At 41.3% G+C, this 72,089-nt stretch overlaps 3 protein-coding genes across 7 annotated transcripts in view; 1 reads left to right on the top strand and 2 right to left on the bottom strand.

The window, feature by feature from the left end:
* The window catches only part of LOC133452170 (zinc finger and SCAN domain-containing protein 31-like), a 4,728-nt gene extending 2,045 nt beyond the window's left edge, over window positions 1–2,683 (bottom strand). Inside the window, exon 1 of the mRNA XM_061731390.1 lies at window positions 2,350–2,683. Coding sequence (XP_061587374.1) covers window positions 2,350–2,683 — 334 coding nt within the window. The remainder of the gene's footprint in view (window positions 1–2,349) is intronic.
* A 16,058-nt stretch (window positions 2,684–18,741) lies between these two features.
* LOC133452378 (trichohyalin-like) lies at window positions 18,742–33,973 on the top strand. 5 transcript variants are annotated; one of them, XR_009783255.1, is made up of 6 exons: window positions 18,742–19,076; window positions 25,406–25,579; window positions 25,724–25,931; window positions 27,919–28,665; window positions 33,301–33,791; window positions 33,900–33,973. XR_009783255.1 is itself a non-coding variant. In XM_061731647.1 (6 exons), exons 1-6 carry the CDS (start codon window positions 18,822–18,824, stop codon window positions 33,729–33,731), a joined length of 1,698 nt encoding a protein of 565 aa, XP_061587631.1. In that variant the 5' UTR covers window positions 18,742–18,821; the 3' UTR covers window positions 33,732–33,967. The 5 variants fall into 5 exon arrangements, 4 of the variants coding, with proteins under 4 accessions (XP_061587631.1, XP_061587629.1, XP_061587628.1 ...); XM_061731647.1 differs by having other exon boundaries at window positions 27,919–28,009; window positions 28,127–28,665; window positions 33,301–33,967; XM_061731645.1 differs by having other exon boundaries at window positions 27,922–28,665; window positions 33,301–33,967.
* A 7,157-nt stretch (window positions 33,974–41,130) lies between these two features.
* On the bottom strand, window positions 41,131–42,063 carry LOC133452381 (zinc finger protein with KRAB and SCAN domains 5-like). Its single transcript, XM_061731651.1, has one exon. The coding sequence runs from the start codon at window positions 41,902–41,904 to the stop codon at window positions 41,161–41,163; it is 744 nt and encodes a 247-aa protein (XP_061587635.1). The 5' UTR covers window positions 41,905–42,063; the 3' UTR covers window positions 41,131–41,160.
* Between the last annotated feature and the right edge of the window lie 30,026 nt (window positions 42,064–72,089).

Here is a 72,089-nt window from a genome sequence, read left to right as displayed (position 1 = left end):
AATTTTAGATCTTAAGACATTTCTTAAGATTGTTCTTAAGAACATATTGGTGAATCCGGCCCCAGGTTGCTAATCGAACAATTAATACATACATCATTTGGGAAAAATTACATTGGAGTGACTATTTGCACCCGGGTACAAATACCAAGCCCCCACCAGCTGAGCTATTCACACCCTGTTGACGTATGAAAACAAATGCGTTGCCCACGCGCATGTGCACCAACGTGTCTGCACTGGAAGGTGTAATTTCACTGGAATTATCTGATTCGTTCACATTTCCCTGCCCTGTGATGAAGAAAGAATGAAGAAAACCATTCTGAAAGGGAATTCAGAGGTAACGTTACGCTTTGTATTTGTCATAATGTTATGTTACAAAATGTGTTGTTCTGAGCTAAAGACTAGGTGTAGAGGACATGTTTTTAGTACAGTAATTAGCACAGAACTTTAGTTAGTTACTGATTAAAGAGATAGGAAGATGCTGATTAAGATACTGATTAAAGAGGGCTCCAGACTAACTTTTCACATTGGTTTTAATGTGGGTGTATCAACAAAGCAGTGCAGTATTAGGTGAAGGGTCAAAGCAAAGCTACCAGAATTAGATTAAGGATGATTGTGTTTATAAAATGTGTTTACATAAATTATATATTGCTTTCATCACAACTCAACAGAGGACACAATTGTTCCTGGCTTTGTATAGAAATGGTGCCGTTTGGAATTCTACCATATCATGAAGTATTGTTATTTAGACTTTACAAATAATTCATTGGTGTGTTCAAGATAACCGACCTTGTGAATTATTCCCATGGCTCTTTTTTGCAGTATGAGTAGTGGCTCTAGTGAACTTTTGTATGCATTGGCCCACACCTCTGTGCAGTGGTTTAAATAAGGTAAGACCAGCGAACAGAAATGATTGTGGAGTGATTCGTTATCCAAAAAGTGCCTCGCTTTGGTCATTACAGAAATGCTTCAGGATATTTTAGTGCAGATGTATTTAATGTGAGACTTCCAGCAAATCCTGTCACTTATTATCACCCCAAGGAATTTAATTTTGTGTACTCTTTCTATTAAAGTAGTTAAGTAGTAAATTAGTTAAAATCTCCCCAGTTTTTCAGCTTAATCTGCAGAGGGACATACCTGTAACAATAAGAACTATTGTTTACATATATGTTCACTAGGAACTATTGTACACAGTATGTGTGTGTGTATGTATGTGTATGTACCATTGTATTATTGCTCATACAAATACTGTATGGAATGATATCTATTAATGACATTGCACTAGTTTATAAAAGCTAACATTTTTTTTTGAAAAGGGCTTCAGTCTACACCTTATTTTTTAACAACTTGTGTGTATAATTTTATTTCATGTATTTGCTATTTAAGTGTACTCTTAAATTAAATACTTTCTGAAAACCGCGAATGAGATGTGTATCTTCAGTACTCTTCTGCCCTTAGTTTTCAGCAACTTGTGCTTTTTATTATTTTACCTTCTTTTCTCATAATAGTATTTCATTTTATTTGTTATTTACTGTTTAATTGTGTCTTGCCGCTTTTAATGTTGATGTAAAGCACTTTGAATTACCTTGTGTTGAATTGTGCCACATAAATAAACATGCCTTGCCTTTTGGTCCTTGGTTTTTAGCTAACAATTTATGGAGCCAAATCAAGGCCAAAGGTTTTGCTAATTTGAAAATAAAATTTGAACCTGAAAATTCTTTTTTACAGTTTCAATTTTTTTTCTTTTCGGTATCAGATCTTTTTTTCCAGTTTCAGAACTTTTTATTTCAGTTTTATTTTCAGTTTCAAAAGATTTGAAACTGAAAAAAAAGAAGTGAAACTGAAAAAAAGATGTGAAACTAAAAAAAAAAAGATTTGAAACTGAAATAAAAAGTTCTGAAACTGAAAAAAAGATCTGATACCAAAAAAAAAAATTGAAACTGTAAAAAAGAATTTTCAGGTTCAAATCGTATAAAATTGTACACACACACACACACACACACACACACACACACACACACACACACACACACACACACACACACACACACACACACACACACACACACATATATATACCAAAAATGATATATATTTTTTTGTATAACACCGACGAATTACACCTGTACTTTGAGTTTGTGGGAATTGAAAGGACCAAAAAACTAAACTTAAAAAAAAAAAAAAACGTTGCAAGAGAGTTGCTACACGGAAAGTTTTGAGTGATGCACCAATACATAAACACGTTGGGTAATGTTGTTGACCCGTGTGCTGCAGATATAATAAACTATAACCCACTTGAGTTGGAACAAGACATTCTGTACTAATGAAAGAGACAGAATTATGTAACGATACCTATCCGGTACAACCGGATCTGCGGCTTCCAGTCGGCGTCCCGCAGCCTGCGCTGCCGGTCCACCTCGTCCTCGTAGCGGAATATCGCCTTTTCAAACTCTAAGAAGATTTCTTCCGCAGCTGCAGTTAGTCGCTCGCTGACGAATTCCCTCAAAGCCTGAACTGAAAACATTGTTGCTCCAGAGACGCAAATATTCAGGTGGGACATGACAACAAAACTGTCTCCCAGCTGATCGCTGCGTTTCTTCTTCTGCGTCTTAATTACAGCAGCCTGTAGTCCCATCCATGGTATCCGCCCCACCGAGCTGCAGCGATACGTCAACGCCGCCGCCATATTGGATGTGGCAAGACTGAGCTGTAAACCAATACAAGTAAATCGACTTATTTTCATAAAGCGCCTTTTTACAAAGACATTTACGTTTTACGTCTAATTTATTCATTCACACACGCACTAATATACTTGGGAAACAGTTAAGCACCAAATATATAATATAATATATATTTAATTTTCTCAGATGGCAAAATTAAGAACTTTATTGATCCCACATACGAGTAATTCATGTTATGTCAGCTATAGAGAACAAGGTAGTACCGAAAAACAATATATATCCTCCCTCACAAAAATAAGAAAAATACAGAAAAATACAGAAACATATTTTCTGATCAACAAAACATATTTAACATTTTTCAAGTAACAAAATAACATAAAAGAGAAAGTCCAGTGCTCAGAAGGTTCATCTAAATCATGTGATGAAGGTGCTCTTTGGTGGGAAAAAGGTCAAAAAATAAGAAAAATCCAAGGCACTCTTTTTCAAATATAAAAAGCCTTTATTTGAAATGGCTATTTCATGTAGAAGATTTTAAAAAGTAATCTTCTACATGAAATAGCCATTTCAAAAAAAGGCTTTATATTTGAAGAAGAGTGCCTTGGATTTTTCTTATTTTTTAACAAAATAACTGTGGCAGGGTGGAGGAGCTGCAGCCACTCAGGCTGATTAGGGCACAGGTGGGCCCAATCAGCCTCTCCACTCTGCCAGCCTTCATAAGGCAGAGCTGGACAGCAGCAAAGGGGCCGATGGAGCTGCTGCCTGAGAAGCTGCTGATGTGCTTCTGCACGTGTGTGTGTTGGTGAAACTGGTGAAATAAAGGGTCTGCACGAAACTCCGTGTCTCTCCATCCTTCGGGCGGGCCCCCGTAGCATCCACCCTGCTACATCTGGCGCCCAACGTGGGGCCCGAAGAATGGACGAGAGAGGCACGGAGTTTCGTGCAGACCCTTTAATTCACCAGTTTCACCAACACACACACGTGCAGAAGCACATCAGCAGCTTCTCAGGCAGCAGCTCCATCAGCCCCTTTGCTGCTGTCCAGCTCTGCCTTATGAAGGCTGGCAGAGTGGAGAGGCTGATTGGGCCCACCTGTGCCCTAATCAGCCTGAGTGGCTGCAGCTCCTCCACCCTGCCACAATAACATATTTGAACTATTTTTCAGGCAATAAAATAACATTTGAACCATTTTTCAGGCAATAAAATAATATTGTAACCATTTTTCAGACAATAAAATAACATTTGAACCATTTTTCAGACAACAAATAACATTCTTATTTTTGTGAGGGGGGATATATATTGTTTTTCGGCACTAATATAATAAAAAAATATAATATATTTAATTTTCTCAGATGGCAAAAATAAGAACTTTATTGTAACCAAACATGCAGTGCAATAACAATCATTTAGCACCTTCTGCAATAATCATGTCTGCCTCACTCTGCTGCACCTCTCACCTTTTGCATTTCTTTTGTATGATTTTTTGTATTTTTTGTATAATTTTGTTTTGTAAAATTGTAAATTGGTAAAACTGTAAATAGGTTACTTTATTTTTTATTTTTTATTTTACTCAGAGCTGTCCTTTTTCCTTTCTTTTCCCTACCTCAAACTGCTGCACCTTAGATGTCTATCTGTACATATGTCAAAAATACCACATTTGTTTATTTGTTTATTGTTTATCTACTGCGAAAGAGCGAAATTACCGGAGTCAAATTCCTTGTTGGACAACGTTCGAACCTGGCCAATAAAGCTGATGCTGATTCTGATTCTTCAAATATAAAAAGCCTTTATTTGAAATGGCTATTTCATGTAGAAGATGACTTTTTAAAATCTTCTACATGAAATAGCCATTTCAAATAAAGGCTTTTTTTATTTGAAGAAGAGTGCCTTGGATTTTTCTTATTTTTTGACCTTTTTCCCATCAAAGAGCACCTTCATCACATGATTTAGATGAACCTTCTGATGAACCACTGGACTTTCTTTTTTATGTTATTTTGTTATTTGTTAAATACATTATATTTGGTGCCTAACTGTTTCCCAAGTATATTAGTGCGTGTGTGAATGAATAAATGAGACGTAAAACGTACATTTAGATCTAATTAGAGCTATAGAGAACAAGGTAGTGCCGAAAAACAATATACAGTATATCCCCCCTCACAAAAATAAGAAAAATAGAGAAACATATTCTCTCATCAGCAAAGCATATTTTACATAAACATATTTTAAAATTTTCAAGTTACAAAATAACATATTTGAACCATCATCTTCTACATGAAATACCCATTTCAAATAAAGGCTTTTTATATTTGAAGAAGAGTGCCTTGGATTTTTCTTATTTTTTTTACCTTTTTCCCACCAAAGAGCACCTTCATCACATGATTTAGATGAACCTTCTGAGCACTGGACTTTCTTTTTTATGTTTTTTTGTTACTTGAAAAATTTTAAATATGTTTTGTTGATCAGAAAATATGTTTCTCTATTTTTCTTATTTTTGTGAGGGGGGATATATATTGTTTTTCGGCACTACCTTGTTCTCTATAGCTGATATAACATGAATTACTCCTATGTGGGATCAATAAAGTTCTTATTTTTGCCATCTGAGAAAATTAAATACATTATATTTGGTGCCTAACTGTTTCCCAAGTATATTAGTGCGTGTGTGAATGAATAAATGAGACGTAAAACGTAAATTTCTTTGTAGAAAGGCGCTTTATGAAAATAAGTCCATTTACTTGTATTAGTTTACAGCGCAGTCTTGCCACATCCAATATGGCGGCGACGTTGACGTATCGCAGCAGCGCTCGATGAGGCGTCTACGTATATCTATTGTAGCTGTGTGGACGGTGTAATCCAGCGTCGCCGCCATCTTGGAAGGGTCCCCTCACTGCAGGCTGGAACCAGAGACAACCGGAGTCACCAGAGAGCCAGCAACTATGCCTGTGTTTTGTTCAGCTTACGGTTGCAACAACCGGCGCGGTGTTGAAACGAGATCGCGTGGGATTACCTTTCACAAGTAAGATTAAACAATAATTTAAGCTATTTTACCATGTATAATATGCGTGTAACGGTATTACACCGCAGCCAAGCCAGCCGTGTTCCTATTTTACGTGGTCAAAACAGCCGCTCCTAGATTTCATGTGCGCTCCTATTTCAGTCTTTACGGTAAAATGAATGAAAGCGGCTCAGAAACAGAAACATATGAAGTTCTGAGTTTGAGATAATGCAGATATGTTTTTTTCATATATTTCTTTCATTACCTTGATTACAGCCACACTTCCACCGTAATATTTACACACTCTTACTGTAAAAGAAAAGGATGAAACACTTTTTTTTTTACTTCAGCTTCTGTGTTGCAGAGACTGTAAAAATTAATTATTCCATAATTTCACCCAATGCCTCATATAGCCCTCTAAGGTGTTTGAAGTATACACCTTAATATTTCAATATGTATACAGTATCATTGTTTGAAATTAAGCATGCTTGCAGTGATTGTAGTCCTGAAGAGGGGTATATTAGGTATTAGGTGAAATTATGGAAGAATTAATCTTTATAGTCTCTGCAACACAGAACCTGAAGCAAAAAAGGCAACTGACCTTTTTAGAAAAGTAAAGTGTTTGAAGTTTACACTCTAATATTTCAATATTTATACAATCAAATTGTTTGAAATTCACTGTGCCTGTAATGATTGTAGTTGTGAAGAGGGCTGTATGAGGTATTGGGTGAAATTATAGGAGAATTCATTTTTATAGTCTGCAAAACAGAACTTGAACCAAAAAAGGCGACTGACTTTTTTAGAGAAGTAAGGTTTACACCTTAAAATTTCAATATTTGTACAGTAAAATTGTTTGAAATTAAGCATGCTTGCAGTGATTGTAGTTGTGAAGAGGGCTATATGAGGCATTGGGTTAAATTATGGGAGAATTCATTTTTATAGTCTCTGCAAAACAGAGCTTGAACCAAAAAAGGCGACTGACTTTTTTTTTAGAGAAGTAAGGTTTACACCTTAATATTTCAATATTTGTACAGTAAAATTGTTTGAAATTAAGCATGCTTGCAGTGATTGTAGTTCTGAAGAGGGCTATATGAGGCATTGGGTTAAATTATGGGAGAATTCATTTTTACAGTCTCTGCAACACAGAACCTGAACCAAAAAAGGCGACTGAATTTTTTAGAGAAGTAAGGTGTTTGAAGTTTACACCTTAATATTTCAATATTTGTACGGTAAAATTGTTTGAAATGAAGCATCCTTGTAGTGATCGTAGTTGCGAAGAGGGGTATATGAGGTATTGGGTGAAATTATGGGAGAATTCATTTTTATAGTTTGCAAAACAGAACTTGAACCAAAAAAGGCGACTGACTTTTTTAGAGAAGTAAGATTTGCACCTTAATATTTCAATATTTATACAGTAAAATTGTTTGAAATTAAGCATGCATGTGGTGATTGTAGTTGTGAAGAGGGCTATATGAGGTATTGGGTGAAATTATGGGAGAATTAATTTTTACAGTCTCTGCAACACAGAACCTCAAGCGAAAAAGGAGACTGACCTTTTTAGAAAAGTAAGGTGTTTGAAATTTAGATCTTAAAAGAAAAATGTTTCATCCTTTTTTTTTTTACAGTAAGAGTGTGTAAATATTACGGTGAAAGTATGGGTATATGAAAAAAATATCTGCATTATCTCAAACTAACTCAGTTCATATTTTTCTGTTTCTGAGCCGCGTTCATTCATTTGCCGTAAAGGCTGAAATAGGAGCGCACATGAAAATGTAGCAGCGGCTGGACCGCAGTGTAAAAACAGCAGGAACTGATTCTCTCTCTCATTGTCTCTTGCTGTTTTCTTTTTCTTCTTCACATTTGAAAGGTTTCCCATGGATACAGGCTTGAGGAGGCAATGGGAAGTTGCTGTTAGACGGGTGGATTTTGTTGCATCTGAATCCGCAACGCTGTGCAGTGCGCACTTCACCCCTCCTGATTTTGACAGGACGGGTCAGACTGTCAGGCTGAGAGAGGGAGCGACCCCGTCCATCTTCAACTTCCCTTCTCCAAACCAAACAGTACGTGTATTTTTACTCTACATGCTAACAGAGATGTCTGTGATTCATATGTAAAACAAAAGTTAATATCACACTTGGCTAAACATGTTTTTTAGGCAAGGCAAGTTTATTTGTCTAGCACAATTCAACACCAGGTAATTCAAAGTGCTTTACATCAATATTAAAAGCGGCAAGACATAATTAAACAGTAAATAACAAATAAAATGAGATACAATTATGAGAAAAGAAGGTAAAATAATAAAAAGCAGAAGTTGCTGAAAACTAAGGGCAGTAGATTACTTAAGATACACCAAATCAAGGCCAAAAGTTTTGCTAATTTGAAAATAAAATTTGAACCTGAAAATTCTTTTTTACAGTTTCAATTTTTTTTTTCGGTATCAGAACTTTTTATTTCAGTTTCAAATCTTTTTTTTTCAGTTTCACATCTTTTTTTTTCAGTTTCAAATCTTTTGAAACTGAAAATAAAACTGAAATAAAAAGTTCTGATACCGAAAAAAAAAAATTGAAACTGTAAAAAAGAATTTTCAGGTTCAAATTTTATTTTCAAATTAGCAAAACTTTTGGCCTTGATTTGGCTCCATAAATTGTTAGCTAAAAACCAAGGACCAAAAGGCAAGGCAAGTTTATTTATACAGCATAATTCAACACAAGGTAATTCAAAGTGCTTTACATCAACATTAAAAGCGGCAAGACACAATTAAACAGTAAATAACAAATAAAATGAGATCAAATTATGAGAAAAGAAGGTAAAATAATAAAAAGCACAAGTTGCTGAAAACTAAAGGCAGTAGAAACCGCAGGTACATCTCATTCTCAGTTTTCAGAGAGTATTTAATTTAAGAGTACGCTTAAATACCAAATAAATGAAATAAAATGATAAGAAAAGAGGTAAAATAATAAAAAGCACAAGTTGTTAAAAATAAGGGCAGTAGAGTACAGCAGTATTTAATTTAGGAGTACGCTTCAGTAAACAGTAATGTTTTTAGCCCTGATTTAAAGGAGCTGACAGTTTTACCGTTAGTTCTTTCTGCATGTTTAGGAATTCGTGATGTATCGTGTATTAAAATACACCGTGTGGGATACTAAAATCTTTTCAAGTGTTTTTAATGAAGTTGTTTTTAAGTATTGCGTTTCGTATATTTTAGACTGTAGTGAAAAGAAATACAAAAACTTCAAGGAAAGCTGAAGAGAGCCTACCAGTTCTTTCAGTTCTTTTTCAAGGGTTTTAGATCCCCAGCCCCAGTCGCATGCCTAACACGGTAGTTAGTCCATGTTCCAGACCAGATATCAGTTACCACTCAAGGTGACCAAACTTGCTTATAATTTTTAAAAATATCCATGTCTGTAGATGATATTCTGGTGTGATAACCTTCCTGAGTGGCAGCTGGATCATAGTTATCAGCTCATGAAGTTACCCACCCCATTCAGAAAATTACATTTAGATGCTGGTGCATATCCTGGTTTAGACTCATGTACAGGATATCTGTCAATGTTTCACTATATTGTCTTTGGTATCATTTTAAAGGGGTCCTTTTAAACATTCATTCAAGCTAAGATGTGAATCTTTTCTGACCAACATAGAGGTCACTGCAGCTCTTTAAACTATAAATAATACACATTTTTACACCATTTTCGCCTAAATGATATACTATATTTTATCCCTGTGTCATCTAGGAACAACAGAGACACAAAATACAAAAACTGGAATACTCACGGGACCATAACGATTCAGGAAATTTATAAAATACTCCATACTATATCGTTGTTGCAGGTCATTGTGAGCCTTAAACTAGAAGAGCATCATTAGGCTCCTATGAAACTATAACAGCTGCTAGGCTAATGTCACAAACTGGTCTTTATCATGTAGTAGTGGAAGTATGGGAAAGAGAGGAGAAAGTGGTGATAATCAACTACTACAATCCATGCAAAAGGTTGGATTTGGATAGCCTATTAAGGATAACAGGACAAGACAGAAGTAAGGTAGTTTGGTGTGCGGATTTCAATGCTCACAGCACGGTGTGGGGAGGGTTGCAAACAGACACAAATGGACAGGTGATGGAAGATTTGATGGGTGAAAGGGATTTGGTATGTGTGAATGATGGCAGAGGAACTAGAGTGAGCATTGCAGCAGGTGCTGAGTCAGTCTTGGATATAACTTTAGTGTCTAACGTTATGGCTGGGATTAGTGAATGGGAGGTTTGGACAGCATCAACAATAGGTAGCCATCACTACCCAGTCTGCATGGTGGGGGAGAGAGTCAATTCAATTCAATTCAATTCAGTTTATTTGGGAAGGGACAGTGTACATTCATACACATTTAGAATTAAAAATGCAAATGCACCCAATTTTAGCTACAGAGCTAGTTTCCATTGGCAGTCCCCCGGCTAAAAATATAAAAGAGAGACAAATTAAACAACAAGTTAGAACAAATACAAATATAGCGTGCCAAAAGTTTCTGTTCTTGTTATTTTGCTTCTATTTAAGATAGAAGGAACAGGAGAACAACCTGACACATCAATCTTACTAACACGATCTTAGACATTTACATATATTACAAAGGTGAATACATTACACACATTTCACATTTAGCAGTTAAACGTTTAGGCGGTAAAGTGCCAGAGCAAATTAAAGTGCTGGTTACGATTAAAGTGCTGAGGGTTTAAAGTTAAAGTGCTATAATGGGGGAAAGAGAAGGAGGATGGGAGGGGAGGGGAGGGGAGAGTGAAGATGGAATGGGCTGCAGCAATGCAAAACCAGATCATATGTATTGTTCGGTTGTGGAATTTAAGGTTCTATGCCAGTTGTAGGGTAAACAGATTGTGGAGATGGGGCCGGAAGGAGAAGAGAAAGGAAAAAAAAGGGACATGAAGTAACACATAACTGGGGAGGGGTGAGAGGGTAAAAAAAAAAAAAAAAAAGGAAAAAGTAAGAAGAGGTAGATAATTACTAGTCAGCTGAGTAATCATTTACATAAAAAAAATAGCAAACCAAGAGGTGATGGCATGAAGCATCACCTCTTGTTTACAATCAGATTGTCAGTGTTTAAATAAAGTGGCAAAGTGCATTATTAACACTATGATGTTATTATGCAGTAAAGTGACAAGGTGACAAATGAATCTTTACCGAGGGTCATGGTTACAGTCCTGTTTACTTAATAGCCATTTCTTTAAGCTGTTCTTGAATGTGGCAAATGTGTTGCAGTCCCTTACTACGACAGGTAATGAGTTCCAGATGCGGCTACCCTCGATTGACAGTACGGTCTGCCCCTGTGCAGAAGTGGGGGGGGTCGCAAAGTGGGTATTTCAGAATGGGATGAGTTTCAGAGACTGAATGAGGAAGCAATGAACAGGGTAGAAATATCTGGAGATATTGATGACATAAATAATCAGGTGACGTCAGCAATTGTGGGGGCAGCAGATGGCGCTATACCCAAGAGTAAAGGCAAGAGGAGCAGGAAGCTGGTACCATGGTGGACAGAAGAATGTCATCAGGCTGTTAAAACTAGGAACAAAGCATTCAGACAACTTAAAAGGACACATAACATGCAGAATTTGGTTCAATACAAAAAGACACAGGCAGTGGTGAGGAGAACAATACGTCAAGCCAAGAGGGAAAGTTGGAGGAACTTCTGTGACGAGATAGGGAGAACTACGCCAGTGGGAGAAGTGTGGGGAATGATAAAGAAGATGGGAGGGGACAGAAGGGAATGGGACTATCCGGTCATAACATCTGAGGAGGAGACAGCAGTAACCAACAGGGATAAAGCAGAGATCATTGCCAAGGCATTTGTCAAAGTGCACAGCTCAGAAAACTTGTCAGAGGAGGTGAGACAGAGAAGAGAAAGAACAATGACTCACTATCCAGGGGTGTTAAACAGGAGGGAAAATACAGCGGGTGGGATTGATGAGCCATTTACCTTAGCAGAGATGATGAGGGCTATAAAAAGATCACGTCCATCTTCTCCAGGGAAAGATCAGGTGTGCTACATCATGCTAAAGCATTTGGGGAAGGGTGCATTAGTGAAGTTGCTGCATCTTTATAACAGAGTGTGGGAGGAGGGAAGGTTACCAGGAGCCTGGAAGGAAGCAGTGGTGATTCCAATAAGAAAACCTGGCAAGGATCCATCCAAACCCACAAGTTACAGGCCTATAGCATTAACTTCAAATTTATGCAAAGTAATGGAAAGGATGATAACAGAAGATTAGAGTCAGAAATACGGAAGGCCCAGGCAAACAAAGAGTCAGTTATTGCAGTGTGTGGCAGAGTGGAGGAGCTGCAGCCACTCAGGCTGACGGGACACAGGTGTGTCCCGTCAGCCTATCCACCCTGCCAGCCTTGATAAGGACTGGGAGACGGCAGCTGGGGGGGTTGGGAGACTGAGAAGCTGCTGCTGTGCCATGCTTGTGCACTGTGTGGTGATTTTGTGAGTAATAAAGAAGGGTCTGCACGAAACTCCGTGTCCTCTCCATCCTTCGGTCGGGCCCCCGTAGCATCCACCCTGCTACATCTGGCGCCCAACGTGGGGCTTCGAAGGACGGAGAGGGGAGGCATGGAGCGGGCCCTGGACGCGCTCGCCCAGGCCATGGCGGGCATGACGGCCATGTTCCGGGACCAGGGCGAGCGGCAGCTGGCCGCGATGGAGGCGCTCGTGGCCGCGGGGAGACCCACCCCTGCGCCAGCAGCACGGGAGGAGCTGGCGGTGGCGGCTCCCGAGGCGGCGGGGCCAACGGAGCGACCCATCCCTGCACCCCGTCTGAGGTTCGCCGCGGCAGCGCTGGTAGCGCCGCAGCTTAGGGGCTGCGAGGCAGAAGCTGCGGGCCGCCAGGCGACGGCTCCTGGGATGGAGTCAGCGGCGGAGACGGAGGCGGAGTTGGCTGGGGAGGCGGCCGCGGAGGCGCAGCCGCCAGCGACGGCGGGTCCCGCGGAGACGGGGGCGGACCAGCAGCCCGCGCAGGGCTGCGTCGCGGAGGAGGAGGAGGAGGTCCTGAAGGCGGACCGGCAGCTGGCGCGGGGCCGCGTCACGAAGGAGGGCGTGGTCCGGGACGCACCAGCTCCAGAGCGGGGCTGCGCCGCGAGGGACGCGGTCCTGGACGCACCGTGTGGCCCGAGGCCACTATGGGCCCGGCCCCGAGAGCGTCTTCCACGGCGGGCGGGCCGACGCCGGGGGCGACCCCCGCGATCGTACCGCAGGTCAGGCCGACGCCGGGGACGACCCCCAGACCAGGAAGCCCGGAGGGTTCCGGGCTTCCTCTCCCGCTCCGAGGGGGCGGGGGGCGGGGGGAGTAGGCTCGGCCGGACGGACAGACCCCGGCTCGAGGTTGGCGTTGGGGGTGTGTGGCAGGTTGGAGAGGTGGATGGGACACGCACCTGTGTCCCATCCGCCTGAGTGGCTGGTTCTCTCCACCTGCCTGCCTTATAAGGCGGAGCCGGACAGCAGCGAGGGTCGGAGGAGCTGTGTCCTGGGTGATGCTTGTGCACATGTGGGTGTGAGAAATAAAAAAGGATCTGCACGAAACTCTCTGTCTCTTCGTCCTTTGGTCGGGCCCCCGTGGCACGCACCCTGCCACACAGTGTTTTTTGATATTGAGAAAGCCTATGATATGATGTGGAAGGAGGGGTTATTGATAAAGATTCACAAGATGGGTGTTGGGGGAGGGCTTTCAATTGGGTAAAGGATTTTTTGCTTGGAAGGAAAATTCAGGTACTCATTGGGTCAGACATGTCAAGTCAATATACAGTTGGAAATGGTACACCTCAAGGGAGTGTGATAAGCCCACTACTCTATATCATCATGATCAATGATATATTGTCAAAAGTACCGGAAGATATAGGCAGGTCACTTTTTGCTGCTACGGGGCCTTGTGGAAGAGAGGAAGGAACATGAAACATGCAGTAAAGAAAGTTCAAGGTGCAATTGGTGAGGTGGTGGAGTGGGGGTATGATTGGGGGTGCAGGTTTTCAGTGGAAAAAACACAAACAGTATTCTTCACCAGGAAAAGAATTGAGGAAGGAATGAGACTGAGGATGTATGGGGAAACGTTAGAAAGGGTTGGCACGTTTAAGTTTTTGGGATTTTTGGGCATCCACTGCCCATCCAGGAAGCAGGAACACAAGGAGGCAGAGGCACATGTCAAGCACTGGAAATCTGCAACAAAAACCACAAACAACACAGAACCGACAAAACCGACACGGAGCCGACCAAAACACGAGCAGCAATCGACCCAAATCACAGTCTGAGCTAAGCTACCGCTAACTAACCCCAAAAACTACAGAGCAAGCATGCAGGTGAACAAGCCAGTGTGTATGTCTACGTGTGTGTGTGCATGTATGTATATGATCATGCGTGTGTGTGTGTGTGTATGTATATGATCATGCGCGTGTGCATGTGTGTGTGTGTGTGTACATGTCTTTGTGGCTATGTGTGTCTGTGTATGTGTGTGTGTATGTATGTATATGTTTGTGTGGCTGTGTATGTGTGTGTATACGTGTGTGTGTGTGTGTGTGTGTGTGTGTGTGTGTGTGTGTGTGTGTGTGTGTGTGTGTGTGTGTGTGTGTGTGTGTGTGTGTGTGTGTGTAATATTCCTATCAAAGCTCCACCTGAAGTGTATCTATAGTGGGGGAGGGGGGGGAGGCAACCCCGAGACCAGGGGCCGACAAGGAAGAACCTGCACCACCAGCAACTCCACAGAGGGGAGAAGTAGGAGGGAGGCAACCCACCGCCAGCGAGCCCCCCCCCATCCCCCTGCCCACCCCGGCCGAGGGCCCACACGACACGGAAAGAAGAAGCCAGGGATCCCGCGGCGGCAGACCGCGACCCAGGCAATCCCCGGCCACCCGGTCCGGCTTACGATTCAATGTGGAGAGAAGGACTGTTAATTCAGATGAATAGAATGGGTATCAGTGGAAGATTATTTAACTGGGTACTAGACTTCCTTTCTGAAAGAAAGTTTAGAGTTAAAGTTGGGATGGAGATATCAGAAGAATATGACATAGTCAATGGAATTCCCCAAGGAAGTGCCATTAGTCCAGTTTTATTTAATATAATGATTAATGACATGACAATGACATCTGAGTCGAAAGGCGAGGCTCTCGATTTACCGGTCAATCTACGCCCCTACCCTCACCTATGGTCATGAACTTTGGGTAGTGACCGAAAGGACAAGATCGCGGATACAAGCGGCCGAGATGAGTTTCCTCCGCAGGGTGGCTGGACGCTCCCTTAGAGATAGGGTGAGGAGTTCGGTCACCCGGGAGGAGCTCGGAGTCGAGCCGCTACTCCTCCACATTGAGAGGAGTCAGCTGAGGTGGCTTGGGCATCTGTACCGGATGCCTCCTGGACGCCTCCCTAGGGAGGTGTTCCAGGCATGTCCCACCGGGAGGAGACCCCGGGGAAGACCCAGGACACGCTGGAGAGACTATGTCTCTCGGCTGGCCTGGGAACGCCTCGGACTCCCCCCGGAAGAGCTGGAGGAAGTGTCTGGGGTGAGGGAAGTCTGGGCATCTCTGCTGAGGCTGCTGCCCCCGCGACCCGGGAACGGATAAAGCGGGAGAAGATGAGATGATTAATGACATCTTTATGAATCTGGATAGAAGGATTTGCTCGTCCTTATATGCGGATGATGGAGCTATTTGGATTAGGGGGAGAAATTATACAAATGTTTTGGAAAAGATAAAGGAGGCTATTCTGAAAGTAGAACCATGGTCCTACAACTGGGGATTCAAATTTTCAACCGCTAAATCTTGTTATATGTACCTCACCAGGAAGAAAAAGAGAGATGACAGAATCTTAATGGGCAACCAATAGAAAAAGTAAAGGAATTTATATATTTGGGGATATGGCTCGATGAAAAGTGTACATGGAAATTACATATTGAAAAACTAGAAACAAAATGCAAAAAAGTAGTTAATTTAATGAGAGCTATATCTGGATATAACTGGGGAGCAGATTAATAGATATATATAAGGCATTGATGAGATCAGCAATAGATTATGGATGTTTTGTCTATGGAGCAGCAGCCAAATCACACCTAAACAAAATTGAGAGAATGCAAATCAAAGCCTTGAGACTCTGTATTGGTGCCATGAGGACAACTCCAAATAATGCTGTGCTGGTGGAATCAGGTGAAAGCCCACTGGAGCTCAGAAGGGACAAACTTACATTAACATACTGGATTCGACTGCGAGGATGGGGGGCTGAAAACATCAAAAGTGTCTTAAACGAATGCTGGGAATATAATAGTTTTAAGGGAAAAGGTTTTGGGTGGAAGATAAAAGATAACATTGACAAATATGGTATTAAATACATTTATTTTAACTCCTCAATGCCACTAAGTAATGTTCCACCATGGTTTTTCCCTAAAGTCAAAGTTGATTTTAGTATTATGAACCTTAAGAAGGATTGGATGGAAAGGGAAATAGGACAATGTGCAAAGCAGTACATAAAAAATCATTTTTACAAGTTTCTACAGATATTCACTGATGGCTCAAAGGATCAAAACGATCGTGTTGGTACAGGAGTTTACATCCCGCTTTTCAAGATTAAACTGAGCAATAGGATAACTGATCGACTTTCAGTGTATTCAGCAGAGATGATGGCAGTTATTTTTGGGCTTCAGTGGGTGGAGGAGGTCAGACCAGACAGGTTGGTGATGTGTGTAGACTCTGCAGCAGCGCTACTAAGCTTGGAGACTGCGAAGTCCCTCAGGGAAGATTTACTATATGAAGTTCTTCAGTGTCTGTTCAGGATTCAGAGAATGGGGATTGAGGTGGAGTTCTGCTGGTACCTGCTCATGTGGGAATAAAAGGAAACGAAAGTGCAGATAAAGTGGCAAAAACAGCATTAAGCTCAATACATATCACTAATATCCCATTTGGAAAAGGTGAAGCTAAATCAATAATAAAAAAAAAAAGCATCTGATTTTTGGCAGAAGAAGTGGGACGAGGACAGTAAGGGCAGAACTTACTATAGAATACAAAACACAGTCAGAGCACAGAGTATCAAGGGAATAAGTAGAAAAGAGGAGGTAGTATTAACAAGACTAAGGCTTGATCACACTGGACTAAATAAAACTTTATTTTTATTGGGAAAAGCAAATTCAGAACCATATGTAAAGAAACAGAAAACGCTGAACATGTTATTATGCAATGTAATAAATATAGCAAAGAAAGGACAAGGCTGAAAGACAGGGTGAAAGAGGCGTGAGTGGAATCTGACAGGGATACTGGGAACTAAGGGCCCGATTTACTAAAGGTTTGCGTGTGTTAAAACCTGTGCAAACTTGACAGCACCCGCAAACCAAAGTGCCAGCTGATCTACTAACAGCGTGCAAAGACGACTGCGTCTCTGAAATGCGCAAAATTGCACACGCAATTCAGTTAGTACTTTTGCCCTGATGAATAATCAATATGGGGCGTAACCGCCAGAAATCGCTAAATACTGGGAGGGGAAGATGCAAATTGGTCCATTTACCACGCGCAATGAGATTTACCAAGCCTGAAAGTAATTGCGCGTATTGTGATTGCGTCTGTATTTAATACGTTCGAAAGGAAGGTGCTAATCTGCTGCTGCTGTTATTGTGGCAAGGAGGGACATCCAAAATCAAAGAATACGCAGAGAGAGAGTCTTTATTCTGCTGCATGCTATTTTAAAAATGGTTGCACAAGTTTTATTAAAGGCCACTTTTTCTTTAGTTCTTCGCCTTATATCTTCTTCTTTTAATGTGCCCCCCTCCACTCGCCCACAAGCAGGCCAAGCCTTTGTGCCAAAACTTTGTATTTTATTGATTATTTATCTTATTGAACGTGAAATCATCCTTCGTAAATTACATTTAATTAAAACCCGTGCTTATTAATCACAAAACACAGGTTAAACATCATGACCAAATCCGCTCCGACCCGCTGTGTCAGGATCAGCGCAGACAGACTGCAGCTTCGCCTGAATTATGGTTCTTCGTTAAATCGACGGCCATATGATGGTCCCGTCTGTCACACATTTACTGTCAGTGTTTGCTATATAATATATAATATTTGCAATATACTGTGGACATCTGAATAAAAACTTAACTCATAAATAGATGAATCAAAGCGCTCTCCAGCTCTGTGTCTGATGTCTTTTTCTCCTCAGATCATGCCGAGCACCGCGGGGTCAGGTAGCCTAAACCCGACCAATTCAATATTAAAATCAAATTCAGTCCTGTGGCCTGTTTTTCTATTTCGTATTTTTGATCTGTGCCTAAAATTGAAATATGAAAAACCAGAAGTTTTTCCGTTTTTTGTGTTACCAACTGCATTTATTCTATCGCAGGTTTTCTCCGATATTGCGTTTCTTTTGGTAATGTTCACATTTATTTGCTGTAGTTCATGAATGTGTTTATTTGCCTCTTCCACTAATATCTCTAACTCCAACTCGTCAAATTTCATTTTGCGCTTGTGACTTGTGACTGTGCTTTCCATTCAGACTCTCCATGGCGCAGATCTGCGCTCGCAAACCTTAAGACACGCAACACCTCATTTAAATACTGCTGTTTGCACCTGTTATCAATTGCGCACGCAATCTTAGTAGATCACCCGCAAACCACACGTAAAACAGCACGCGCAAACTTTTTCAGTGCACACGCAATTTAGTACTCTTTATTTAGGATCTTAGTAAATCGGGCCCTAAGGGCGATAAGGTGTGGGAGACACAGAGAGGGCTCATAGAGTTTCTTAGAAACACTGGCCTGTTTTGCAGGATATAAGGATATAGTGAGTATATAGCGGTTTATTGGTTTTATTTTAATTATTTATTATTTTGTTTTATTTATTTTTTTATTATCATTAGAGTTCTTTTCTCTCCTTTCATTATTATTATTATATTAGATTATCTAATGTAAAGCTATAGTCAACTAGATCCTGTCCTACATACTCCGGTTCAGTAGGTGGCGGTATGCACCTTAAAGTTGGTATTGCAATCCGCCAAAAAACACAAAGAAGAAGAATAAAGTAGTAGTAGAAGTAGTGAGTCTGAGCCATAGACATATGTCTATGGACTGAGCGCGGTCGTGTGTAGTGAGTTGGTCTGTTTTCGGTAGTTATACATTGCATATATACTATCGTCATGGTAAATTATTGTGTTTGTGCTGGTTGCACAAACTCCAACCTGTCAGGACATCGGGCCCACAGTTTTCCTAACAGGAAAAAGAGCGGAGCTCTCTTTCGTGCCTGGGTGCGTTTTGTACAGGTGAAGAGGCTGGACTTCACTTCGGCATCTGTTACACAAAACGCCGTTGTATGTGGAGCTCATTTTAAATCAGAGGATTATGACCCCAGTCATGTGATGGAGTTCAGGATGGGATGCCGCTGCCAGGAGCGGGTGAGACTCAATGCTGGTGCGGTTCCCTCCGTTCACGCAGCGGCTTTATCAGGCCGGTTATCAGCAGCAGCTCCTGCTTCAGCCGCTGGCAGGATAAATGGTCAGAGTCGGACTAAATCCGTCAGAGATTCAGCTCGACGTAAACGTCAACTGTGCACCGTAAGTGTTGTTTTCTTACGTTTGCCAACTTCCATTATTTCTCCTGACCCTGGTCTGTTCCTGGTCTCTTGTGCGCCTAACGGGTTCGTAATTATAAGGCTGTGGCCCGTCATATTGGTGTGAATACACATTCACAACCTCTTCAGTGTCACAACTAACATTAAGATCTATTATTTTTCCTATTGTTTAAATTCACCGCGCTCCCTCCCGCTGCGTCACTTCCGGTTCAGCTTTTTCAGATGCGGAAGTAAAATACTCTCACAAAAACAACTCCGGAGTAGGGATGGGCGGTATGGACTAAAACATTTATCACGATCATTTCTGGCATTTATCCCGATAACGATAAAAATGACGATAAAAAAATACCAATACAAAAACGTCATCAACGGGAATGTTTCTTTCTTTCTTTCTTTCTTTCTTTCTTTCTTTCTTTCTTTCTTTCTTTCTTTCTTTCTTTCTTTCTTTCTTTCTTTCTTTCTTTCTTTCTTTCTTTCTTTCTTTCTTTCTTTCTTTCTTTCTTTCTTTCTTTCCGTGGGGAATTTTTTTGACGGTTTATCGTGAACGGTAAAATATCACCCATTCCTAATGTATACGTGTTACAGAATGAAATGACATGTTTAAAAACTTTCACATAATGGCCTAATGCATACCTGCCAACATTGGGCTGTGGAAAAGAGGGAGATTTTCTGGGGTAGCGGTTGGAATGCTCCACTCACAACATCCCCGACCTGATATAAAGAAGACGACTTGTAATGAGCTTTAAATCCATAGCTACAATGAAATGTGCTAAAATGTACCTCCCCAAAATGACTACAGCCTTCTTGGAGCCAAATAAGTTTAGTATTAATAACAATAAAATACAATATTTGTAGAATTTTCCAGGTTCCCTTTGTCCCCCAAGGACCTGTTGTAATTGTAGGTGGCAGACTTTGCAGCTTCAATCACTTTCTTGGAGGGTACATACTTGTGGCCAGGGCTCGTATGGTTTATCTTGCAAGAAAGAAGTGCGCAAAGAGTAGAATTATCCATACTCAATGTGTTTTCTGTGAGGATGTTTTCCACCATGCTGAATGAGCTCTCTGAGCTTGCATTGCTGTGAGGGATGCAGAGTATTGCCTTCATCAGTGATGCCAGATTTGTAAAGCTCTCCTCTTTCCCTAGATCAGAATCAGCTTTATTGAGTCAGTTTAGAAAACTGTTATTGACTTCGGATACACCGGCGGCGGCACTGATGGAATTATGCGCCTGTTTTCCAAAGGGTAACACTGGGATAGGGGGGGAGGAGAAAAAAAAATACATCTTCACATTGAATATCATACAATACACAATATCAAGTTGCAAAAAAACACCTCGCAGACACGAAGCACAGACGTCACAGGACTTGCATGTGGGTGATTGGGGGTGGGCAAGTCGGGGGGGGGGGGTGGTCCCGGCACAGTTCATCCAAGTGAGGGCCGGGTTGCTGGCGCTCGAACCCGGACGTCCTTGTCGGGAGGGGCTGATAAAAGAGGGGAGCCAGGAAGGCGGTTGGATGGGGAGAGGGAGGTGTGTGTGTGTCAGTGTGTATGTGAGAGTCTGTAACGCGGTAAGACCGACGACCTTTCTCCCCGAGAGTAGCCAAGCGTCCTTGATGTTATCGAACAGCGGTACAGTTCTGGGAGTCAGTATCCTCAGATGTTTTGACGGGGGAGGGTTAGGTTGGGTGCAGAGCGTCATGTTTACATTCCTCCCGGGAGATTATAGCGGAGAGGCTTGCCAGCCGCTCCTTCAGGCCAAAAACTAATCAACAATTTGCAGGCAGCTCGGTAATTTTCCGTCTGCTTTTTCTTCTGGATCCTCAATCGATCAATAACTCCGCTCAGACGAATTTGTGATCAGTCCCCGCCAAGCCGGGTGCCCAGCTTCTCCAAGGTTTTCTCCATCTTGTTATAGAGCTCAAAGACCCCTGCTAGCCTACGATTCTGTTCAAGAATCGCATCCAGCTTGCGGCCCTGCTCTCCCAGCGTTACAGTCTGAGTGCTGAGCCCCGTGCTCAATCCTTCAGCAGCTTCGGGCAGCTCAGAGAGGGCCAGAACGGCCCCCGCGGCCTTCCGCGATTGTCGATAGGCCAGGAAGATCCCCACTCCAATTAGGAGAAATCCTGCTATCATAAATCCAATTATGAAGGCGTCCTCAACATCCTCGACAGATAAAATTTTGAGGCACAAAGGGCGCCAGTTCTTATAGGAGTCCATCGTATAGCCGGCAAAAAATGTTCCGTCGGGGCAGGAGGGCTCCCTTACCCAGAACCTGTCAACTCTGTCTTCCTGTGGGAGATCCTTGCTTGCTATGACTTGATTCTCCACCAACTCTTCCCTCAGCTTTTTTTTCAAAGCATTTTCTCAAACAAAACAAATTTTCAAATAACAAAATAACATATTTGAACCATTTTCCAGACAATAAAATAACTGAAAAAATCTGAAAAATGGTTCAAATATGTTATTTTGTAACTTGAAAATTTTTAAATATGTTTATGTAAAATATGCTTTGCTGATGAGAGAATATGTTTCTCTATTTTTATTATTTTTGTGAGGGGGGATATATATTGTTTTTCGGCATTACCTTGTTCTCTATAGCTGATATAACATTAATTACTCCTATGTGGGAGCAAGTTCTTATTTTTGCCATCTGAGAAAATTAAATATATGTGATGCCTAACTGTTTCCCAAGTATATTAGTGCGTGTATGAATGAATAAATGAGACGTGAAACATACATTTCTTTGTAGAAAGGCGCTTTATGAAAATAAGTCCATTTACTTGTATTAGTTTACAGCGCAGTCTTGATGGTGAACATCAGGCGCGTCATTTCCGCCGGGGACGGTGGGGACGCGTCCCCACCACTTTGTCTGACGAGCAGATTTGTCCCTTCTATAATACATCCATGATTTGTCCCCACCACTTAAAGAAAAAAAAAAAAAAAAAATTAAGTAAGACGCGATTTGTCCCGTATTTTCATTAACACGTACACATACACACGTCTGTCACACACACATCAACACTAAATGTATCAATAATGAACAAAATAAAACACAGGAAACATTAAGGCCAGCAAAATCTTAGTGGCGGGACAACAGGACCTGCTGCGTCTGTGCCCAGATCTTGTGTGTGTGACAGACAGCGCTGCGGGGAGGACTCGAGCTTCACCTCCAGGTAGGAGTTGGGAATTGGGAATTAAAAGTTGCGTTCCGCAGGCCCGGTTCTACGAGGGTGCATCAGCATGCATTGCACCCTCATTTTATGTGTCTTCATGCTCAGTTGAAAAGACGAAAAGTCTGAAAAAACTGACAAATGCGCGCGCGTCAAGCCTGATTTATGGTGACGGACACTGGCTGATTTATGGTTCCGCGTTAAATCGATACGGCGTAGGTTACGCAGCGTCGCGTACCGTACGTTCGCATCCCTGCGTATCCTACGCCGTACGTTTTGCGTTGGTGCAACGCGGAACCATAAATCAGCCAGTGTCCGTCACTCATCTGCTTCCAGCGCGCAGTTTCCTGCAGCAGCAAGACGCTGCTCTCTGCTGCTCCGTTAACACAAAGTAACCATGGATATTTAGAAGTGGTTCAGCACAACGACACAAACAAGTTTACAGGACTGTCTCAGAAAACTAGAATATTGTGATAAAGTCCTTTATTTTTCTGGAGTCCAAAAATGTCATACATTCTGGATTCATTACAAATCAACTGCAATATTGCAAGCCTTTTATTATTTTAATATTGCTGATTATGGTTTACAGTTTAAGATTAAGATTCCCAGAATATTCTAATTTTTTGAGATAGGATATTTGAGTTTTCTTAAACTGTAAGCCATGATCAGCAATATTAAAATAATAAAAGGCTTGCAATATGTATATGATGTTTCCGACGACCTAAATAAGACCGCGCAGATGGCTTTTAATATGGGGACAATATCGCGTCAATACGCATCATCTAATGCAATGCCTATTATTTATCATGAAACCTCAATTCGGAAGTAATGGGCCTAGCTCGTACCCAGCACTTTTCAAACCTTACTCAGGTTTATGGTAAATGTCCCCAGCACTTCTGAAATCAAACTGACGCCCATGGTGAACATCATTCTCATTATGGGAAAATATATACATAAAAATAAATGGGAAAACAGCAAACCCTCCATAGTCTGTTTTAAAAATGAAATAAAAAATTATATAACATCCATAAAGGTACTATCAAAAAAAATCAGTCTATACATGATTTATATGAAACCATGTCAAAGTCTCTTGCTATTTAAGTGACAATCTGGCTACGCTTAAGCACTTTTGTTGAAATGTCAACCCCTGTGATTACTTTATTTTTTATTTTGTTTAATCTTAAAAGATTATCTTAGAAAACAAATGTATACATATTTGCTTGTGTGTTGTGAGCTTGTAATGTTTCAGATGCAAGCAAATGTTTCCTCAAAGGAATTTTGTACTTTGAAATGTTAAATACATTTTATTTAAAAAAAAAAAGCCACACAGGTACATTTACAGCGGATATTAAATCAGTCACGTGTATTGAATGGCTGGATGACAACTAAAAGCGTAATTAGACAAGCTTTTCTGTGTGTTTTTGGTGTCGGAGGGAAAACTTTGCTTCATGGATTTCAGATAAATTGGCAACTGAACTGTAATCTGGTGCAAAGCAGCTCCTGTGTAGGCTGTTGCTAAAAATGTTAACTTACCTTGTCTTAAATGGGGGTGTAACGATTAGAGCTGGGTATCATCACTGACCTCCCGATACGATACGATTCCGATACACTAGGTCCCAAGACGATACGATTTCCGATACGATTCGATACGATATCGATATTCTGGTTACAATAAGGGAATAACATGATCCTTCCACGCGCCACGTCCGGCCAGAGAAACCCCACCCTGCCTGGTGAAAAGAAGCAGCCTGCTAACTCCTCAAGTAAGGAGGAGACTTGAGCTCAGTGCAGGGCCTCCCGGGATTGGTAGATGGAGCAATGTCCAGGACTGACTTAGGTAGGAGCACTGGGTGATAAAATGGGGGAAAAAAATCGGGATTTAAAAAAAAAAAGGGGGGGGGGAAATCGGGATTAAAAAAAAAAAAAAATTTTTTTTTTTTTTTTTTTTTTTTTTTAAATCGATACTTGGATTTATGTATCGATAATCGTTCCTACACATGCATATCGATAAAATATCGATATATCGATATTTCTAACCCACCCCTAGTAACGATACATGCTTGGCATACTGAAAAAGGTTTGTCCCTTGATCCATCGCTCTGCTCACTTGACTGTATTATAGTTTCCTATTTCCATATATGAATTACTGCAATATTGTGTGGCCTGCAATTTATCCAACTTTTCTCAACAAATTAATGATAATCCAAAAAAGATTCTTAAGAACGATCTCTCAGTCTGGTAGACACGAACCATCTGCACCTCTTTTTATCAAATATTCACTATTATCCACCATAAACTTAAAGTTTTTCACTCATGTTTGTTTGTGCATAAGTTTATCAATAGAAAACAAGATCTTCCTGTCACTTTCCAGCAGTTTTTTACTTTTTCATATCCAACTAGACACTGGCAATCTTCATTTACCCTTCTGTGGAACATCTGGTCATCAATTTAATGTTATATTTAGATCCAAAACTCTGGAATGACTTGAATGTGTCGCTGAAGTCAACATTATCTTTTACCTCCTTCAGAAAACATCTTATTCTGTCTTAACCTTCAATGTCTTTATCTTTAATGTAATCCAGACCTTGTATCCATGTTCTCTTCTACGTTTATATTTATAATTTTTTTAATTTGTTGTACATTATCTTTGTTACTTCATCAGACACACACCAATGCAAAGTATTCATCTACACTGTGTGCACAATGTATTTATTTTTGAGGTTTTATTTTATAATCGAACAACTGCAGCGCTTTCACTCAATCCGAAATGTTAATAATAATCAAACCTGAATATTTACGAAAGTACAAGTGTGGTTTTGGCTTTCTTAGGAGAATATCTGTACGTGCAGAATTATTGGGCAACTATTAGTGTGCATAATTATTATGTGACTAAATGAAAAATTTCAGTGGTATTATGTGATGTTTGAAGTCTGACAAGCTTTTTTTTTTCTCTCTCTCTTTTTACATGTATTATTGTATGTAGAACAGTGATCATACCATAGTTTGCTGTGCAGCGTTTGGGTGCACCGACCGGTCGGAGAGAGGCCATCAGATGTACGGTTTCCCCAAGGACATGGCCCGACGTAAAAGGCTGGCTATGGTCAGCAGAGAACACTTTGAATTAAAAGGAGATTACAATAGCAGAAAAATTTGTCAGGTAAATAATGTTGACATGGTGACATGACAGTTGCTTAGTCACATTTCTAAGGCCATCACACTACTGAGTGTCACACAATAATGACATTTCAATGATATTTAAAGTATACAGTGTAAACAGACAAACTTACAAATCTCCCTGCAGGTACATTTTGAGGACGACCTGTTCACAAACACCAAAAAAGGCGGCTTGAAGTTACGACCTGATGCTGTGCCGACATTATTCATCCATCGCCCAAAGCCCAGGAGCAGGAAAGTCCCCACACGGAGCATGGATTCAGCAGGGGTGAATGAATGGAGCCAAGACCACACCTACTGCAAAGACCACACCTACTGCAGAACATCATATTTGGGTATGATGACACACAGTTAACAACATATAGGCAGAGCGTTAGGAAGAAGAAAACATGATTCACATACACAACTAAGAAAAGGAACAGCCACAAAATTATTTATAGCTACACCACAGTTTAAGATTAATATTCCCAGAATATTCAAATTTTTTGAGATAGGATATTTGAGTTTTCTTCAGCTGTAAGCCATGATCAGCAATATTAAAATAATAAAAGGCTTGCAATATTTCAGTTGATTTGTTATGAATCCAGAATGTATGACATTTTTGTTTTTGTAATTGCATTAAAGAAAATCACAATATTCTAATTTTCTGAGACAGTCCTGTATATACATACATACATATATACCTACATACACACTTACTTGGATAAATATATACTTACTTACATATATACATAGTTGCATACATACATACATACATACATACATACATACATACTTGCATATATACAGTACTTACATAATTGCATACATACATATATACTTACATACATACTTAACTTATTAATCCCGAAGGAAATGAGAGTATTAGGGCCAACCAATTATGTCACTTGTAATCTTCTCAGGGCCCTGTCCCAATCCCCCCACTACTCCTACTTTTCAGCACCACCCCTAAATTTTGCTTACTACGTCACTGTGTGGTTTACGTTCGGGTACGTAAGCGACTGCGTAGTTACGTTTGCACAAACGTCACACCATATCAGGAAACCCAGAGCTAAAAGCTGTTTTAATTTCCGCTGTAGCGCTGTTAATATGCCACTTTATTAAGTTTTTATATTTTTTCAGGCGTAAAAGTAACCGTTAAGATCCCCAACCTGGGCTCAGTTTATCCAAATAACACCTGTTAAGAAATTTCATCCGATGTTTTCGGAGAAGAGCCACCGGCTCGGAGCAGCAGCATCAGCTCACGGCCGGGTCAACCTGCGCCGTCGTCCCGGGGAGAAACCTGCAGCTCTGTGGAGAATTACCGCTGGCTGAAATAAATCATTTACGAAGATAAATGTTGGTTTAATGGATGAAATCTAACAGTTGTAGCTACGCCTGTTAAGAAATTTGCTCCGAAAATTTCGGGATCAAAACTGCCTGCCGGCTCGGGAGCTGATTTATGGTTCCGCGTTAAATCGACGCAGAGCCTACAGCGTACGGCATACGGCGCGCGTCGCCGCGTAACCTACGCCGTAGGCTCTGCGTTGGTGTAACGTGGAACCATAAATCAGCCTTTATTCTGGCGAGATCTTCACGAGCAACGGGCAAACGTGTCATTACATACATTCACTGAGTGAATATTATGAAAGTAAAATATATATTTCTCGCTAGAAATGTAATCAAAACGCATTTTTATGCAGAAACTAACTCAAAATATTGATTTTATTCACTAAAAAATAAGAAATTTCCACCATTTTTTTTTTTTTTTTTGATTCAGTCTGCAAATGACGACGAAAAGCATTCTGGGAAATTTTTCTGGCCCTCGGTCAGCTAGGGTGCATCTGAAAACCCTCAATCCGTAGGGACAGATTCATAACCACTCGCCCTTGTTTTCCGCACTCCCCCTAGATGAAAAGAGGAATTGGGACACCACTACCCTCACGGGAACGCGCAAAATTTAGGGGTAGGGATGAAAAGTAGGGGAAGTGGGAGTATTGGGACTGGGCCTTAGACTATCTGAAGGTTCTGAGCGGCTTATTACCTTGCCCCGTGTGAATGTGTATGAATGTTGGTGGTGGTCGGAGGGGCCGTTTGGCGCGGAATGGCAGCCACGCTTCTGTCAGTCTGCCCCAGGGCAGCTGTGGCTACAAACGTAGCTTACCACCACTGGTGAGAATGTGTATGAATGAATAATGGTCTAAGTGTAGCACTTTGAGATTCATTGAATGGAAAGTGCGTTACAAGTTAAATTCATTATTATTGCTGCTGTGGACATTTTCCTCAGATGCGTCTTTGAACCATTAACTAGTAACCTGTCTCTACTGTTCTCCATCCTCCCAGCAGACCTGGAGGAACCAGCACCAACAAGGATCAAACAGGAAGAACCAGAACTAACAAGGGTCAAAGAGGAAGAACCAGAACTAGAACTAACTCCACGGATTAAAGAGGAAGAACCAGAACTAGAACTAACTCCACGGATTAAAGAGGAAGAACCAGAACTAGAACTAACTCCACGGATTAAAGAGGAAGAACCAGAACTAGAACTAACAAGGATCAGAGAGGAAGAGCCAGAACTAACTCCACGGATTAAAGAGGAAGAACCAGAACTAGAACTAACTCCACGGATTAAAGAGGAAGAACTAGAACTAGAACTAACAAGGATCAGAGAGGAAGAACCAGAACTAGAACTAACTCCACGGATTAAAGAGGAAGAACCAGAACTAGAACTAACAAGGATCAGAGAGGAAGAACCAGAACTAGAACTAACAAGGATCAGAGAGGAAGAACCAGAACTAGAACTAACTCCACGGATTAAAGAGGAAGAACCAGAACTAGAACTAACTCCACGGATTAAAGAGGAAGAACCAGAAGTAGAACTAACTCCACAAATTAAAGAGGAAGAGGAGGAACTCTGCATCAGGCCGGAGGAAGAGCAGCTGGTTCTGAAGCAGGAGACGGATACAACAGTCCAGTTCAAGTCTGAAGCTGCTGGAACTTTAAACGATGGTGAAAACGACGCGACCCGGTACCAGGAAGAGACGGATCAGCACCAACTGCTGGCGTTGTATATCAAGAACCACGTGAGAGGTAGGTTGGTTCCTCTGGTGTTTGATGCCTCAGAGGTGTTTAAACCTGCTGCGTCACCATGGTAACTGATGCTGAATGCAGGCCCTGCTGTGTAAGGGGGGGGGGTCATATGAGGTGCCGTGAGGGACATAATTCTGAATTAGTGTTCATAAACACATATGAAATCCAAAACCTTTGATACACACAGGTGAAATGCTCTTACACATACAACTGGAAATGTTCATAAACACATATGAAATCCAAAACCTTTTACACACTATACTGAAAACCTCTCACACTCACTTGTGAAATCTCTCATACACACAGGTGAAATGCTCTTATACATACAACTGAAATGTGCTCACAGATACTACTGAAACGCTCTTACACAAACTAGTGAAATCCTTTCATACAAACTAGTGAAATCTTCTTATACTCACTAGTGAAATCCTTTCATACAAACTAGTGAAATCTTCTTATACTCACTAGTGAAATCTTCTTATACTCACTAGTGAAATCCTTTCATACAAACTAGTTAAATCCTCTTATACTCACTAGTGAAAATTTCAGTAGAAACGGACGTCATTTCAGTAGAAAGGGAAGTGGGTTGGTTAGCGCGATTTTTTTTTTTTTTTTCCTGAGAGTTATTTTGATTGCTTGTTAGAGCAATCAAAATAACTGCAGCAGCCAAAAACAACTGACTGAAGCAACAACTTTACTCAATAATATATTAGTTTCAGCAGAGACTACAACCCCCCGGTGACTGCTGGATGAGCCTCACGTCACTTTTCCCATCACGGTGTTCTGTTTGATGCTACCCGTTGAGAAATGCTACTTTGTGGTTCTGCGCCATGATTGATTCACATGAGCAAGATTAAGTCTAATAAAGTTCCTAAATGTCGGTTTCCATTATTTTTATATTAATTGTCCAGCCATAGTGCTTTGTATTGTATTATTAATTTAAATGAATGTATATCTTTAATTTGTTTGTAGGTGCAGTGCGAGTCCTGCAGTAGGTGGGCACATTTTGAATGTATCCACTATGACAAAGTCTCACATAAGTGCCAGAAATGTGGCTGAACTACTCTGTTTGGCATTTTGTTGTTGTTTGTGTTCATTAACTTTTATTTATTATTGTTATTATGTTATTAAATGTAGGCTAATTTTCTGAATTTAGACTCTTCTTTTGAAACGAGAAATTGAGACTGTTTGTGTGCCTTTACTTTTATTTCTTATTATTTTATACTTATTATCAATCCAAAAATAGTGATCACAAAATGGATAAATTGAGGTGTAAGTATGCTGACATTCATCCTGCAGTGGCAGTGAGGTGATTAGTATCTTACCTGAATGCATTAAGTGACGGGAGCATTATTTGATAGGATGTTACTGGACTATCAAATTATGCTACCATTAAATAGATTTAACATGGATGATATGGGATGTTGAGTATTTGATCCTTCAAAATACACTACCCATGACATGAATTGCATTACACTTTGTGAACATTATATGATAAAGAGAAAGAAAAAAACTATGTTATCACTTTATTTGATATCCATTCCGTTATTGGCCTTTATTTAACCAGGCAGGTCATTAAGAACACATTTGTATTTACAATGACGGCCTGGCAAGAGACAAGGACCACTTGGGGGGAAAGGACGTGGGCTAGGGAGTAAAACAGTAAAATTGTAGCTCTACAAAGGTAGAAAACCATTAGGTAGCATTTTTTGATAGGGTAGCAAAAATCGATAGACAGGCGCTTTCGGTTTATGCGGTGGTAGCATTTTTCGACGAAGCAGCAGAAATCGACAGAACATCGGCAGCCGCGTGATAGCTTTCTGCCAGTATATATCCATGTGCGAAAGCACTTTTGGGTTTGATAACGTGGTGTGTATCCTCTCAAAACTGTAGTTGTTGCCGTTGCTAACGGGATGCTCTGACGCAGCTGCCGGGATGGGAAAAGTGACGTGAGGCTCATCCAGCACACCTGCACCGATCTGCACTCACAGTCACCGGGGGGGCTGTAGCCCCGCAGTTGTAACACCTGACACGGTCCTTATAGTCTCTGCTGAAACTAATATATTATTGAGTAAAGTTGTTGCTTCAGTCAGTTGTTTTTGGCTGCTGCAGTTATTTTGATTGCTCTATCAAGCAATCAAAATAACTCCCGGGGGAAAAAAAAAAAAAAAATCGCGCTAACCAACCCACTTCCCTTTCTACTGAAATGACGTCCGTTTCTACTGAAATGACGTCCGTTTCTACTGAAATGACGTCCGTTTCTACTGAAATTTTCACTAGTGAGTAGGCTATACGAGGATTTCACTAGTTTGTATGAAAGGATTTCACTAGTGAGTATAAGAAGATTTAACTAGTTTGTATGAAAGGATTTCACTAGTTTGTGTAAGAGCGTTTCAGTAGTATCTGTGAGCACATTTCAGTTGTATGTATAAGAGCATTTCACCTGTGTGTATGAGAGATTTCACAAGTGAGTGTGAGAGGTTTTCAGTATAGTGTGTAAAAGGTTTTGGATTTCATATGTGTTTATGAACATTTCCAGTTGTATGTGTAAGAGCATTTCACCTGTGTGTGTATAAAAGGTTTTGGATTTCATATGTGTTTATGAACACTAATTCAGAATTATGTCCCTCACGGCACCTCATAGGGTCACACCTTCAGCTTGTTCTCTGGTGATATAGTTGACAGATGTCAACAAAACAACATTTAAACGAGCTCTTTTATGCTCTTTTTTCATAAGATGATTCCATTTCATATCAAGCTTTTATGAAATGTTTGTGACATGATGTGAAATGTGAAATGTGTTCAAAGGTATAGTCTGTGATCGTATTCAAAACCATTTATTGTTATACTGGGTGAAATGGTCCTTCCATCCTGAGTAGCCAGTGAATAATGTGTTCAGAAAAAAGGAAAGAAAAAAATCCGACCTCTCTGACAGCTTTAATCCTGTAAAAACTCTGACCAATCTGTTTTTTGCGCACCGAATGGCACAGATTGGTCGGTGGACCAGAGGATTGGCAGGGGGGAAAGAACCAATCAGATGCCTTAATTTTAAGTCCCGCCCACGCCCTCCTCTGTCCCATGCGCGCACTCGTCACGCCTCTCTGCCTCCAGCCCCCGTGTCCACTTCCCACGGGTCGTCCTCGGCTCAGAGTGTCCCGGTGTAGACCCCCCCCCCCCCCCCGCTCCTCCAGACCGACTGGCAACCGCACCCTGACATCGGAGGGCCCCCGCCGCTCCCGGGTTCACCGCTGGCTCGCGGTCGGGCGGTCACGTCGAGTGTAACGGCTCGCCCTGCTAAAAAGGCTAAAAAAAGAAAGCCAAAGTGCGATTCTGCGGCGCAGGTTGTCCGCTACTGGGCGTCTCCATCCCGGCAAGGGCGGAAAGCGCCGGTGCGGGTGGCGGTGCGCTGCGGTGCCGTGCAGGCTCTGGAGCCACGGCTACGCCGTAGCGTAGGGTACGGCGTAGCCCTACGGCGTAGGGTACGCGGCGACGCGCACCATTCTGCGTTGGTGTAACGCAGAACCATAAATCAGCCTTCAGTGTGTGCCTTTCTGAACACTTCTCTGTTGTCTCATTTTGCTGGGACGTCGGGTTCCTCCGCCGAGACACAACTTTTGCGGTATGCGTTCATTGTTGTCTAAAAATGATGCGCTGTGCCCACCCAATCAGAAACGGTACAGATATTCTGTGAATTTTTTTTAGATTTATAAAAAAATAAAGGACAAAACTTTGATTGGGTGGGCAGGACGCACGTTTGGGCACAGCCCACCCCTGCCCCCCCTAAAACCGGCCTCGCTTACAGGTGAATGAGACATGGGGTAGTTTTGTTGAACATGTGCTGTCCAAAATGTCCTGGAAAACTCGACTCCTGCAAATGCGCGTTCCCCAAAGTTTGTGGGGGCGTGACTTTGGACGAAGCGCTGACGGGAGGGGGAGGAGGGGGCGGGGCTTAGAGGAGGTGCCACTTTCAAATCTTGCTAGCTCTCCAACATTACTGACTATACTTTTAAAGGGGACCTATTATGGCATCTAACACCTATTTTAAACAGGCCTTGAATGTCTTAAAAACAAGCTTTTGATTTTTTTTTTGCTAAATAAATTAGAAATTCAGCCTCTGAGCCATGTCTTTATCTTCCCAGTCTCTAACCTCATTATCTATGTGGGATTCTGAGTGGGCGGGGCTATGATAATGAGGCTCTGTGCTGATTGGCTGCCTGAATGACACGCAGAAAATGGCGGAAGCTCCGGCCGGCGGAGTTGTTGTTGTTGTTCCGGCCAGAGTTAGTTGTGGGTGTGGTTTCACGCATCGGAGGCCGACCTATGGAAATCGCTCCCGTCGTTATATAACGACGGGAGCAGAATCTTATTGGCTCGTAGATCCACATCACACTGGACGGCTCATCCGGGCGGCTGTACAGACACTGCAGAATTTGGTTCTTTCCTCCTTCTCTGAGTTGGCAGGCTGAGGGGAGACCACTTTATATATGTTAAAGCAAGAGAAAACCTGTTTTTCATAATAGGTCCCGTTTAAAATACGACCCAGAAACTAGTCTGATGAACCTAAATCTGTAATGTCTTCAAATGAATTTAACACCAAACATTAACCTGTTTGTTTGTTTCTGTTTAATCCTCAAGACCTTCCACCGCAACATGTCTGCAAGGAGGGGGAAGTTCTCTCTGACCAGCAGGACCAGAACTCCGGTCTGGATCAGGCTGAACCGGAACTCCCACAGATGGAAGAGGAACAGGAAGAACTCTCTAGCCGTCTGGAGGAACCAGAGCAGCTGGTTCTGAAGAGGGAGACGGATCTTCCCTCGTGTCAGAAGAAGGACCTCAGTGGAGCAGAACCAAACGCTGATCGGCTTCACTCTCAGAACCCTCAGAACTCTCAGAACTCTCCGTTAACCGAGAGTCAAAGTCAGGAACGAATCAAGAACCTGGACTCGACTCCACGTGTGGAGACGGGTCCAAACAAGAGCCACCCCAGAACCAGGACTGAGGGTGGAAACGGACAGCGCCTGACTAAAGCTCGGGGACGCAGGAAGTCGGTGAGATGTGACTTTTGAAGTCACATCTCACTAAGACTCATCACCATGGAAACCACAGACTAGTCAGAGCTAGTTAACCTAGACTCGTGACTCATCACCATGGAAACCACAGACTAGTCAGAGCTAGTTAACCTAGACTCGTGACTCATCACCATGGAAACCACAGACTAGTCAGAGCTAGTTAACCTAGACTCATGACTTTTACCCAGAGAACAGGAGACCCGGGACGGACGGTAGCAGGAATCCAACCGCAGCGTCTCCTAATTCTCCCATGTGTCCTGGGACTGGAGTTGGACCCTACCCTGTAACTCGGCTGAATAAAACAGAACACCTTTGAAACGACCACAATATTAATACTGAACATATCTGAAGTCATTAATCGTCATGTAGATTGTGTTATCGTTAAATCTTAAGTCATATTTATATTTTCCATGATGTTTTATACCCGTTTCTGTTAACGTGGACGTAAACGTGAGTGTAAACCAACGTGACTTACACTGTTATTACTGTTTTATGACGGGGATCATCACAGTCCTCCTCTATTTCAGCTCAGGTCAATAAAAGCCCGGCTTTTGAGTTGTTCTTTACCTGTGAGACCTTTAACATGAATTTAAACTCATCAATAAGCATCAGTATGAGGAGATTCCAACCTCTATGTTAACTTCTCTTTGCAGCTCCTTGGAGGGTTTTGGGGAACATCTTTAACTCAGGTTGCGCTGGAGCCCCCCAGGGGAGGGTACCAGGACCACTGAAGAAGAAACGTACAATTAGGAGAAGAAAGTCTGAGGTTTTTCTCAGATTTGTATGTTTTTTTTCTTCAGTGATCCTGGTACCCTTCCGTACATCCTGTTTGCTTTTTGATTTGTCTGAAAAAAACATAGTGACAAATAAAATTAGCAATGCAGCTAACAATGTTCCTCTACCAGGATGGGGTTTATTACAATTAGAAATAAAATAAGATGAATTATAAAGCTTTACACATCTTAAAACAGGGGATTTCTCTTAAAACTTATTATTTTATTGAGGATCATCTTATTAAGGAAGAGTATTAAGGCCAGAGAGGAGAAAAATAAAAGTTATATTTTAGAGTAGGAAGATTTTTTTTTCGTTATGCACTTCGAGAAAAAAGTTGAAACGTCGAGATTAATGTTGAAGTACAATTTCGAGAATAAAGTTGAATTGGCTTTACGATATTGATTTGAAACACATATCAAACATATGCAGTTGCATACCTTCAGAAATGTACCTTTAACGTTCCACTCCAAGGGTGTGAGTGAGTTAGTTAGTTACGGCTGCAGCTGCAGAGCTGTCAGTCGCTCTCCTACCTGGATTTGATGGGCCAGAGGAGACTTTGGCAGGGTGGAGGAGCAGCCACTCTCCACCCTGCCTGGCTACATAAGAAGTGGCTGCACAGCAGCAAGAGGTCTGCTGGGAGAAGGTTCTGCTGGTGCACGTGTGGTGGTGTGATTGAATAAAGGAGTTCCTGTGTCCTCTGTCCTGTCGGTCGGCCCCAGTGGCAACGAGCTTGCTACAGAGACATTTCCACTTTATTCAAGAAATTGTATTTCAACTTTATTCAAGAAATTTCGAATTTATTCATGAAATTTCGACTTTATTTTCAAAATTGTATTTCGACATTATTCTTGACATTTCGACGTTTTTCTCGAAATTGTATTTCAACATTAATCTCAACATTTCAATTTTTTTCTTGACATTTCGACTTTTTTCTCTAAGTGCACAATAAAAAAAAAATCTTCTCAAATATTTTTTCTCCTGCATGGCCCTAATATTCTTCCGTATGTTATGAATATTAATCGATAAGAAAAACACATCAGTTGGTTCAGCTGAAACTTGTTCCTCATACTCCCTGCCATCTTCAGCCTCCTCATCTTCATCACTTACCTCTTCAGTATCTGTCCCTTTTCCTGGACCCGATACCCTCTCGTCTTCATCCCTCCCACCTCTGTCTTTTTGTTCATCCTCTTCCTCCCTTTGTTGCTGCTCCGTTCCTCCCTCAGTCCCCGCCGCATCTGAACCTCCCGAATTCTCCTCCATTCTCCCTTTTTCTTATCAAGGGCCGCCCCTGACCAAATTGGGGCCCTAAGCCACATGTTATTTGGAGGGCCCCCCCCCCCACCCTGCCCTCAAACCTCTCCCCATCCCAAATGTGTCATTGCTAAATGACCGTATCACAACATGCCATTTCATTTGACAACCCGTCAATAATATATGTACGGTAGATAAAGTAGTTTGACTGTATGAGTCAAATGAAATTAAAACAAAAAAAATCAACCTGAAATAATAAATACATTTTAAATCAAAAACTTGACTGAAATAAACAAGTCACAAATAGCGATCAGTTACCTCCACCACCTCAATCCCCCACAAAAAACTGAAAGCAGGTCGGAAATCCAAGCTAAACATTCACGTGTGCCTTTTACAGATGCACATTTATCTAATTAAAAATAATCAAACTTATTAGCAATATAAATTGATATAAAACTGTAGCCAGTTTATTATATATTGGCTAAAGTTTGTAGCTTATATACGACCAACTGGTCATGTGACCACTTTTTCAATGGAGGTGATTGCAGAGGGCGTTAACAAGGCGTTCAATAAATGTTCATCAGAGCTGCTGGAAAAACAGCGTTTTATTTCAACAACATACCCACCTTCAAGTGAAGCACGAGTTTCCTCGTGTTTTGCCTTTTTTCCTCTCTTGCTCCGGATCTGAGATGTCTTTTGGATGAAAAGTTGAAATCTCTGCAAGAGCCTGCCTGCAGCCTCAGTTTTGTCTGAGGCAACATGCTGTTAGACTTGTTTTATATGGGAATGGGTCGGACCTGACAGATCATGTGAAGCTAGTAACATGAAAGACAGGAAACCTGACAGGTCATTCGAGGGACACTGAGGCCTCCTGCACCCATAGGTGCTAGTTCTCTTATGGCGCTTTTCCACCAGCACCGGCTCCACTCGGCTGCACTCGCCTTTGCGCTTTCCCACTAGGGGTCTAACGTGCCGAGTAGATACTTTTCTGTTTCTACTCTGTCGAGGTTCTAAGCGGCTGAGTCGGCTGTATCTGACGTCATCACACTACAGGCCACCGATTGGTCGGGGGGTTGGAGTCAGACGTCAGGATGTGACATCAGAGAAAGAGCGATTCTGACGGAGGATTCTTGTTCATTTTATTCCAGCAGCAACGGCAGCAGAAGTCTGTTTGGTGATCCAACTCTGAGGTGCAGATGTTCATAAACCTGGTGCTGAGGAGAGAATTAAAAAGATCTAGACGGGCGATAAGGAACGACCAGATCTACCAGGAGCTCTGTCACTTCATAGCTGCTCTGCTACCAACAGACTTTTCAGCACCGGAGACAAACTAAAAACATTAAAAAGCTTCGCTGCTTGAAGCTTCTCAATTCAATTCAATTCAAATTGGCTTTATTGGCATAAATGGGTTAGAATGAATTCAGAATTCAGTGAATTCTAACTCGTGCTAATGAGTTAGCATGAATTCTCTAATTTTTTAACTTGATATTGAACACAAACCACAGACCCAGCAGCACATCTATCATCTCCTCCAGGTTCTACATCTTTAGGGTTGTTGTCTTCTTCGTTTAGATACACAATCAAATACGTCACAGCATCTTCACTCCAACCTCCTACTTCTGCTCCAGGTGATGGATTGTAGTGGAAAAGAAACCAGGCTGAGTTGAGATGAGTAGAGCCGAGTCGGTGCTGGTGGAAAAGTGCCATTAGAGGGAGGTTTACATTACAAAAGAGATGTGAGCCCTTTCATCTGCATTTACATCTTTTATACTCCCCTCTTCCCATCCTGTTTCTTACAGCTGTTGGCCTTTTGTTCGAAAGCATGTTTGAATTTTTCCATGACACTTCAAATGTGGTCCTGCAGGGGACGAAGCGCTTGGGATGAAACTCAGACCTCGCCCGGCAACAGCAGAATCTGTTTTCTGATTGGCTGACAGGTCGGGAATTCCTTAATCCCACCAGGATTAAGGAAAATTAGAATATTGTGATTTTCTGTAATGCAATTACAAAAACGTCATTCATTCTGGATTCATTACAAATCAACTGAAATATTGCAAGCCTTTTATTATTTTAATATTGCTGATCATGGTTTACAGCTTAAGAAAACTCAAATATCCTATCTCAAAAAATTAGAATATTCTGGAAATCTTAATCTTAAAATGTAAACCATAATCAGCAATATTAAAATAATAAAAGACTTGCAATATTTCAGTTGATTTATTATTGAATCCAGAATGTATGACAGTTTTGTTTTTTTAATTGCATTACAGAAAATAAAGAACTTTATCACAATATTCTAATTTTCTGAGACAGTCCTGTATAATATAGCTGGGAGGGAATTCATGAAAATTGTGCACTTGGTGACAAGTTTTTGATATTTGGCATGGTGTTACGTATGGACATACGGTTTTCAAAAACCACTGCAAACAAATTGAGAAAGAAAATTCAAAATGTGTGTTATTTTAATAAAATCCTATTCTTTTACTGTGACTTAGTTCTGAGCTTCTGTTCCTCTTAAGCCTGAATGAAGGCCACTGTTCTCACCCAATGAGATTGACACTACAGTGATAGTGACCTGTCCAATAAACAGAAAATTGCATTCCTTGGGGGTGAAAATATGGGTCTAGAGCCCTCTATAATCTTTCTATGTGACTTAATTCTAGAGATATGGAGATTTTTGTGCAAAAAAATGACCTTGAAAATTACATGTGACCTTCAACATGAAACATGAACATGAAATTTATCCCAGAATTGAATTCCTAGCACCAAAAAAGTAGAGAAAGTGACAATATACAACAATCTACAACTAAGAGAAGCTGAGATATGACCTTTGGTCTTTTCAGCAGGAGCCATTTAGAATTTTCTGCAAACCGGCCACTAGGGAGCCATCCCAATTTGTTTGCGGTGGTTTTTGAAAACCTTATGTCCATACCTAACACCATGCCAAATATCAAAAACTTGTCACCAAGTCCACAATCTTTATGATTTTTGACATATTCCCTCCCAGCAAATATAAATAAAGTTCAATTCAGTTTTCAGGCAATGCTGATGTCACTTATGTCTCCTTTATTTTGGTCTTTAATCATCTTTGGATTCATTTGATCAACATTCAAACATAAACATTTGAACTTCACCAAATCACCAAGTAAGTTTAGACGAATCTTTAAAATCAACACTCTTAATGGATACAAAATGGAAATGGACACATGAACTGACAGCCAGTGACCAAAGTGCCTTGCTCAGCTGAACCACCTTTTCTTTCTCTTTTAAGCTTTTCTTTTAGAGTTCTGTGAAATGAAGAAATTGTACAAACAGAACATTAGAAGGGGTAGGACTAGAAAGGTTTTTTGAAACTTCATCCTACACCCTTTCAAACAGGAAATATTTATCTACATATAGATTTGTCTCTTTAATGTGCTTTTTTTTGCATATTTTTTTGGGTATGCAGGACTGTCTCAGAAAATTAGAATATTGTGATAAAGTTCTTTATTTTCTGTAATGCAATTAAAAAAAAACTAAAATGTCATACATTCTGGATTCATTACAAATCAACTGAAATATTGCAAGCCTTTTATTATTTTTATATTGTTGATTATGGCTTACAGTTTAAGATTAAAGATTCCCAGAATATTCTAATTTTTTAAGATAGGATATTTGAGTTTTCTGAAGCTATAAACCATGATCAGCAATATTAAAATAATAAAAGGCTTGCAATATTTCAGTTGATTTGTAATGAATCCAGAATGGATGACATTTGTTTTTGTAATTGCATTACAGAAAATCACAATATTCTAATTTTCTGAGACAGTCCTGTATACATTTTATGTATTCTGATTATTTTTTGTTTTTGTTTTAACCTGTTTGAATAAAAAAAATAAATAAAATAAAATCAACTTAAAAAGCAAATGACACCAATATTCAACACAAGCTTTCCTTCCAGGAGACAAACGCGCATCCAGACACATTAAATAACCCTTTAATTTGGTTTTGTTTTCCTTAAACAGTTTAACCGGATTCTCAGCAGGTGGATCAGATATTTCATTGGCCACGGTTACATGATGTTTTTAAATTGGAATTAATTATTCCGAATTAAATCATTCCGAATTTAACTATTTTCCTTGGAGTTTACATGGAAACAGTAATTCCAAATTGAGGTTTACATGGAAAACATGTTTGTTCAGCTTTATCCAATTCCTCTCCAGGTCTGGGGGTTGGGAAGGTTCTGATTGGATAGGGGGCGGACCGGAAGTTAAACTACTGGAAGAAAAACAAACTTAGCCGCTACAACTTTGAAAAGCTCACAATTTTTATGTTTCCTGTTTCCATCTGTTCTTTTAATTATTTCCAGGTCCTCCAAGCTATTTATTAAATAAATGGTCTCTGCTCTTGACCACCGTTTACTGCCATCTTGAAACTTTGTTTGGAAAACCAGCCCAGTGGAATATAAGCGTCATGGAGACAGACGGGCGAGGGAACGAGCAGAAAGAAAGACCGGAATTAATTTAAAGTGGAATGAATTTATACGTAATTGTGGAATTACTCCAGAGACGTTCAATAAACGAGACAGCCCACTACGGTTCGGTTTCCTGTATCTGTGTCACGTGACTGCCACGCCCCTTTAGGAGACAGGAAGTAGGTCCTGAGTCTATTGAGTCCTATGGGAAAAGTGAACGTGAGCACAGATTATTACCAATTCCTTCGCCCCATAGTAACCTAAGTAAATATGGGACACATTTTCAAAAGCCACAAACCTTCTGAACATTCTGACACCAAAATGGCAATTTTCAGACCGACAAATTAGGAGAAAATGAACTTTGTTTGAGACCCGTCTCCGTCTGAGCAACACACTCTCGTGAGATTTGGCTCTCGTCGTTTTCCCATCGGATAAAATGAAGTTTAAAACTAAAATAAAACTTGTTTCTTTGCTTAATAATACTGTTATTTGTATTATTTAAGTCTTTTTGGAAGAAAGTTGTACTGTATCTAGTGTTGTATGTTCCAAAACGATGTGGGGAGAGGGGCGGCCACGCCCACTTAGGAGACAGGAAGTGAGGTCAGAGGGGCGACCACTCCCACTTAGGAGACAGGAAGTGAGGTCAGAGGGGCGACCACGCCCACTTAGGAGACCGGAAGTGTATACCATTTCATACCATTGGCAGTAACGGTAATGCGCTATCTTCTGTATAGAGTATCTTTGATTATTCTATTCGAATTTAAAATCGGAATAAACCAGCCACTTGCTTCAGAATTAAGTTTAATTCGGAATGGACAGTTTCATTTGGAATTAGGTGTTTACATGGTAATTTTTACTCATTTTAAATCGTATTTAATTTTAATTCTGAATTAAAGAGGAATTAAACTTAACGCAGCCATTGTCATTTCCTGCTGCTCCGTTCTGACGTCAGAATAACAAGTTACCCGTGTGACCGTCAGAATCTCCTGAAATCAGATTTTTCCTGCACGTCTCGGAAGAATGCGCTCTCTCTCCGGCGTGGATTCTCATGTGAGAATACAAGTTATCATTCCGGGAAAAGCTTTTCCCACAGGTGGTGCAGGAGAAGGGCTTCTCGCCCGTGTGGGTCCGGACGTGCTTCACCAGAGTTCCCTTCTGGGCGAACCTCTTCCCGCAGATCTTACAGTCGAACGGCCTCTCGCCCGTGTGGATCCTGTGGTGTTGCTCCACGTAGTACTTCTTCCCAAAGCTTTTCCCACAAAAATCACATTTTACGGACTTTTTCCCCGACTCAGTCTCCACCTGATGCTGCCACAGGGAAGACGCTTCCAGGCTTTTCCCGTCGGCTCGGATTCGGAGCCCGTCGTTTGGACTCATCTCCACGTCCGTCACTGATCCCGGGTCCAGATTATGGATTTGGTCCTGATCCGAGTTCCCGGCTGAGGGAGAGTTCTGGGAGTGAAGCTGCTCAGGTTCTGGTTCAGTGAAGTCCTGTTCCTGGTACGTGGGAGTCAAGGTGAAGGTTTCAGTCTCCTGCTTCAGAACCAGCGGCTCTGGTTCCTCCAGACCGCTGCGGAGTTGATGTTCCTCTTTAAGTTGTGGAAACCCCGGTTCCTCCCGGTCCAGACGGGACCTCCTGCCCCGGTCACACATCTGCTGCTCAGAGAGAACTTCTTCCTCCTCTTCCTCCATCCTGACAAGCTGCTGTGGAAAATCTGGAGGAATAAAAGAATTGGAGATAAAATAACCAACATTTTGAAAGATCCTCGTGTTCGTTTGTCTGGTGCAGCATAAGAAAACCAGTGAACAGAATCAAATGTTAAGGCAAGCTTTATTATATCATGCACAATGTTTTCCGGCCGGAGGTGCACCTTTCTCAAACCACAAAGGCAGGAGAGAAATGCACCCGGTGGTCATGGATCCAGTAGTATTTACAGGACTCTCTCAGAAAATTAGAATATTGTGATAAAGTTCTTTATTTTCTGTAATGCAATTAAAAAAAACAAAAATGTGATACATTCTGCATTCATTACAAATCAACTGAAATATTGCAAGCCTTTTATTATTTTAATATTGCTGATCATGACTTACAGCTTAAGAAAACTCAAATATCCTATCACAAAAAATTTGAATATCCTGGGAATCTTAATCTTAAACTGTAAGCCATAATCAGCAATATTAAAATAATAAAAGGCTTGCAATATTTCAGTTGATTTGTAATGAATCCAGAATGTATCACATTTTTGTTTTTTTTAAATTGCATTAGAGAAAATAAAGGATATTCTAATTTTCTGAGACAGTCCTGTATATAGATTACCAATTCTAATTATTTTTGGCATTATGATATATTGTCTTATAGTGTATTATATTATGAGATCTCACGGGATGTTAAACTAAAGTATTATTATATTGTTATATATTATAGTATGGTGATATCATTTTGTTATGTTATATTATAAAAATTATGATGTTATATTAGGGTATTATATTATAAGCTATTATAGTATTACATATATTTATATTATATCGTGCTATATTATATCACTACATGATAATTATATATTTATTTATTTTTCAAATTAATATTCTTAATTTATTTATTTACTTACTTTCATTATATTATTTAAACATACACACACACACCATTTTAAATCGATGTCGTCTTTTGTTGCCGTTTGTACTGTATTTTAATAAAAGAAAAAAAAGGAGAAACAAAGAAAACCCCTTCAAGACAAACAAAACGTGATACATTCTGGATTCATTACAAATCCAGCTGCAAAAATGTCATACATTCTGGATTAATTACAAATCCACTGAAATATTGCAAGCCTTTATTATTTTAATATAGCGCTACTTTCAGTTGATCTGTAATGAATCCAGAATGTATGAAATATTTGTTTTCTTAATTGCATTACAGAAAATAAAGAACTTTATCACAATATTCTAATTTTCTGAGACAGTCCTGTATTCTTAGGGGATGTGTTTTGTTTGTCTTGAGGGGGTTTTCTTTTCTTTCTTAATTTATTGTCTTTATAAAGGCCAGCATGGCTGCAGCCGTGAAGCTGAGGTCTGGTAGGACCTGTGTGGAGGACTTCACCCCCGACTAGGGTCGCCACCCGTCCCTTGAAATATGGAATTGTTCCGTAATTGGGAATTAAAAGTTGCGTTCCGTATTAAACCAATACGGACACATATTATGCTCTTATTGATTGATGTCATAATATACAGGTGAAGGTCGGAAAATTTGAATATATTGCAAAACTTCATTCGTATTAAATTCAACTAAAGGTGAAACAAATATATTATTTCCCACTACATTCAAAGTGAAATATTTCAAGCCTTTATTTGTTATCATTTTGATGATTATGGCTCACAGTTTATGAAAACCCCAAATAAAAAATAAATTAGAGAATATTTTATGAAATCAATAAACAATTCCATCTTCAGAATTATAACAAATAAAGGTTTAACATATCTTGCTTTGCATGTAATAAGACTAGGTAATATATTAGTTTCACCTTTTAAGTAGAATTCTTGAAATAAATTAACTTTTACACCATATTCTAGTTGAATTATTGAAATAAATTAATTTTTACACCATATTCTAGTTGAATTATTGAAATACATTCACTTTTACACCATATTCTAGTTGAATTATTGTAATAAGTGAACTTTTACACCATATTCTAGTTGAATTATTGAAATAAATTAACTTTTACACCATATTCTAGTTGAATTATTGTAATAAGTGAACTTTTACACCATATTTTAGTTGAATTATTGAAATAAGTTAACTTTTACACCATATTCTAGTTGAAATATTGTAATAAGTGAACTTTTAAACCATATTCTAGTTGAATTATTGTAATAAGTGAACTTTTACACCATATTCTAGTTGAATTATTGTAATAAGTGAACTTTTAAACCATATTCTAGTTGAATTATTGTAATAAGTGAACTTTTACACCATATTCTAGTTGAATTATTGAAATAAATTAACTTTTACACCATATTCTTCACCTGTAGGCTGTATTCTACATCTGGGCTGATGTGGACATACGTAGCATATTCCAGTTGCTAGTATGGTTGGCTGTCTGTACAGTCATGCAAGTTCAATGCACTTTCAACTTTAAATCAAAGCATTTTGTTTTTTCATATAAAATAAACACATTTTTATTCAGTTTAGAAGTTTTGGGGCTTTTTTTTGGCTCCTGCGCTGCTGAAATCAGGGCGTCCCTTATTTCTATTTCTGAAAGGTGGCAGCCCTAATTGCAAGCCTTTATTATTTTAATATTGCTCCACTTTCAGTTGATTTGTAATGAATCCAGAATGTATGACATATTTGTTTTCTTAATTGCATTACAGAAAATAAAGGACTTTATCTCAATATTCTAATTTTCTGAGACAGTCCTGTATTCTTAGGGATGTGTTTTGTTTGTCTTGAGGGGTTTTCTTGACCGTGGTTGAATTGGTTTGATATTGGATATTGGATATTCGACATTCAAATTCAACACCCATAAAACTTGTGATACATACCACTGATTTTGGTCATATTGCTTGTGATGTGTTCATGGTCATCTAGACTATACATCACAAGAGAGTAATTATTATAAAATCATATTATGGGCTGATTTAATGTGGTTTAATTAATTCAATAAGCTGATTTTATGTGGTTTTATGAATTCAACACCCATAAAACTTGTGATACATACCACTGATTTTGGTCAAACCACTTGTGATGTGTTCATGGTCATCTAGACTATATATCACAAGAGAGTAATTATTATAAAATCATATTATGGGCTGATTTAATGAGGTCTAGGATGACCATGAACACATCACAAGTGGTTTGAAAACAATCGGTGTTATGTATTACAAGTTTTATGGGTGTTGAATTCATTAAACCTCATTAAATCAGCCCATATATATGATTTTTAAATCAGCCCATAAATCAACCCATATATATGATTTTTTTTAACAATTACTGTTTTGTGATATATAGTCTAGATGACCATGAACACATCACAAGTGGTTTGACCAAAATCAGTGGTATGTATCACAAGTTTTATGGGTGTTGAATTTGAATATCCAATATCCAATATCAGACCAATTCAACTGCGGTGTTTTCTTTTCTTTCTTAATGTATTGTCTTTATAAAGGCCAGCATGGCTCCTCGTGCAGCTGGGATCTGGTCCTCCCGTGTGGAGTACCTCACCCCCGGCCCGCCTACCTATCCGGGTGAGCTTGAGCTCCGGGGTCCAGCTGAGGTCCAGCAGCCTCCTCTGCCGGTCCACCACCTCCTGGTACCCGACCACGGTCCTCTCCACCTCCAGGAAGATCTCCTCGGCGGCGGCGGCCAGCCTCCGGCTGATGAAGTCCCGCAGCGACTGGACCGACGACATGCTGGTGGCGGGGGGTCGAGAATTCACCTGAAACACGGACAAAAAAATCTAACAAATCAACCAAAACCGCCTGCCAGGTGAACCCGGAGTCAACCGAATGGAGACGCCTTTGTTTACTTCCGCTGGTGTCCCGCTGTTAGAGCTCCGGCCGGGGAACGCGGGTTCCGGTGCTTTTTTGTTCCCTCACGGCGCCTCACCTTTTGAAGATAATAATAAAACAACGAAAATATTATTCAACAGTTTGGTGGGTATGTTTAAGTCGGGGTGACTAAACTAACTAGAGGTTTACTAAACACTAACTAGAGGTTTACTAAACACTAACTAGAGGTTTACTAAACACTAACTAGAGGTTTACTGAACACTAACTAGAGGTTTACTAAACAATAACTAGAGGTTTACTAAACAATAACTAGAGGTTTACTAAACACGAACTAGAGGTTTACTAAACACTAACTAGAGGTTTACTAAACACTAACTAGAGGTTTACTGAACACTAACTAGAGGTTTATTAAACACTAACTAGAGGTTTACTAAACAATAACTAGAGGTTTACTAAACACGAACTAGAGGTTTACTAAACACTAACTAGAGGTTTACTAAACAATAACTAGATACTTTACTAAACACTAACTAGAGGTTTATTAAACACTAACTAGAGGTTTACTAAACACTAACTAGAGGTTTATTAAACACTAACTAGAGGTTTATTAAACACTAACTAGAGGTTTACTAAACACTAACTATAGGTTTACTGAACACTAACTAGAGGTTTACTAAACAATAACTAGAGGTTTACTAAACAATAACTAGATACTTTACTAAACACTAACTAGAGGTTTACTAACACTAACTAGAGGTTTACTAACACTAACTAGAGGTTTACTAACACTAACTAGAGCTTTACTGAACACTAACTAGAGGTTTACTAAACACTAACTAGAGGTTTAATGAACACTAACTAGAGCTTTACTAACACTAACTAGAGCTTTACTGAACACTAACTAGAGGTTTACTAAACAATAACTAGATACTTTACTAAACACTAACTAGAGGTTTATTAAACACTAACTAGAGGTTTACTAAACACTAACTAGAGCTTTACTGAACACTAACTAGAGGTTTACTAACACTAACTAGAGGCTTTACTAAACACTAACTAGAGGTTTACTAAACACTAACTAGAGGTTTACTGAACACTAACTAGAGGTTTACTGAACACTAACTAGAGGTTTACTAAACACTAACTAGAGGTTTACTGAACACTAACTAGAGGCTTTAATGAACACTAACTAGAGGCTTTACTAAACACTAACTAGAGGTTTATTGAACACTAACTAGAGGTTTACTGAACACTAACTAGAGGCTTTAATGAACACTAACTAGAGGCTTTACTAAACACTAACTAGAGGTTTATTGAACACTAACTAGAGGTTTACTGAACACTAACTAGAGGTTTACTGAACACTAACTAGAGGCTTTACTGAACACTAACTAGAGGTTTACTGAACACTAACTAGAGGCTTTACTGAACACTAACTAGAGGTTTACTGAACACTAACTAGAGGCTTTACTGAACACTAACTAGAGGCAGAGGCGCCGCCACGGGCCAGGCAAACCAGGCAATTGCCTAGGGCCCCGAGCTGGAGGGGCCCCGAGCTGGAGGGGGCCCCAAGGGACGGCTGACGACAAAATAACGGAACTACTTTAGACGCTGCAACCACAATGCATCAGAAATGCCCCGCACAGGGCCCTTTCCAAGTTGTCACTGGCTAGTGGATAGTAGGGGGCCCGACAGACGGCTGATATCGCTCCATATCAGCGACACAAATTGAAACCCCCATAGACACTGGAAGGACAGTCAAGAATCTCCCTATTGGGGCCCCCTTAATAGCCAGCATCGACGTGCAGCAATAGTGATTCACTATTTGAAAAAAATGAACCGAACGAACAGTACATGAAAAACATAACTGGTACTTTTGTCTTTTATGTTGTGGTCTGCTGGAGCAGCAGCATCACAGCAGCAGAGAGGAACAGACTGGAAAAGGTGAGGAACGCAGGCTCTGTCCTGTACTGTAGTAGTAGTACTATCTCTCTACTGGGCTGTAGTAGTAGTACTAGCTCTGTCCTGTACTACAGTGTTCATCCTGTGGAGGTGATGGGGAGAAGAGGATGATGGCTAAGCTGTCATCCATCAGCACCATGGACAGCTCCATCAGCACCACGGACAGCTCCATCAGTGACCGGCTTCGTCTCCCTCCATGCATCACTGTGAGGCAGGTCCTCCCCGCTGCCATCAGACTGTACAACCGGGCTGATCACCGTAGCAACGGACAATAATAATAACAACAATAACATATGCAATATCAACATGTGCAATATCTGTCTTTCTACCTAAAACACATCCTACCTACTACAACTGGTACTACCACTGGTGCTACAACTGGTAGTATAACTGTTACTATACTATAATACTGGTACTACAACTGGTACTACTGGTACTACAACTGGTACTACTGGTACTAAAACTGGTACTACAACTGGTATTACTGGTACTATAAATGGTACTAGAACTGGTACTACAACTGATACTACTGGTACTACAGCTTGTACTACAGCTGGTACTATAACTGGTACTATAACTAGTACTATAACTGGTACCACTGGTACTACAACAAGTACTACTGGTACTATAACTGGTACTAGTTATTTCCTGTGTTGTAGTAGTAGTAGTAGTACTAGCTCTGTTCTGTAATGTAGTAGTAGTACTAGCTCTGTTCTGTAATGTAGTAGTAGTGCTAGCTCTGTCCTGCACTGTGGTAGTAGTACTAGCTCTGTCCTGGGCTGTAGTAGTAGTACTAGCTCTATCCTGTACTACAGTCTTAATCCTGTGGAGGTGATGGGGCGAAGAGGATGATGGTTAAGCTGTCATCCATCAGAACCATGGACAGCTCCATCAGCACCATGGACAGCTTCATCAGCACCATGGACTGCTCCATCAGCACCATGGACAGCTCCATCAGCACCATGGACAGCTCCATCAGCACCATGGACAGCTCCATCAGCACCATGGACAGCTCCATCAGCACCACGTACAGCTCCATCAGCACCATGGACAGCTCCATCAGTGATCAGCTTCGTCTCCCTCCATGCATCACTGAGAGGCAGGTCCTCCCCGCTGCCATCAGACTGTACAACCAGGCTGATCACCGTAGCAACGGACAATAATAATAACAACAACAACATGTGCAATAACAACATGTGCATTTTCTGTCTGTCTACCTAAAACACATCCTACCTACTACAACTGTTACTATAATTGGTACTATAACTGGTACTACTGATACTATAACTGGTACTACTGGTACTACAACTGGTACTACTGGTACTAAAACTGGTACAACTGGTACTACAACTGGTACTATAACTGGTACTACTGGTACTACAACTGGTACTACAATTGATACTACTGGTAATACAGTTTGTACTACAGCTGGTACTATTATTGAGCTTTATTTCGAATATGCAAATTAGAAAGAACAATACTAAAAAGTAAAAAAAAACAAAAAAAGACAAGGCAGACCTCGCAGATCCACCAGCATATTCGAAAGGGAGTAGGATTGAAGTATATACTTATCAGGTCCTACCCCCAAATCTTATATTCATTTTTCCAAAATAGCAAGAGAATCAATGAGCTTACTTATAGAACACAAAAAAAAACATAATATAAGTCTATATATCAACATAAATATACATCCATTTACCAACATATCTACATATAACTATATATCCATATATATTAACAGAGATATATCCATACATAAATACTGTATGTATAATATATCACTATATATCCATATACATACATATACATATATATAACATGTTTCCATAATATTAATCTATATATCTACACATATTAAATAAATCTATATATATATATATATATATATATACATTTTTATTCGCCCCTGTATTTTGAGAAAAAAGTTTCTTTATATCTTTTTTTAAATTGTGATGTGTTTTTACTTTGTTTTAGATCTATGCTCAGGCTGTTCCAAAGTTTTACACCATAGGTAGACAGACAGAAGCTCTTCAGTGTTGTGCGTCTATTGATAATTTTGAAATTAAGTTGGCCCCTGAGGTTATAACCTCCCTCCCTTTCAAAGAATATCCCCTGTATATGTCCTGGTAATAAGTTATTCTTGGCTCTAAACATTAGTTTTGCTGTATTGCAATTAACTAGATCTATAAATTTTAGTAATTTAGATTGTAAAAATAATTCATTTGTGTGGTCCCGGTAACCTGCATTGTATATTATTCTCACAGCTCTTTTCTGTAATATGCACAAGGAGTGAAGTGAGCTTCTGTATGTGTTCCCCCAAACCTCCGAACAGTAATTTAAATAGGGTAGGATCAATGAGTTATAGAGAATGAGTAGTGATTTATAGTTCAAGAAATGTTTTGCCTTTGCTAATAATGAAATACTTTTTGACAGTTTGTTTTGAACATGTTGGATGTGAGGCTTCCAGCTAATTTTTTCTTCTATGATCACACCCAGAAATTTTATCTTTTTAACTCTTTCTATTTGTATTCCATCTATGTGAATTTGAATTTGGCTATTTGATTTATAATTTCCAAAGACCATGAATTTGGTCTTACCTATGTTTAATGATAATTTATTTTGGTCAAACCATTTTTTCATTTTGTACATTTCTGAGGTGATCACGTCTAAAAGTAGCTGCAAGTTCTCACCTGTTCCCAAGAGATTAGTATCGTCCGCAAATAATACACTTTTCAATACATCAGATACCTTGCTTATGTCATTTATGTATAAATTAAATAATATTGGCCCTAATACTGACCCTTGGGGGACCCCACACACAGTGTCAGCACATTTTGATTTATATTCACCCATCTGCACAAATTGTTTCCTGCTCTTCAAATAACTTTCCACCCAATTCAACACTAACCCCCGTATCCCATATCGTTCCAGTTTTTTGATTAGAATTTCGTGATTAATTGTGTCAAAGGCTTTTTTTAAATCTATGAATACACCGACAGCGAATTTCTTTTTATCCATGGAATTAGTTATTTTTTCAATGAGGTCTATTAGAGCTAATGAAGTTGATCTGCTTGAACGGAAACCATACTGACTATCGGATAATAATTTGTGCTTGTCTATGAAGTTGCATAATCTATTATTGAATACTTTTTCTAGGATTTTTGAGAATTGTGGTAGAAGAGAGACAGGTCTGTAGTTTGTGAAGTGGGATTTGTCACCATCTTTGAACATAGGTATGATTTTTGCTATTTTCATTCTGTGTGGGACTTGACCGTTTTCAAATGACAGATTGCAGATGTATGTGAGTGGTTTAGATATCCCCCTTATTACCCTTTTCACTATCTTCATGTCAATTCCTTCTGAGTCCGTCGATGTTTTGTTTTTACATTTATTGACAGTGTCAATAATTTCATCTTCATCTATGGGATTTAAAAACATTGAAGTGGAATTGCTGTTTACATAACTCTCGGCTGTGTTTGCTGATAATGTTTCGGGTATTTCTGCTGCAAGTTTTGGTCCAACCTTTGCAAAGTAATTATTAAATTTATTTACTACTTTGTCCATATTATTTATCTTTTTTTCATTTTCAATAAAGTCCTGTGGATACTCTTTATGTCTAGGGTTGTTCCTAACTACAGTATTTAATATCTTCCATATCCCTTTAATGTTATTTTTGTTATTCTCTAGTATTTTATCATAGTATTCTTTTTTACATGTTCTCATAATATTAGTTAATTTATTTTTATATTTCTTGTATTTATCTTCAGCTTCTCTCGTTCTCCGTTTAATAAATTCTCTATATAATGTATTTTTCTTCTTGCAGGCATTCAGTAAGCCTACTGTGATCCATTGATTATTATTATATTTGTGATTCATATTAATTAGTTTAGTTGGGCAATTTTTATCATATAATAATTTAAATATTCGTATAAATTCATCATATGCTTTATCCACATCCTTTTCTTTATAGACTATTTCCCAGTTATATGATATTAGGTCATTTTTAAATGCCTCCATAGACTCTTCAGTTTTGATCCGTCTGTAGTGTGGTTTATTGTCCTGATGGTTTTTTTTTTTAATGATACAGTGGTGAATTGTGAAAATTGGCAAGTGGTCACTAATATCATTTATCAATACCCCGCTCTCAGAATTGTTAGTTATTACATTTGTAAAAATGTTGTCAATTAGTGTTGCGCCTTGAGCAGTAATTCGGGTGGGTCTGGTGATTTTGGGATATAGGCAGAGACTATACAGGGTATTGATAAATTCTTCAATATTTTTGTGTTTATTTGGATTTAGTAGATCAATGTTGATGTCTCCACAGATATAAGTACTTTTATGATTTGCATTTGTGAAGTTTTCTTCTATCCAATCCTTGAATGTGTCTATATTGGAGCTTGGTGATCTATATATGCAACTCACTCTGATATTTTTAGTTTTTTCCATTAGGATTTCTATTGTGACACATTCTAGCACATTATCCACCATTGTTGTCAGTTTTTCCACCACCTTATAATTTAAGTTTTTGTCCACATATAAAGCCACACCCCCTCCAATCTTATTTTCTCTGTTTTTATATGTCATTTCATAGCCCTCCATTTCAAAGTCGGTACCCTTGTCACTGTTAAACCAAGTTTCAGATATTGCAATTATATTAAAGGGATGTGCGAAGTGGCTCGGATAATATTTGATGCTTTGGAAATTGGCATACATGCTTCTACTGTTGAAATGGATTATTGATATTTTATCTTGAGAGCTGACGTCCTTATTGAATTGGTCCTCAGTGTAATATCGGCAGTCGATATCAGTATTATAAAAGAAGTTGTTTACAGGATCAATGTCATTTTCAATGTCAAGTTGAAGTACTATAACTAGTACTGTAACTGGTACTATAACTGGTACTATAACTGGTACCATAACTGGTACTACTGGTACTATAACTGATATTATAACCGGTATAACTGGTACTAGAACTGGTACAACTGGTACTACAACTGATACTACTAGTACTACAGCTCGTACTACAGCTGGTACTATATCTGGTACTAAAACTGGTACTGTAACTGGTACTACTGTTACTACGACTGGTACTACTGGTACTATAACTGGTACTAGCTCTGTCCTGGGCTGTAGTAGTAGTACTAGCTCTGTCCTTTAGTGTAGTAGTGGTACTTGCTCTATCCTGTACTGTAGTAGTAGTACTAGCTCTGTCCTGTACTGTAGTAGTAGTACTAGCTCTGTCCTGTACTGCAGTAGTAGTACTAGCTCTGTCCTGTACTGTAGGATAAGTACTAGCTCTGTCCTGTACTGTAGTAGTAGTACAAGCTCTTTCCTGGGCTTTAGTAGTAGTACTCACTCTGTCCTGGGCTGTAGTAATAGTACTAGCTCTGTCCTGTACTACAGGCTTCATCCTGTGGAGGTGATGGGGGAGAAGAGCATGGAGGCTAAGCTGTCATTCATCAGCACCATGGACAGCTCCATCAGCACCATGGACAGCTCCATCAGCACCATGGACAGCTCCATCAGCACCATGGACAGCTCCATAAGCACCATGGACAGCTCCATCAGGACCACGGAGAGCTCCGTCAGCACCATGGACAGGTCCATCAGTGACCAGCTCCGTCTCCCTCCATGCATCACTGAGAGGCAGGTCCTCCCCGCTGCCATCAGACTGTACAACCAGGCTGATCACCGTAGCAACGGACAATAAAAATAACAACAATAACATGTGCAATAACAACATATGCAATATCTGTCTGTCTACCTAAAACACATCCTACCTACTACAACTGGTAGTATAACTGGTACTATAACTGGTACTATAACTGGCACTGCTGGTACTAAAACTTGTAAAACTGGTACTACAACTGGTACTATAACTGGTACTACTGGTACTATGATTGGTCCTACAACTGGTACTACTGGTACTATAAATGGTACTACAACTGATACTACTGGTACTACAACTTGTACTAAGCTGGTACTATAACTGGTACTATAACTGGTACTATAACTGGTACTAAAACTGGTACTATAACTGGTACTACTGGTACTATGATTGGTACTACAACTGGTATTACAACTGATACTACTGGTACTACAGCTGGTACTATAACTGGTACTATAACTAGTACTATAACTGGTACTACGGGTACTAAAACAAGTACTACTTGTACTATAACTGGTACTAGCTCTGTCCTGGGCTGTAGTAGTAGTACTAGCTCTGTCCTGTACTGTAGTAGTAGTACTAGCCCAGTCCTGTACTGTAGTAGTAGTACTAGCTCTGTCCTGGGCTGTGGTAGTAGTACTAGGTCTGTCTTGTACTATAGTAGTAGTATTAGCTCTTTCCTGTACTGTAGTAGTAGTACTAGCTCTGTCCTGTACTGAAGTAGTAGTACTAGGTCTGTCCTGTACTGTAGTAGTAGTACTAGCCCAGTCCTGTACTGTAGTAGTAGTACTAGCTCTGTCCTGTACTGTAGTAGTAGTACTAGCTCTGTCCTGTACTGTAGTAGTAGTACTAGCTCTGTCCTGTACTATAGTAGTAGTATTAGCTCTGTCCTGTAGTGTAGTAGTAGTACTAGCTCTGTCCTGCACTGTGGTAGTAGTACTAGCTCTGTCCTGTACTGTAGTAGTAGTACTAGCTCTGTCCTGTACTACAGTCTTCATCCTGTGGAGGTGGTGGGGGAGAAGAGGATGGAGGATAAGCTGGCATCCATCAGCACCATGGACAGCTCCATCAGCACCACGGACAGCTCCATCAGTGACCGGCTTCGTCTCCCTCCATGCATCACTGAGAGGCAGGTCCTCCCCGCTGCCATCAGACTGTACAACCAGGCTGATCACCGTAGCAACGGACAATAAAAATAACAACAATAACATGTGCAATAACAACATGTGCAATATCTGTCTGTCTACCTAAAACACATCCTACCTACTACAACTGGTACTACAACTGGTACTATAACTGGTACTACAACTGGTACTATAACTGTTACTATAACTGGTACCATAACTGGTACTACTGGTACTATAACTGATATTATAACCGGTATAACTGGTACTAGAACTGGTACAACTGGTACTACAACTGATACTACTAGTACTACAGCTCGTGCTACAGCTGGTACTATATCTGGTACTAAAACTGGTACTGTAACTGGTACTACTGTTACTACGACTGGTACTACTGGTACTATAACTGGTAGTAGCTCTGTCCTGTACTGTAGTAGTAGTACTAGCTCTGTCCTGTACTGTAGTAGTAGTACTAGCTCTGTCCTGTACTGTAGTAGTAGTACTAGCTCTGTCCTGTACTGCAGTAGTAGTACTAGCTCTGTCCTGTACTGTAGGATAAGTACTAGCTCTGTCCTGTACTGTAGTAGTAGTACAAGCTCTTTCCTGGGCTTTAGTAGTAGTACTCACTCTGTCCTGGGCTGTAGTAATAGTACTAGCTCTGTCCTGTACTACAGTCTTCATCCTGTGGAGGTGGTGTGGGAGAAGAGCATGGAGGCTAAGCTGTCATTCATCAGCACCATGGACAGCTCCATCAGCACCATGGACAGCTCCATCAGCACCATGGACAGCTCCATCAGCACCATGGACAGCTCCATCAGTGACCGGCTTCGTCTCCCTCCATGCATCACTGAGAGGCAGGTCGTCCCCGCTGCCATCAGACTGTACAACCAGGCTGATCACCGTAGCAACGGACAATAAAAATAATAACAATAACATGTGCAATAACAACATATGCAATATCTGTCTGTTTACCTAAAACACATCCTACCTACTACAACTGGTACTACAACTGGTAGTATAACTGTTACTATAACTGGTACTATAACTGGCACTGCTGGTACTAAAACTTGTAAAACTGGTACTACAACTGGTACTATAACTGGTACTACTGGTACTATGATTGGTCCTACAACTGGTACTACTGGTACTATAAATGGTACTACAACTGATACTACTGGTACTACAACTTGTACTAAGCTGGTACTATAACTGGTACTATAACTGGTACTATAACTGGTACTAAAACTGGTACTATAACTGGTACTACTGGTACTATGATTGGTACTACAACTGGTATTACAACTGATACTACTGGTACTACAGCTGGTACTATAACTGGTACTATAACTAGTACTATAACTGGTACTACGGGTACTAAAACAAGTACTACTTGTACTATAACTGGTACTAGCTCTGTCCTGGGCTGTAGTAGTAGTACTAGCTCTGTCCTGTACTGTAGTAGTAGTACTAGCCCAGTCCTGTACTGTAGTAGTAGTACTAGCTCTGTCCTGGGCTGCGGTAGTAGTACTAGGTCTGTCTTGTACTATAGTAGTAGTATTAGCTCTTTCCTGTACTGTAGTAGTAGTACTAGCTCTGTCCTGTACTGTAGTAGTAGTACTAGGTCTGTCCTGTACTATAGTAGTAGTATTAGCTCTGTCCTGTACTGTAGTAGTAGTACTAGCTCTGTCATGGGCTGTGGTAGTAGTACTAGCTCTGTCCTGTACTGTAGTAGTAGTACTAGCTCTGTCCTGTACTGTAGTAGTAGTACTAGCCCAGTCCTGTACTGTAGTAGTAGTACTAGCTCTGTCCTGGGCTGTGGTAGTAGTACTAGCTCTGTCCTGTACTGTAGTAGTAGTACTAGCTCTGTCCTGTACTGTAGTAGTAGTACTAGCTCTGTCCTGTACTGTAGTAGTAGTACTAGCTCTGTCCTGTACTATAGTAGTAGTATTAGCTCTGTCCTGTAGTGTAGTAGTAGTACTAGCTCTGTCTTGTACTGTAGTAGTAGTACTAGCTCTGTCATGTACTGTAGTAGTAGTACTAGCTCTGTCCTGTACTACAGTCTTCATCCTGTGGAGGTGGTGGGGGAGAAGAGGATGGAGGATAAGCTGACATCCATCAGCACCATGGACAGCTCAATCAGTGACCAGCTTCGTCTCCCTCCATGCATCACTGAGAGGCAGGTCCTCTAAATAGTAGTAGTATATATAGATGGACAGGTCCATCAGCACCATGGACAGCTCCATCAGCACCATGGACAGCTCCATCAGCACCATGGACAGGTCCATCAGCACCATGGACAGCTCCATCAGCACCATGGACAGGTCCATCAGCACCATGGACAGCTCCATCAGCACCATGGACAGCTCCATCAGCACCACGGACAGCTCCATCAGCACCACGGACAGCTCCATCAGCATCACCGACAGCTCCATCAGAACCATGGACAGCTCCATCAGGACCACGGAGAGCTCCGTCAGCACCATGGACAGCTCCATCAGTGACCGGCTTCGTCTCCCTCCATGCATCACTGAGAGGCAGGTCCTCCCCGCTGCCATCAGACTGTACAACCAGGCTGATCACCATAGCAACGGACAATAAAAATAACAACAATAACATGTGCAATAACAACATGTGCAATATCTGTCTGTCTACCTAAAACACATCCTACCTACTACAACTGGTACTACAACTGGTACTATAACTGGTACTACAACTGGTACTATAACTGGTAATACTGGTACTACAACTGGTACTATAACTGGTACTATAACTGGTACCATAACTGGTACTATTGGTACTATAACTGATATTATAACCGGTATAACTGGTACTAGAACTGGTACAACTGGTACTACAACTGATACTACTAGTACTACAGCTCGTACTACAGCTGGTACTATATCTGGTACTAAAACTGGTACTGTAACTGGTACTACTGTTACTACGACTGGTACTACTGGTACTATAACTGGTAGTAGCTCTGTCCTGTACTGTAGTAGTAGTACTAGCTCTGTCCTGGGCTGTAGTAGTAGTACTAGCTTTGTCCTGTAGTGTAGTAGTGGTACTTGCTCTATCCTGTACTGTAGTAGTAGTACTAGCTCTGTCCTGTACTGTAGTAGTAGTACTAGCTCTGTCCTGTACTGCAGTAGTAGTACTAGCTCTGTCCTGTACTGTAGGATAAGTACTAGCTCTGTCCTGTACTGTAGTAGTAGTACAAGCTCTTTCCTGGGCTTTAGTAGTAGTACTCACTCTGTCCTGGGCTGTAGTAATAGTACTAGCTCTGTCCTGTACTACAGGCTTCATCCTGTGGAGGTGGTGGGGGAGAAGAGCATGGAGGCTAAGCTGTCATTCATCAGCACCATGGACAGCTCCATCAGCACCATGGACAGCTCCATCAGTGACCAGCTTCGTCTCCCTCCATGCATCACTGAGAGGCAGGTCGTCCCCGCTGCCATCAGACTGTACAACCAGGCTGATCACCATAGCAACGGACAATAAAAATAACAACAATAACATGTGCAATAACAACATATGCAATATCTGTCTGTTTACCTAAAACACATCCTACCTACTACAACTGGTACTACAACTGGTACTATAACTGGCACTGCTGGTACTAAAACTTGTAAAACTGGTACTACAACTGGTACTACTGGTACTATGATTGGTCCTACAACTGGTACTACTGGTACTATAAATGGTACTACAACTGATACTACTGGTACTACAACTTGTACTAAGCTGGTACTATAACTGGTACTATAACTGGTACTATAACTGGTACTAAAACTGGTACTATAACTGGTACTACTGGTACTATGATTGGTACTACAACTGGTATTACAACTGATACTACTGGTACTACAGCTGGTACTATAACTGGTACTATAACTAGTACTATAACTGGTACTACGGGTACTAAAACAAGTACTACTTGTACTATAACTGGTACTAGCTCTGTCCTGGGCTGTAGTAGTAGTACTAGCCCAGTCCTGTACTGTAGTAGTAGTACTAGCTCTGTCCTGGGCTGCGGTAGTAGTACTAGGTCTGTCTTGTACTATAGTAGTAGTATTAGCTCTTTCCTGTACTGTAGTAGTAGTACTAGCTCTGTCCTGTACTGTAGTAGTAGTACTAGGTCTGTCCTGTACTATAGTAGTAGTATTAGCTCTGTCCTGTACTGTAGTAGTAGTACTAGCTCTGTCCTGGGCTGTGGTAGTAGTACTAGCTTTGTCCTGTACTGTAGTAGTAGTACTAGCTCTGTCCTGTACTGTAGTAGTAGTACTAGCCCAGTCCTGTACTGTAGTAGTAGTACTAGCTCTGTCCTGGGCTGTGGTAGTAGTACTAGCTCTGTCCTGTACTGTAGTAGTAGTAATAGCTCTTTCCTGTACTGTAGTAGTAGTAGTACTAGCTCTGTCCTGCACTGTGGTAGTAGTACTAGCTCTGTCCTGTACTACTCCACAGTCTTCATCCTGTGGAGGTGATGGGGAGAAGAGGATGGAGGCTAAGCTGTCATCCATCAGCACCATGGACAGCTCCATCAGCACTATGGACAGCTCCATCAGCACCATGGACAGCTCCATCAGAACCATGGACAGCTCCATCAGCACCATGGACAGCTCCATCAGAACCATGGACAGCTCCATCAGAACCATGGACAGCTCCATCAGAACCATGGACAGCTCCATCAGCACCATGGACAGCTCCATCAGCACCATGGACAGCTCCATCAGAACCATGGACAGCTCCATCAGAACCATGGACAGCTCCATCAGCACCATGGACAGCTCCATCAGCACCATGGACAGCTCCATCAGAACCATGGACAGCTCCATCAGCACCATGGACAGCTCCATCAGTGACCAGCTTCGTCTCCCTCCATGCATCACTGAGAGGCAGGTCCTCCCCGCTGCCATCAGACTGTACAACCAGGCTGATCACCGTAGCAACGGACAATAAAAATAACAACAACATGTGCAATAACAACATATGCAATATCTGTCTGTCTACCTTACACACATCCTACCTACTACAACTGGTACTACAACTGGTACTATAACTGGTAGTATAACTGGTACTATAACTGGCACTGCTGGTATTAAAACTTGAAACACTGGTACTACAACTGGTACTATAACTGGTACTACTGGTACTATGATTGGTCCTACAACTGGTACTACTGGTACTATAAATGGTACTACAACTGATACTACTGGTACTACAACTTGTACTAAGCTGGTACTATAACTGGTACTATAACTGGTACTATAACTGGTACTAAAACTGGTACTACAACTGGTACTACTGGTAGTACAAGTGGTACTATAACTGGTACTACTGGTACTATGATTGGTACTACAACTGGTATTACAACTGATACTACTGGTACTACAGCTGGTACTATAACTAGTACTATAATTGGTACTACGGGTACTAAAACAAGTACTACTGGTACTATAACTGGTACTAGCTCTGTCCTGGGCTGTAGTAGTAGTATTAGCTCTGTCCTGTACTATAGTAGTAGTATTAGCTCTGTCCTGTACTGTAGTAGTAGTACTAGCTCTGTCCTGTACTGTAGTAGTAGTACTAGCTATGTCCTGTACTGTAGTAGTAGTACTAGCTCTGTCCTGTACTGTAGTAGTAGTACTAGTTCTGTCCTGGGCTGTAGTAGTAGTACTAGCTCTGTCATGTACTGTAGTAGTAGTACCAGTAGTAGTAGTACTAGCTCTGTCCTGTACTGTAGCAGTAGTACTAGCTGTGGTATTATTGTATGTTGATTACCAATATGGTTTATTTCTATGGGAGTTCTTGAGACATGTTACCATGAGGGGGCGCTGTGGCGCCAGGCTGTATTTGTATTCACTGAGTTGGCTGCCGAAGAAGAGTTGAATAAACAGAGTTCTTACTGCACAGTTGGTCTGGAGATAATTACTGCTTCAATGCTGGTTTAAGAACACGACATGGTGTCAGAAGTGAACAAGTAACAAGCAGAGGTCCACCTGGAAGGGAAAAGAGGAGTTTGGTGAGCAAGGCAAATGAGTGACGGAGAAGACGAGCACAGTGGGGAAGGAGCTAGCAGGATGGCTAACACACCCAGCGCGACGTTCAGCATTCAGCCACCAGAGCCCTTCGACTTTTCCAAGCCGCACGAGTGGACAAAATGGATAAGGCGATTTGAAAGATTTCGTCAAGCAAGTAACTTATCTGCAAGTTCTGAAGAAAACCAAGTGAATAATTTGATTTACTGTATGGGAGACGAAGCAGATGATGTTCTGAGAGGCTTGAAGCTTAGTGATGCAGACGAGCACCAGTACACTAAAGTAAGAGATGGCTTCCAGTCATTCTTCATAGTGAAAAAGAACATTGTGTATGAACGTGCGCGTTTTAATATGCGTAAGCAGGAACCAAATGAGACTGTCGATGCATTTGTCACTGCTCTGTATGCATTAGCAGAGCACTGCAATTATGGGACATTGCAAGATGAGCTGATCAGAGACAGGATTGTGGTTGGACTGTCTGACACACGACTCTCAGAACGCATGCAGATGGAAAAAGACTTGGACTTGGAAAAAGCCATTTACATTGCAAGGCAATCAGAGGAAATCAAAAAGCAGCAAAACACACTGAGATGTGAAGCCAGTGGTGTAAAACAGATGGATGTGTGCTCTGTGGACAGAGTATTTAAAGGCAGACAGCAAAAGGAAAAGATAAAATTCAACAAGTTTAAATATAATGAACCAAAGACACGCAGCAGTCAGAGCAGAAACCAAAAAGGCTCCCAGTGCTACAAATGTGGTGGCACACCTCACCCAAAACACGAGTGCCCTGCTAATGAGGCTAAATGCCATTCCTGTGGGAAAAAGGGTCACTACCAGCGTGTGTGCCGTGCAGGAAAAGCTGTACACGGTATAGAGGAAGAGGAGGAAAGTTTCTTTCTGGGCTCTGTGACGTCAGATGTCAATACATGGACTGCTGACATAGACATAATGGACAAAAATATCACCTTTAAACTTGATACTGGAGCAGATGTCACTGCTGTGTCACAGACGGAGTTTAACAACATCTTTTCTAACACACAGCAGCCGGATCTCCAAAGGCCAGAAAAACCTTTGTTTGGCCCAGGACGGATTCCTCTGGAGGTGTCGGGGTTCGCCAGACTGATGTTAAGGAAAGGGGCCAAGCAGACCATGGAGAAGGTCTATGTGGTCAAAAACCTGAGCACGCCTTTGCTTGGGTTGCCAGCCATTAAAGCCCTTAGCTTGCTCATCCGTGTCGACAGCATAGACATGGAGACCCTCAAGACAACGTACCCTAAGCTGTGCAGCGGGCTAGGCAGGCTGCAACAACCTTACACCATCAAGCTCAAGCCAGATGCTGTGCCTTATTCTGTAAAAACCCCCAGGAGGATTCCATTACCTCTGGTGGGTGAAGTTAAAAAAGAGCTCCAGCGCATGGAAGCTCTGGGCGTTATCAGCCGGGTAGAGGAGCCGACAGACTGGTGTGCCGGCATGGTGGTCGTGCCTAAAAAGGACAGTAAAAAGGTGCGGTTATGTGTGGATCTGACCGGCCTAAATGAGTATGTGTGCCGTGAAAAGTACATTCTGCCATCAGTGGAACAGAGCCTGGGAACGCTTACTGGAGCTCAAGTGTTCAGCAAATTGGATGCCAACATGGGCTTCTGGCAGATTCCACTAACAGAGGAATCAGCCAAATACACTACTTTCATAACACCCTTCGGGCGGTTCCACTTTAACCGTCTTCCATTTGGCATCGCCTCTGCGCCTGAACATTTCCAGTGCAGGATGGCGGAAATCACAGAGGGGCTCGAAGGTGTAGTCTGCCACATCGATGATCTGTTGGTGTGGGGGCGGGACCAGGAAGTGCATGACGCTCGACTTCATGCCGTGCTACAAAGACTGGAAAAAGCAGGCATCACACTGAATGTGGACAAGTGTGAACTCTCCAAGAGCGAGGTCGTCTTCCTGGGCCATATCATCACAACTGCAGGCATCCGCCCTGACCCAAGAAAGACAGAGGCCATCACAGACATGACAGAGCCCACAAATGTGAGTGAGTTAAGGAGTTTTCTCGGTATGGTCAACCAGCTGGGAAAGTTTATTCCCCAGTTGGCGGAAAAAGATAAACCACTCCGTGACCTCCTCTCTAAGAAAAACTGCTGGGTCTGGGATGTAGACCAGGCAGCAGCGTTTGCAGCGCTAAAGAAAGCTCTATCCTCTCCACCTGTGCTAGCCATGTACGACCCAGGCAGAGACACCAAAGTATCTGCTGATGCATCATCATATGGCTTGGGGGGCGTTCTTCTCCAGAGGTGGGAGGAAGAATGGAAGCCCGTGGCTTATGCATCTCGGTCGCTCACTCCAACCGAGCAACGATACGCACAGGTAGAGAAGGAGGCCCTGGGCCTCACATGGGCCTGTGAACGGTTCCGGGATTTCCTCATAGGAAAGCATTTTTTACTGGAGACCGATCATAAACCTCTTCTCAGCCTGCTTGGAGCCCAAGCATTGGATCTCTTGCCACCGAGAATACAGCGCTTCAGGATGAGGCTGATGCGCTACTCATACTCCATCGAGCATGTTCCAGGAAAGTCACTGTGGACAGCAGACACACTGTCACGCTCACCTGTGAAATCATGCATGTCCAATGATGAGCAGGAGCTGATGGAGAGCACCAACATTTATGTGGACTGTGTTATTGAAAGTCTACCCGTCAGCTCATCATACATAGAAATCCTGAAAGAGCAGCTAAAGGCCGACAGTGTCTGCGCACGCATCATGACACTGTGCACAGAAGGATGGCCAGCACATGCAACACGGGAACCAGTGCTGAAAAACTACTGGCCAGAGCGAGCTACACTCACGGTGAAGGACGGCTTACTGCTGAAAGACACACGGCTCGTAATACCTTCAGCAATGAGGAATGACATTCTCGCTAAGCTACACGAGGGACACCTTGGTGTAGTGAAGTGTAAAGCACGAGCACGTCAGTCGGTGTGGTGGCCGGGACTCAGCCAGCAAGTAAATGAAATGGTGCTCAACTGCAGGACATGCATACAGGAGCGACATAATCCCAAAGAGCCACTTATGCCGTCAGAGTGCCCTGAAAGACCATGGCAAAAGTTGGGGACAGACCTGTTTGTTCTGGGGAGTAAAACATACTTACTTGTTGTCGATTACTTTTCCAGATATGTGGAGATTGCATACTTATCTTGCACCAGGTCCACTGACATCATCGTTCATTTGAAGTCAATCTTCGCTCGCCATGGCATCCCAGAGGTCCTGATGTCGGATAACGGGCCGCAGTTTTCTGGGCAAGTTTTCACTTCTTTTGCAACTTTATATGGTTTCAGGCACATCACAAGCAGCCCGGGATTTCCGCAGAGTAATGGAGAAGCAGAACGGGCGGTCCAGACTGTGAAAAATCTCCTGAAGAAATCAGCAGACCCCTATCTGGCTCTACTCTCTTATAGGGCCACACCTCTCCAGAGTGGGTACAGTCCGGCTCAGCTCCTCATGGGCCGACGTCTTCGCACTACGGTGTCGACTCTTCCCTCTCAGCTGGATCCTGCACTGCCTGACAGTGTCACGTTCACCAGGAAAGAAAAGGAGAAAGAGTTGGCAGATGCTGGAAACTACAACAGGCGTCACCGTGCCCAAGCCCCCAGTGACTTGTCACCAGGACAGCGGGTATGGGTAACCAACGCGAAGTTATCTGGAACTGTACTCCAGCAGCACACTACTCCGAGGTCATACTTGGTGGGTTTACCACAGGGGGTGGTGAGACGAAACCGTCAGCACCTAATACCTCTACACTCACCTACACAAAACAGAGGTTCATCACCGCCGCAGCAGATGCCAGAGTCATCTCCAACACAGGCATCCGGGTCACCTGCTATGTTACCCCAAGTCTCACCTGCAGGGACTCCTACTCCCAGAACTAGGTCTGGGAGAGCCATCGTTAAACCTAGTAGGCTTAACTTGTAAATTGACATGCACAGAAAATATAAAACCTGAAATAAGAATATATTGAGAAAAAAAAAGAAACCTCTATTTTATTGTATGTTATGGACATTTATATTACTGTTATTTTGGGTAGTTTTGAGCACTTTAAGTTAATGCTGGAGAATGTAAGAAACAGTAATTGTTTGATTACATTAGATTGAATAACCACTACAAAGTCTATGTTTACAGGTTCTTCTGTTCAAGATTTAGACAGGAACAGACCTTTCTTCAAAAGAGGCAGAATAATCCTCTAAGGTCTGATGAGACAAAGGTAGTCTATCCTTTGTTCTCTAGAAAGGGGAGATGTGGTATTATTGTATGTTGATTACCAATATGGTTTATTTCTATGGGAGTTCTTGAGACATGTTACCATGAGGGGGCGCTGTGGCGCCAGGCTGTATTTGTATTCACTGAGTTGGCTGCCGAAGAAGAGTTGAATAAACAGAGTTCTTACTGCACAGTTGGTCTGGAGATAATTACTGCTTCAATGCTGGTTTAAGAAAACGACACTAGCTCTGTCCTGTATTGTAGTAGTAGTACTAGCTCTGTCCTGGGCTGTAGTAGTAGTACTAGCTCTGTCCTGGGCTGTAGTAGTAGTACTAGCTCTGTCCTGGGCTGTAGTAGTAGTACTAGCTCTGTCCTGTACTGTAGTAGTAGTAGTAGTACTAGCTCTGTCTTGGGCTGTGGTAGTAGTACTAGCTCTGTCCTGTAGTGTAGTAGTAGTACTAGCTCTGTCCTGGGCTGTAGTAGTAGTACTAGCTCTATCCTGTAGTGTAGTAGTAGTACTAGATCTGTCCTGTAGTGTATTAGTAGTACTAGCTCTGTCCTGGGCTGTAGTAGTAGTACTTGCTCTGTCCTGTACTGTAGTAGTAGTACTATCTCTCTACTGGGCTGTAGTAGTAGTACTAGCTCTATCCTGTAGTGTAGTAGTAGTACTAGATCTGTCCTGTAGTGTAGTAGTAGTACTAGCTCTGTCCTGGGCTGTAGTAGTAGTAGTAGTACTAGCTCTATCCTGTACTACAGTCTTCATCCTGTGGAGGTGATGGGGCGAAGAGGATGGTGGTTAAGCTGTCATCCATCAGCACCATGGACAGGTCCATCAGCACCATGGACAGCTCCATCAGCACCATGGACAGGTCCATCAGCACCATGGACAGGTCCATCAGTGACAGCTTCGTCTCCCTCCATGCATCACTGAGAGGCAGGTCCTCCCCGCTGCCATCAGACTGTACAACCAGGCTGATCACCGTAGCAACGGACAATAAAAATAACAACAATAACATGTGCAATAACAACATATGCAATAACAACATGTGTATTTTCTGTCTGTCTACCTAAAACACATACCTACTACAACTGGTACTACAACTGGTAGTATAACTGTTACTATAACTGGTACTACTGGTACTACAACTGGTATTACTGGTACAACAACTGGTACTATAACTCAGGGGTTCTTAACCTTTCTGACCTTGGGGCCCAATTTTTTCAGTACAGAGTGGCCCGAGGCCCGTTAAATATTAACACTGTATAGCAGCGAAGGTCCAGAACATCATAATAAATAAATATATATATATATATATATATATATATATATATATATATATATATATATATATATACATATATATATTCAAGTAGCCTCATAGTTGTATCAACATCTGCATCTGACTGTTATATTAAAAAAGTACATATTTGCCCATTAACATGTGTAACTTCAATTACACATTTTTTTCTCTTAAAAATAAAATAAATAAATAAGATTTTATTTTATTTTTCAAATGCTATCTTATTTTATTTCTTTACCAGCAGTTTGAATTTCCCCTTTTCTTTGTTAATTGTCTCAACACATTTTTATAATAAATTAATATAAACACATCTTAGCAATTTAAAAGTTTTGCAGTTTTTCTTTCTTCCCCTTAATCTTATGCCCTCACTTTCTGTCGTTCAGTGAGAGAACTGAGCTCTAATTTCTCCTGCCAGGACTTTAAATCTGGGCTGGATGGTGTCAGGTTCTCATATGCATGTGGAGGTGCTCATTGATGAGCCTGAAACGATATTTAGTTTTAATTATGTTCATTGTGGAGAAAGCTGCTTCACAGCTGTATCTGGACCCAAACATGTTTAAGATGGCCAGCTTATTTTCTGTGACTTCAGTTCAGACTTGAGTGGATATGTTTGATGAAAAACTTTGTGTTTTGTTTCAGTGGCGTTTTACTTTCGCACTTTGAACGCCACGGTCTCTGAACGTATGAGACACTGGTTTTGTCCCAGTGGGAAGACTGAACCAGGATGAATCTGTCCATTCCGGGTTGAACTTCCCTTTCCACCTGTTAGGCTTCTCATCTCTGTAAGAGTCAAGCTAATTACTTACTAAGTAACTTACTAAGTTTTATTTACATTAATAAGTTGTCAGGACTGCGCGTGTCGGATTTCATCCGAGCCTGATCAGCTGAGACGGCCGGGCAGAACCCGCAGCTCTCTGGCCGCTGCAGCAGAGTCACTTTCCGATGCTTTTGCGAGCCCGAACAACAGTCCAGTCCAGCAGCAGACACATCTACATGTACAATCCTTCAGCAGTAACGATGGAGCCCACCGCCCGAGCGGCACCGACGTCCCCGGCTGTGCGGACGAGTCAGGATAATTGATCACGCCGCGCTCGCTCGCTCTGGGCGCAGACCCAAGTAATCGATCCCTGATCCTGGCGGATCTAAACCTACTCTGTGCAAAATGAAGGATTTTCTCTATAAATACACACCATTTCTCTTACTATTACACCTAGAGCTAGCTGAGGGTCTTCTTCTCCTCATTTGGTCGGGAGTTGCTATGCAGTCCCGCGGCCCCCGCGGCCCACACGTACAAAACTGAATTTTTTTCGCGGCCCACTAGATGGCGCTCGCGGCCCAAGTGTGGGCCGCGGCCCTATGGTTAAGAATCACTGCTATAACTGGTACTACTGGTACTAAAACTGCTACAACTGGTAGTACAACTGGTATTACAATAACTAGATGTTTCCTAAAAACTAACTAGAAGCTTTACTAAATAGCAAATAGAGGTTTTCTGAAGACCAATTAGAGGCTTTAATAAATACTAACTTTGGAAGTTGGGGTTTAAAGGTGGAGGGGGTGTCAGCCTCCTGAACCCAAACTGGAAGTTGGTTCCATAGTAACGGTTCCTGGTAGCAGAAGACCCGTCCTCCAGATCTATATTTGGGTACTCTAGGAACTATGGGTAAACCTTCTCTCTGAGAGCTTTTTTAGGAACATGAGGAACTATCAGGTCTTGGAGAAACCAGGAGTTAGGCCATTTTGGGCTTTACACGCATTTAATAACATTTTGAATTGGATTCTGAGTTTTACGAAGACGAAGAGTGTCTTTTCATTGTCTGCTGCCCCGGAAATGCTTTTCCTGACGGCTTCTGCATTAAACCAAACTTTGCCATTAATATTTAATGGATTTTGATGGTTGTGGACAAAGAGTCCATCCAGGAGGTGAGCAGTTTCACTCTCAGAACTCTCTGGGGGTCAAATCAGGACTAAATCAGGAATCTGGACTCAGGATCAACTCCAGATGTGGAGATGAATCAAAAGCATTGACGATAAACAGAACCGGCAGTAAAAGTCCTCTCTTACGTTCGGTTAGATTCTGAGTCGGGGAGAAAATCTGTTAAAAGTTTGTGGAAAAGCTTTTATAGATGATTACGATATGCAGTGTCATTACAGAACCCACAGGGGAGAGAAGACATACTCCTGGGAAACGTGTACGAAGGCCTTTAGAAACAGCTGCTACACGACGATACACATGAGGACCTGGACAGGGGAGAACATTTCTTTATTCATGTGGAAATAAATATTTCTGGTTGTCAGCCTGAATTTAAACAAACGCGACTGAATTCTTGTTTCTGTATTATGGTGATGGATCTTTAAAATTCTGGTCCACAGCTCAGTGATTCCATTCTGGACTCTGAGAACAACCTGAAGGTGTCACTGTTGTTCTACTTTCTCTACACTGTCGGTGTAGACCGGCGTTCTGTCCAAGTCTCTGGGGCCCCCTGTCCTGCAGGTTTCAGACCAGCGGTCTTCAACCCTGGTCCTTGGGGGTCCCTGTCCTGCAAGTTTCCCCTGCTTCAGAACACTCTGAAACAAATCACTCTGTCATAAACAGACCTGTGCAGACCTGAATGACAAGCTGATGACGACCACTAATTAGAATGAGGTCTGTCGAGGCAGGGAGTTCTAAAACCTTCAGAACAGGCGCCCCGAGGACCAGGGTTGAAGACCGCCGGTCTGAAACATGCAGGTGTTGGGCCACAGCCCTGTGTTGAACATTGGAAGACTTAGGCCCAATCCCAATTCAACTTCATTCGCCCTTCTTTTCTCCACTCGCCCTTCTTTTCTTCCCTAACCCCTAAAAAAGAAGGGGGAGATTTTAGGGCACTTGAAATCTAGGGCACTTGGCCCAGGTGCCTGTCCCAATACCCCCCCCTATTCTCGTTTTCATCCCTACCCTGATCAGGAAGCTGAGAGCCAAAAGCTGTTTTAACTTCAGCTATAGCGCTGTTATGGCACTTTATTAAGTTTTAATATTTTTTCAGGTATAAAGGTAACCTTTAAGATCCGCAACCGGGGCTCAGTTTATCCAAATAACGCCTGTTAAGAAGTTTGCTCCGAAATTTCGAGATTTCTGTCTGCCGGCTCCGGAGCTTGGGTCCGCGTTAAATCGACGCAGAGCCTACGGCGTAGGGTACGGCGTACGGCGCGCATCGCCGCGTACATAGACGCAGACCTTACGGCGTAGGTTACGTAACCTACGCCGTAGGCTCTGCGTTGGTGTAACGCGGAACCATAAATCCCTTTATTCTGGCGTGATCTTCGGCAACTTTATCTGAAAGTGTGTAAATTACCCAGATAACAGCTGGATTACTTTGTGGTTTCTGAAAACTATTATATCAGAAACATCCAAAACAAATCTGACGGGTCACAGGATTATTTCTCTCTACTTCTCTGAGACTCTCTCAGTCTGCCTGTTTGCCTTCGGTCGGCGAGTCAAATCGACGCAGAGCCTACGGCGTAGCTTACGTAGCCTACGGCGTAGCTTACGTAGCCTACGGCGTAACCTAACAGCCTTTACGCCGGCGCGATCTTAGCCAACAATGGACAAAAAAGGGATTATGTACATTCACTGAGTGAATATTATGAAAGTAAAATATGGGTTTGTAACTAGAAATGTAATAAAAACGCATTTTTTATGCAGAAACTAACTCAAAATATTGATTTTATTCACAAAAAAATAAGAAATGTCCGACATGTTTTTTTTTTTTTTATTTAGTCCGCAAATGACGACGAAAAGCATTCTGGGAAATTTTCATACCCCCTTGCTCGCCAAGTCAGCATCTGCAAACCCTCGCTTTGCAGGGGCTATCCTCAGCCCCTAGCCCTCATTATGCCCCCTCCCCCTTGGTGAAAAGAGGAATTGGGACACCTCTACCCTCACGGGAACGCGCAAAAGTTAGGGTTAGTGAAGAAAACGAGGGCGAGGGGTTAAATTGGGACGCAGCCTTAATTTCAATTCTGAGGCCCAACTCTGAGCCCAGCCTCAATTTTCTTAACGTTGACCACGTGGTTTGAAACAAAGGAACCTCCATAATGACTCAAGGCCTCAGCAGGCTTTGAATTTATGGCCGTTCGGTGATAAGGAATAGCCTCCTCATTGGTATGAACCCCAAATCGCAGGAGGGGCTGCTGACGATTTATGGCAGCCCAGGCCCGGCTATAAAGAGCAACCTCCCTCCTCTCTCTTGCTCTTTCCCCCCCCCTCTCTTCTACCTCAGACTGTAGTGGAGCCAGAGGGGGGGCGAGGGGGCGGGCGCCCCGGGGCCCACAAGCTCATAGGGCCCAATGATAGGGCCCCGTTTTGTGTGATACGTTCATATATAATCGTAAATTGTAGGCTATAATTAGGATAAAATGTGAATTGTGCGGCCAGTGTAGGCTAATTCTTACTTTACAACGGTCCTGAACGCATCAGGGCTGTGAGCCAATGCTGATTGGCTGTAAAGCCTGAATTATGGTTCCGCGTTAAATCGACGCAGAGACTACGCCGTAGGGTATGGCGAAGCCTACGGCATGGGGTACGCGGCGACGCGCACCGTACGGGCGCATCACCGCATATCCTACGCCGTAGGCTCTGCGTTGGTGTAACGCGGAACCATAAATCAGCCTTAACAGTTACAGCCAATTTGCCGACTCAGCAAATTTGCGGCCATGAATGAGATGAGCGCTAAACTTTAAAAGAGGACTAAGCATGTACAAAGTTTTATGGAAGAGTCAACTGCCATTGGTGAGTCAGTGTAACCTTCATAAACAATTTCTTTATCAGAATGTTGTGGTAGCTTTGACCCCCTGCCTATTTGAATGTGCTTTGTGTTGTTGTCAACTAGACCGCCGAGTATATTCTCTGTTATAGAGCTCAGAAATGATGTTATAGACCGCTGTGTCTATATCTATCTAAATAGAAATAGAGTTATGTTTTTTTTGTATTTAAGCTGTATCAAAGATGGAACTGAGTCAGTCCGTGACTAGGGGTGTAACAATATATCGTGCCACGAAATTTTGCGATACAAAAACGTCACGATACGTGTCGTGGAGGTGACAAGGTGTATCGCGATATTGTGTTATTAATATTAATCTATTGTGTTGACTAGTAACGCGCATCCGGCCGCGGCCGCGACCCGCGGACCAAAATCTTACTCCGCTCAGAAGAAACTAGTCCCGTTTTGCGGTCCCGATCACGGGACTCTTGGGGGGTTTTGAGCTCTGAACTTTTAAGTCTGGTGTAGAGTTAAGCCTTACCTTATTAAATTAAACCTTCTTCGGGTTGTGAGTAGGATAAACACGGGACAACTTCTGCTGAGGTCGAGAGTACTTTAATGTCCGCTCAACAGCGTAGGATTTTAGGTCATCAACACAGCACCTAGTGCTGTATCACTCCGCCCAATCTAAAACAGACTAAGCGCTACTAACTGACTAGTGTAATTATAGTCCCTGATTTACATCAGAATATAAAGAATATATTTATGAAATAATGAACCCTGAATTACCAAAATAACCTTCTTAACAAAAATAAATCTCCTCTTACACTAATAAGGTGAGCATGAATCAATCTTTTTTATGATGTAAAATTGTATGTATTTATTTACTTTTATTTATTTATTTAATTTTAGTTGTTACATTTCTGGAAAAGAAAAAAGTAAAATCATACATGAGAGAAACTATTCAGTTTGTGTCTAAATATTTTTATTTGTATGAAACTGAAGATGCATAATGCAAACCTGACATTTACTTTTAGTTCAGTTTGTGGAAAATGGTTGTCCTGTCTTTAAAACTTAAACAGTTATAAAGAATTACAAACTGTAACCATAGGACAAATGCACAGCATTGTTTTGTATTTTGTGTCTTTCAAATAAAATACCATTTTTTCTACACATATGTTCCTCATGCAAGGTTGTTAAAAAAATACTGCTATAATATCGTATCGTTATCGTGACCTCAATATCGTGTATCGTATCGTATCGTGAGATTAGTGTATCGTTACACCCCTATC

This window comes from Cololabis saira, chromosome 10 (assembly GCF_033807715.1).
Source record: "Cololabis saira isolate AMF1-May2022 chromosome 10, fColSai1.1, whole genome shotgun sequence".
In the NCBI taxonomy this organism is placed as follows: Eukaryota; Metazoa; Chordata; class Actinopteri; order Beloniformes; family Belonidae; genus Cololabis; species Cololabis saira.
This window is presented reverse-complemented; position numbering and strand designations above follow the sequence as displayed.

Coding starts and splice junctions, on each gene's coding strand:
- LOC133452381 (XM_061731651.1), bottom strand. CDS start 41,904: ATGGAGGAAGAGGAGGAAGAAGTTCTCTCTGAGCAGCAGATGTGTGAC.
- LOC133452378 (XM_061731644.1), top strand. CDS start 18,822: ATGGTAAATTATTGTGTTTGTGCTGGTTGCACAAACTCCAACCTGTCA. Junction 25,580..25,723: donor ATAGCAGAAAAATTTGTCAG/GTAAATAATGTT, acceptor ATCTCCCTGCAG/GTACATTTTGAGGACGACCT. Junction 28,666..33,300: donor TATCAAGAACCACGTGAGAG/GTAGGTTGGTTC, acceptor TTAATCCTCAAG/ACCTTCCACCGCAACATGTC.